Source organism: Salvelinus namaycush, chromosome 5, assembly GCF_016432855.1.
Source record: "Salvelinus namaycush isolate Seneca chromosome 5, SaNama_1.0, whole genome shotgun sequence".
NCBI classification, from domain to species: Eukaryota; Metazoa; Chordata; class Actinopteri; order Salmoniformes; family Salmonidae; genus Salvelinus; species Salvelinus namaycush.
In genome coordinates, this window is record NC_052311.1 from 34,056,937 (window position 1) to 34,129,025 (window position 72,089).

At 42.6% G+C, this 72,089-nt stretch overlaps 2 protein-coding genes across 7 annotated transcripts in view; one reads left to right on the top strand and one right to left on the bottom strand.

The window, feature by feature from the left end:
• Positions 1–6,768: 6,768 nt before the first annotated feature.
• Positions 6,769–38,441, top strand: LOC120048228 (casein kinase I). Of its 4 annotated transcripts, none has more exons than XM_038994020.1 (11): positions 6,769–7,502; positions 8,020–8,126; positions 22,773–22,899; positions 23,131–23,229; positions 25,520–25,603; positions 28,088–28,227; positions 29,172–29,250; positions 32,211–32,285; positions 32,946–33,052; positions 33,345–33,493; positions 36,952–38,441. In XM_038994020.1, the coding sequence occupies exons 1-11, from the start codon at positions 7,380–7,382 to the stop codon at positions 36,957–36,959; spliced, it is 1,098 nt and encodes a 365-aa protein (XP_038849948.1). In that variant the 5' UTR covers positions 6,769–7,379; the 3' UTR covers positions 36,960–38,441. The 4 variants fall into 4 exon arrangements, with proteins under 4 accessions (XP_038849948.1, XP_038849949.1, XP_038849950.1 ...); XM_038994022.1 differs by having other exon boundaries at positions 6,770–7,502; positions 33,345–33,457; XM_038994021.1 differs by lacking the exon at positions 36,952–38,441 and having other exon boundaries at positions 33,345–33,498.
• Positions 38,442–67,836: 29,395 nt separating this feature from the next.
• The window catches only part of LOC120048229 (F-box only protein 38-like), a 16,962-nt gene continuing 12,709 nt past the window's right edge, over positions 67,837–72,089 (bottom strand). For all 3 annotated transcript variants that reach the window (XM_038994025.1, XM_038994026.1, XM_038994024.1), the window contains exons 18-21: positions 71,730–71,875; positions 71,372–71,475; positions 70,375–70,488; positions 67,837–69,964 (exon numbers count right to left, since the gene is read on the bottom strand). In XM_038994025.1, coding sequence (XP_038849953.1) covers positions 69,786–69,964; positions 70,375–70,488; positions 71,372–71,475; positions 71,730–71,875 — 543 coding nt within the window. In that variant the 3' untranslated portion in view covers positions 67,837–69,785. The remainder of the gene's footprint in view (positions 69,965–70,374; positions 70,489–71,371; positions 71,476–71,729; positions 71,876–72,089) is intronic.

Here is a 72,089-nt window from a genome sequence, read left to right on the forward strand (position 1 = left end):
GAGCTTGTTGTCATTGCAGGCAATCTCAACGCTGTGCGTTACAGGGAAGACATCCTCCTCCCTCATGTGGTACCCTTCCTGCAGACTCATCCTGACATGACCCTCCAGCATGACAATGCCACCAGCCATAATGCTTGTTCTGTGCGTGATTTCCTTCAAGACAGGAATGTCAGTGTTCTGCCATGGCCAGCGAAGAGCCCGGATCTCAATCCCATTGAGCACATCTGGGACCTGTTGGATCGGAGGGTGAGGGCTAGGGGCATTCCCCCCATAAATGTCCGGGAACTTGCAGGTTTCTTGGTGGAAGAGTGGGGTAACATCTCACAGCAAGAACTGGCAAATCTGGTGCAATCCATGAGGTGGAGATGCACTGCAGTACTTAATGCAGCAGGTGGCCACACCAGATACTGACTGTTACTTTTGATTTTGACCCCCCCCCCCCCCCCCCCCCCCCCCTTTGTTCAGGGACACATTATTCCATTTCTGTTAGTCACATGTCTGTGGAACTTGTTCAATTTATGTCTCAGTTGTTGAATCTTGTTATGTTCATACAAATATGTACACATGTTAAGTTTGCTGAAAATAAACGCAGTTGACAGTGAGAGGACATTTCTTTTTTTGCTGAGTTTACAATCAGTGGCCAGTTTATGAGGTACACCACCCCGTTCACGAAAATGGTTCGACTGAACATTAGAAAGGGCAAAAGTAGTGACTTAAGAGACTTTAAGCGTGGTATGATTGTCGGTGGTTCCAGTATCTCAGAATCGTCCAGCCTCCTGTGCTTTTCAAGCATGACAGTGTCTAGGGTTTTCCGAGAATGGTGCGACTGTACAAATGAAGAAGAAAAGGGTTTTCACTTTTTCCTTTCAGTATGGAAAAAAGGTTGGCTGATTGTTCAGATGAATGTTGCTGAACAACTGTGAACAGATGCCTTTTTGTTATTGATCTTTGAAACAAGAGATCACATTCTACTTCTTTAAAGACCTTATAGTTTTCCAGATGTGCTCGTGCCAAGAGAGAATATCACCTGAAAAATCACTTCTCATTGTTCCTGGTTGAACTTCCTCAATGTTTTATCTTGTACCTCAATGATGATACAGCCAGTGTGGTCCATGCCAGTAATCCCAATGTCAAGGTATCTATCTTGGCAATAATTTTTCCTTGGGGTTACTGGCATGGGGTCTCAGACTATGTTATCCCTATTCTCACCAGTGTCCCGTGACACTGGGGGGCATATATCCCTACACAATGAACTGTCCCATAGTCAGCTTAATAAAAGCCCTAGGAAGTCTAGACAGAAATGCATGGGTAGACAAAATAATATCACCTCGTATTCTTTTGTTGTTGTTGCTCTGACTTGTTATTTGTGTGGGCTCTTAAACTGGGTATCCTATTCTAAATGTAGGTATCCTTAACATAATTGATCCGTGATCACTTGCTTATAGACTACAGTTCATTCTTACATTCAAATTGTCACATGCTTCATAAACAACAGCAATGCAGAGAGAAAGAAAATGGAGATATAATAGAAAAGTAATAACACGTAATAATAAAAGTAATAATAAATACACAATGAGTCACGATATCTTGGCCATATACACTGGGTACCTGTACCGAGTCGATTTGCAGGGGTACGAGGTAATTGAGGTAGATACACTACATTATCAAAAGTGCTCGTCGAACTTCTCATTCCAAAATCATGGGCATTAATATGGAGTTGGTCCCCACTTTGCGGTTATAACAGCCTCTATTCTTCTGGGAAGGCTTTCCACTAGATGTTGGAACAAGAGCATTAGTAAGGTCAGGCACTGACGTTAGACGATTAGGCCTGGATGGCAGTCGGCATTCCAATTAATCCCAAAGGTGTTCAATGGGGTTGAGGTCAGGGTTCTGTGCAGGACAGTCAAGTTCTTCCACACCGATCTCAACAAACTATTTCTGTATGGACCTTGTATTGTGCACGGGGGCATTGTCATACTGAAACAGGAAGGGGCCTTCCCCAAACTGTTGCAACAAAGTCGGAAGTACAGAATCGTCTAGAATATCACTGTATGCTGTAGCGTTATCATTTCCCTTCACTAGACCCAAAGGGGCCTAGCCCGAACCATGAAAAACAGCCCCAGATCATTATTCCTCCTCCACCAAACTTTGCAGTTGGCAGTGTGCATTCAGGCAGGTAGTGTTTTCCTCGCATCCACCAAACCCAGATTTGTCTGTCAGACTGCCAGATGGTGAAGGGTGATTCATCACTCCAGAGAACACGTTTCCACTACTCCAAAGTCCAATGGCGGCAAGCTTTACACCACTCCATCCAACGCTTGGCATTGCACATGGTGATCTTAGGCTTCTGTGCAGCTGCTCGGCCATGGAAACCCATTTCATGAAGCTTCCGACGAACAGTTATTGTGCTGACGCTGCTTCCAGAGGCAGTTTGGAACTCGGTAGTGACTGTTGTGACCGAGGACAGCTGATTTTTACACGCTACGCACTTCAGCACTCGGAAGTCCCGTTCTGTGAGCTTGTGTGGCCTACCACTTTGCGGCTGAGCCATTTTTGCTCCCAGAGGTTTCCACTTCACAATAACAGCACTTACAATTCACAGGGGCAACTCTAGCAGGGCAGAAATGTTATGAACTGCGCCACACTCCCGGGTGGCGCAGTGGTCTAGGGCACTGCATCGCAGTGCTAGCTGCGCCACCAGAGTCTCTGGGTTCGCGCCCAGGCTGGGCTGGGTTCGCGCCCAGGCTCTGTCGCAGCCGGCCGCAACCGGGAGGTCCGTGGGGCGACGCACAATTGGCATAGCGTCGTCCGGGTTAGGGAGGGTTTGGCCGGTAGGGATATCCTTGTCTCAGTATGTAAAAAATGTAATAAAATGTATGCACTCTACTGTAAGTCGCTCTGGATAAGAGCGTCTGCTAAATGACTAAAATGTAAAAATGTAAATGAACTGACTTGTTGGAAAGGTGGCATCCTATGACGGTGCCATCTTGAAAGTCACTGAGCTTATCAGTAAGGCCATTCTATTGCCAATGCTTGTCTGTGGAGATTGCATGGCTGTGTGCTCAATTTTATACATCTGTCAGCAACGGGTGTGGCTGAAATAGCCGAATCCTCTAATTTGAAGGGGTGTCCATATACTTTTGTATATATAGTGTATGTACATATAACTAGGAATAAAGTGACTAGGCAACAGGATAGATAATAAACAGTATCAGCAGTGAATGTGATGGGTCAAAAAAAACTGCAAAAACAATCAATACAGATAGTTTGGGAAACTATTAGGTTAAGTATTTAAATAACTATTTAGCAGTCTTATGGCTTGGAGGTAAAAGCTGTTCAGGGTCCTGTTGGTTCCAGACTTGGTGCATCGGTCCCGCTTGCTGTGTGGTAGCAGAGAGAACAGTCTATGACTTGGGTGGCTGACAGCGCCTGGTATAGAGGTCCTGGATGGCAGGCAGCTCGGCCCCAGTAATGTACTAGGCCATACGCACTACCCTCTGTAGCGCTTTGCGGTCGGATGCCAAGCAGTTGCCATACCAAGCAGTGATGCAGCCAGTCAAGATGCTCTCAATCGTGCAGCTGTAGGAACTTTGAGGATCTGAGGGCCCATGCCAAATCTTTCCAGCCTCCTGAGGGGGAAGAGGTGTTGTCGTGCCCTCCTCAGGACTGTGTTGGTGTGTGTGGACCATGATATATCCTTAGTGATGTGGACACTCGACCTCTCTGCTACAGCCCTGTTGATGTGAATGGGGGGCGTGCTCGGCCCTCCGTTTCCTGTAGTCAATGATCAACTCCTTTGTCTTGCTAACGTTGAGGGAGAGGTTGTTGTCCTGGCACCCCCTTGCAGGTCTCGGACCTCCTCTCTGGAGGCTGTCTCATTGTCGTCTGTGATCCAGCCTCCCACAGTCCCAGGGTCCTTAGCTTAGAGATGAGCTTAGAGGGCACTATGGTGTTGAACTCTGAGCTGTAGTCAGTGAACAGCATTCTCACGTAGGTCCTTCTCTTGTCCAGGTTGGAGAGGGCCATGTGGAGTGCAATAGAGATTCCTTCATCTGTGGACCTGTTGGGGCGCTATGTGAATTGGAGTGGGTCCAGGGTGTCTGGGATGATGGTGATTGATGTAAGCCATGACCAGCCTTTCAAAGCATTTCATGGCAACAGATGTGAGTGCTACGGGGTGATAGTCATTTTTACAGGTTACCATGGCGTTCTTGGGCACAGAAGTATGGTGATCTGCTTGAAACATGTAAGTACTGTATTACAGAGTTTGAAGAGTTGAAGATTTGCCTGATAATCCACAAAACCTCATTGATCTAAGTATAGAATAAGTGAAATATTCCATGTAAAAAAATATGTATGTTACAACAGCTTGTAAGTGCTGTTGCTAGTTGGTTATGATAATGGCACTCACCAGAGAGAGAGAGAAGCATGGTAGCGCAGAGCAGTATTGTCAGCTTCATGGTCTCTGTGAAGATATAGCTTGGAGCTTGTGAGTCTGCAGATTTGTGTTTCCCTTGCCATCTAGTCTTCTTTTTATATGGGGCTTTTGGGGCTTGACCTGTCGGTCAAATACCACTCCTCCCACCTCTCCATCTCTCCTCCCAACTGGTCTGTTTATAATTGCCACTGAGTTTTTGCCGCAGAGCAGTGAGTTGGCCAGCAGAGGCCAATGTTGATGTTTTCCAATCTATTCGGTTGCTTCCTCACTCAACTTTGTCATCATGACTAAACATACAGATATCAATAGTGGGCCCGCAAGATAAAAAAAAAAAAAAATACTGCAGTTTGTGTTCTTGTGTATGTGTTCTGTTTTCATTTGCTCAATGCTTATTTAATCTCTGCAACAAAACTAACATGCAATATATATCTTCCCTTTTTCAATTCACATTGTCAGAATAGGGTATACTTATTTCTAAATAATAAGTATTATTCTATTGTGTCTGTATATGCAAACCCCAGTTTCACTATAAACTACCAAAGTGAACGACAGTTCAGTAGTAGATAATGAGAAACTTGAATGACTGGAAAAAGTTGGACTTGCTTCCTAAAGAGGACACTTGTGCTTTGAGACAGTAACAATGCAGCATGTCAGTTATCCTTTGTCAATGTAATTTGTAGTCCCGAAATTAAAACGTGCATCCACAAACGACTCCATTAGAAAGAAAACCAAGTCTCAGAAGACTTTGTACATTTTCAATTGAATAAGATAGTAGTGTATATTTTAGAATGAACAGACAAATCCGAGTAGGCTTAGTATGTACTGTAGGTTATTCATTTCTAAGGCATCTTTACAACAGGTCACATGCAGCAGGCTTTCTCTGAGTTCACCCCCAAAAAATTCTCTACTCAATTATCAGACGACTTTGGGGGCAGGCTTGTTCAATGAATGTTGGTATTTCATCAAAGAGTTAAGAGGGAGGATTTTTTTTGGTCAAATTTGCATTTATTTTCTTTCACAAAACATATTTATAGGCTGTGACTCAGTGAGGTAATAGATTTTTTTACATTTTTACATTTTAAGTCATTTAGCAGACGCTCTTATCCAGAGCGACTTACAAGTACATACATTCATACTTTTTTTGTACTGGCCCCCCGTGGGAATCGAACCCACAACCCTGGCGTTGCAAGCGCCATGCTCTACCAACTGAGCCACACGGGGCCCATAGATGGCACAAGTGAACCGCTGTAACACCAGTGACACTTATTACAACTACGTCGTTAATACAGTAGCCTATGTCAAAACAACTGTCATCAAAATTGCAACACGGATATGATGATATACTCTCCGATTTGATATGGGGGCCTAGATTAAAAGGTAGATAGAGAGTGCTGCTTTTGATCTGAAAACATCAGTGGAAACTACTTGCTATCTTGCACACTAGTTACAATACATACATTGAACTTTAATATTTGCCCGATTTCATGCAACGATAGTTATAATATGCTAAATGTTTTTTATTTTACTCATGTCCACTTGCTGGGCAAACCTTGATTTCACAAGTGCAAATTCACTGTGCCAGTTTGTTTTGCATTCCCGATTGCATGGCCCGAGGACCAATGGAATGGTCTAAAATGTGTAAACTACGGCCACTTGGGGCACCGGCCATGCAAAACTAACTTGCCCATTGAGAAGGCAGAGACCAATAGAAAGGGATGGGAATAATATATGCTTCAGGTAGGTTTCTTACACAGGAGGTTGGTGGCACCTTAATTGGGGAGAACGGGCTTGTACTAATGGCTGGAGCGGAATGGTATCAAATACACAATGTGTTTGATGCCATTTAATTTCCTCCGTTCCAGCCATTATTATGAGCCGTCCTCCCCTCAGCAGCCTCCACTGGTTTCTTAGCATGGTTGTCAACTGTACAGCAGACATGGGACGTAAGTTACATATAATAGAGATTGTGGTGGTAGCTTCAGAGAAGTACTTGGGACTGCGAAGTTTTACTGCAGAAGAGTTGCAGGGGGTGTTGAGTGGTAGTGTTCTGTCCTCCCAGACCGTTGGCCTGCAGTAACATTAGAATAGGATAAATAGTGGAATGGGGTGGTGGGTTTTTTACTGAGGGCTAATAGTTGGCAGGGTACTTTTCTTTTTTCCCAGTTTTGTTTTTACCGGAATGTAATGTACATAGGTAAGGTGAGCCGTGACTGGCCTCACAGTCCTGTACAGTAGGTGGCGGTGTAAGCACCTAAAAGTTGGATGCGATCCGCCAATCCAATCCCAAAAAAGAAGAAGAACTAACCGTTTACGTCAAAACTCGTCTCTGCCACTGCGCTCGCTCCCAGAAGCTAGCTAGCTAATCACCTCGAGACGGACGGTGGAATCAAAAGTAGTGACAAGAAGATGGCGGAGTGATTGGGTTGCGCTTTGAAGGAAAGCAGCGACCCTTCATTGTCCTAAAATATTCTACGAAGAAACGAGAATCACATCCAAATTGTAGCTATCTTCGGAAATTTGACAAACAAGAAGAATATTGCCCCTCTTGCGGAGGTGGTTCAAACAGATCGAACGGAATTTCGCAGTTCCACTGGTGTCCGATAGCTCTAGTGGGCTAACGTTAGCTAGCTACCCCGAGGCACTGGGCGACGGACATACTAGGCACATTAGGAGTGTTTTCAGAAGAATCGTGTTCCCTTTTTCGTGATGTGTTGGTTTTATTTTTTCCAAGATTTTTTACTAGCTAGCTAGCGAATAACGTCTGAAAATAAACACTGTTCTAGCTAGCTGGCTAACGTTACGTTGTTTCAAGTACATCGCCCACGAGCAACCAGGACTTCTGTGTATGTTCTGATAACGAGCTGGCCGAGAAGGGAAACCGACGGCGCAGTCCCAGAAAATCCTATTTTAAACTGATCAAGAGTTGCTCGTGATTGAGGATATGGCAAGCAGCAGCGGCTCTAAAGCCGAATTTATTGTCGGTGGGAAATACAAGCTTGTCAGAAAAATTGGGTCTGGGTCATTTGGTGACATATACCTGGCGATCAACATCACAAATGGAGAGGTAAAAAAAAAACATTAAAATATAAATTTGACCAAGTGGGTAACTGTTCATTTTAAATGGTTAACCGTTTAGCTCTGTCAATCAACAGCCAAAGCTGACTCACCGAGATTTAACGGGTATATTCGTACGCGAAAAGTTTACCGTTTAAGAACCAACCGAAATGGGGAGTAATTAATGTGTATTTGTCCATTAGAAAATCTAGCTGTCGTTGCAAAAGTTTTCCGTTTGGAATAAACGGATTCTGTTGCTAAACGTTTTGCAACAGAATTGGCCGCATGAATACACCCCAGTAGATTGTTTAGCTAGCGTCAACGATGCTGAATGTTAGCTACGTTAGCCTAGCTAGCCAACTCATCTAAGATAGTAGATATTGGTTACAATAAACCGTGTAAAGAACGTTATTTTAGCATAGTAAATTATGATTGCATTAATACATATTTAGTTAGCCAATTAGGCTAATGGAAATTAACTTGGATAGATTGTACTACGCTACATAACTGCTCATTTTGTATTGCAGGAGGTAGCTGTAAAATTGGAATCTCAGAAAGCCAGACACCCACAGTTGTTATATGAAAGCAAACTGTACAAAATCTTACAAGGAGGAGTTGGAATCCCACACATAAGGTAATATACACGTAAATGTATTTTGAACACAGTTTAATATGAGATGTATGTGAAAATGAGACGAGGCATATATTTATCTAATATTTGTACAAAGTTACATCTTGCCTGCAAACACATTTCTAGTTTACTTTACCATATGCCAGCTGGCGCTACAAGCTAACGTTAGCTCGTATAGCTAACGTTAGCAAACTAGCTGGCAGTGCTTTCATCTCCTTGGCTTCATTATTTTCCTTGGTCTTTGCTTATTGAAACGTTGCACATTTACGTTTTAACTTTAAGATTATTCGAACGCAACATCCGTCATGAACCATGTAGGGTTGTTCACTGGTTCAGCATTTAAGAAACTATCATGCAATCAAAAATTCGTGGTTGGAAATGGCCGCTCCTCTTTTGTTTGTTCCAACATGTCTTCCTTCCCTGTTAGAAAATGGCGGCTCAGCGCTTACGAAAACAACTATCTGGGCCTAGTGGTTTTGTCTCCTCAAGGTGACTTCAACGCTAAAGTGTTACCTATAACGTCAAACACCTTGAAGTATTTTATTTTAGGTTTTGTCGTTTGCAAGGCCATTGATGAGTGAGACTTTGGTAATGACTTGGTTCACAGACACTACATTTAGAATTGAGGCTGGCTGTTAACTGGATGTGCACTTTTAAAAGAGTAGAACTGAGTTGGGAACCATAGTTGATAGTACTTATCCTTTCAACATATTTATTATCAGTGAAACGTGTTATGTATTTGTTTAGTTGTCATTTATTATGTGAATTTAGGGTGTTGTGACAAAATACACCTTGTTTGCATTTGACTTGGAAAATGACATAAGGATACTATTACTAATGTGTGATTTCAATAAGTCGTCAAAGCTTATGAACAAAGAAACAATCGCGTTGAAGTTTTGTACCTATTTGTTTTGATATGTGAGTAATGGCAAAGTCAATGCTATTTAATGCTGAATAGTTAATGCTCTGATTTAAGTTGGGCTGTCACAGTAGTGATGGTCAGGCTGGTCATTAGCCTCTGCTGCTTCAATGATTTAATGGAAGAAAGATGGGACTGCTGGCCCTGCCATGATCCTTCTGGATCAATTTTCTCCCACGTGAACTCACACCATGCCACAGGCATGTAGGGGCTTCTAACTATTTATGCACTACTGAAACATTTGCGATAGACATTTTGCCACACACTTGTATCTGCTATCCTCTCCAGGTTCCTGCCCTGGGTATTAACCTTGTAATGAATAAGGGAACACTGCCCTAAATGAGCAAGACAGCTTTGGTGATTAAGCAATAAGGTAAAGAGAATTTCTGAATAGGACATGCTAACGCCCTTAGATACTAGCGCAATAAGTACGCAGGCTAGTTTCACAGCCTACCTCCTTGGTTATGGAATTTAATCAAAGCCTTGGTTGGCAGGTTAGGTTTGCTTTGTGGTGGTGTACCCTGTGGACTGCCTGGATAAATAAGAAAGGAGGTTGTATAAGAGGATGCTTCCTCTGTACAGTCATAGCCTGTTGTTTGTTTTCAGGTATCATCAGCATGTGGCTGGTGCACCTTTCTAGTTCTGCGCTTGGGGCCATTCCTGTTATGGAACTCGCCTGAGGGTTCTGCAAACATTCTGGAGAACTGGCACCACTTAATTGACCTCAGGTTTTATGTGGTGGTGAGCCAAGTTATTGACATGAATATAATTCCATTCTATTACTGCCTAGTGAGTTTGTGCAAACAACTTTAACTTTAGTATAAATAAATAAAAAAGAAGACCATCAGATAAAGTCCACTGGAAACATATCCAAATGTCATCTGTGTGTTGGTATACTATAAAGTCTCAAATAACCAACTGTCCCCTTAAAAAATGTTTTTTTGAGGAGATTGACACTCCCTCGCATCACATGGGGATTTCATTTTGAGTATTGACTAGCTCCCAATGTGTGTACGCTAGAGACTTACCGTTTCTTGTAAAATAAAAAAATATATAAAACAAAAGTGAGATTATGCTCACTCAGCTGTGCTTCACAAGTAATAAAACAAATGATATTTTACCGGTGTGATAATATAATTTCAAAATGGTCTGAGAAGAACAACATTGGCAGGGCAATTCATGCATAGCCAATATGCGGTGATAATGTATTGGGCCTATAGCCTACTGTAGTGGTTACTGTACCACCAACTGAATTTTGCTTTACCTGGAGTACCCCTGAATTACCCAATCATGTGCATTTTACCAGTAGGCCTATGGTCTCTTGAGTCTTCTCAAATACCCCCTGTGAATAGGCCAACTACTCCCAGTGGTCCTAGTACCCCTGGTTGGGAACTACTGACCTACTGCACAAACCTCACTGCGACATAACCCTTTTTACCAAAGGTGCATAGACTTCCATTTTTTAAAGTAATGTATTAAAAAAAATCAGTGGTAGATCTCGGCTTACATTTAGACTCAAAGTGATCTTGACTCATAAAAGGTTGGCGACCACTGCTTTACAACATCCACAACTATTTGAGCTACAAACAAACCACAATTGGAAGATTACTCTCACGAGCACAACAATGTTAGTTTCGCTCTACGACATCCACAAGATTTACGGCAGTTGCCTGAACTCTGTCGCAGTCTTAATTTCGACAATGTCTTCTCACAAAATCGACTGTCCAGACCGAACAGTTGGCGCTTACAAACTTTCACCAATTTCAAAAGGGGAGACTCCAACCAGCTTCGGGGGGGTGGATCTGAAGTTAACCAGTACTGTGCTGTTAAAATGGCACAGCGTGCATAGGAGGTATGCAGCCTGAGTTCTTATCTCAGATATAGGACATGCACACTACTTATGGTTTATTTGACTGTCTGTTTTGCCATGTACAAATGCCTTATTCAATGCATTTCTGTGGGCTATAGCACAAAATGCCAACTTCAACATTTAATCTAATATCTATACAGTACCAGTCAAAAGTTTGGACACCTACTCATTCCAAGGTCTTTATTTTTTACTATTTTCTACATTGTAGAAATGATAGTGAAGACATCAAAACTATGAAATAATACACAATCATGTAACAAGTGTTCAACAAATCTAAATATATTTGAGATTCTTGAAAGTAGCCACCCTTTGTCTTGATGACAGCTTTGCACACTCATTGCATTCTCTCAACCAGCTTCATGAGGAATGCTTTTCCAATGGTCTTGAAGGAGTTCCCTCATATGCTGAGCACTTGTTGGCTGCTTTTCCTTCACTCTGCGGTCCAACTCATCCCAAACCATCTCAAATGGGTTGTGGTCGGGTGACTGGAGTCCATCACTCTCCTTGGTCAAATAGCCCTTACACAGCCTGGAGGTGTTGGGTCATTGTCCTGTTGAAAAACAAATGATAGTCCCACTAAGCGCAAACCAGATAGGATGGCGTATTGCTGCAGAATGCTGTGGTAGCCATGCTGGTTAAGTGTGGACCTTGGCATGGTGGATTACTGGTAACCTGGACTCTAGAGCTGCATTCTGTGAGTTGGCTACATACCATGTAGACCCGTTTTGTTAGCTAACTCCAGTCATGGATAGGCCCAGCCCTTGACTGTTGGCAGGTAAGGTGGAGGATTTTGAATTTGCATGAATGAAAGCAGTGGTTATCAGCTGGTCCCTCTAGCAGAGACTGGGACATACACAGGCCTTTTAAAGAATACTTGTTACATTTGATTAATCTTGCATTAATGTGCACTGCAGGGCAGTACAGACTTTAAGGCCTAGTGAGTAGTGTCACATGCTGTAAAGTGCGATTTTGAATTTGGCTGTTATAGAATTTTTGGAAAGGGTGTTACTGTAGGACCAAGCAACTTTTTCAAAGCCTGAAGAACCTGCTAAACAAGCCCCACCTACCCCACACTGCCTGTTGCAATTGTATGGCTGTGTTATAATCAACAAAGGGAAGTCTTGTGCTTGTGCATTCTCTTGAGTCCATTGAGATTGAAACCTTGCTCTTTTATTAATTCCACCTTCAAAAAATGCAGGGCCCATCTAATCGTTATTGACATGTCTCTTGTTTCTTTCCTTAATTGAGTCCCTTTTTGTAGTTATGTTGGATTGGGTCTCTTAAGCTTGGGTATCTACTGATATTATACCCATATTTCTCCTGTTTTTGTTTTTGAGCACCATGCTGTTGGCCTCTCTAAAAGAGGAAATTGGTCTGAGGCCTGTAGTTTCCTGTAATGTGTTTGCCTGAGCAGTTTTTATGAGCAGTATTCAACTAGAGGATTGCTTATTGTGCTTGGACTCTAATTGACTGTAGTTTAACATGTAGCCTAGAAGGCATACACATTGTCTGTACAATTGTATATGGTTTGAGTAAAGAGTTGTCTGCCCTGATTTGCCAGGGTTCTTTGTATTGTCTTTTTTTTCTCTGACTTTCTCCATGTTGCTCAAATGTAGCAGCACACCTTCAGCATGTCAAGCTACATGGTTTATCAGCATATTTAGTTTTTCCTGTTTTGCGTTCTGAAGATTGGCATGTCTAAAATAGTTCTGTATCTGAATTGGCTATGACCTGGAATATTCCACTGACAATTCCAACATGGATCTACCCACCTCTAGAGCTTTGCATAGGCCTACCACATTTTACAACCATATGTTTTGGCAGCCACATGTTGGCTGTTATGTGCTTGGGAGGCTGTGTCCAGGGGGGTGTATAAGGATGTTGGAAGTGCAGAGTTTGGAACTGTTTGCTTTATTCAAGGTACATTTGCTCTGCTGCCATCATGGATGGTCTTTTGAAATCGTGCTGTTGACCAACACACTTACAGTGCTCGACATTAACGCTTGTCCTCTTGTCTGGAACAAGTGAAAGAAACAAGAATATAGATTTGGGTTGTCCAAATGAAGTATATAAAAAATGACATCAACCTATTACTCTAAGAATTGTATCAGAGAGGCCAATATTGGATTAATATTTAAATCAATTTTTCATGTACATAAATAAAGCCTACATGTCAAAGTGTAGATGATATGCATCTTGGCTACAGCCTCATGTCCAATGACCTAGGGGAGGCACAAGAAAATGTAGCCAAAATTGACATAAAATATAGGCTATAAACACAAATCATGTTTGACAACCAATAATGAAGGATGATTAACATTAACGTCTAAAGGCTTGATTCTGTCGACATACTCGAGGCATGGGTTGTTCAGATGGTCACAAGACCTGAGAGTGAAGGACTGTCGGTGCCTGTTGCGCACCGCACATCACCCACTTTGAATCTGAGCGGAGGCGGTCACCATTTTGAAACTATTTAACCATCAACTTAATTGTTTAAAACTTGGACAATTTGTCATTTTATGAAGAATATATTACCTTGTTTCTAAGTAGCCAAGATAAGACCATAGATATGTTGAGGGAATTATTATATAAACATTTAGGCCTAATATGCTGTTTTTCTCATGCTATATTTGTTTTCAAATCTTTATTTTTTTCATTATTGAGCAGCCTAAGGCATAGTCCTAGTCATATAAGTCCCAGCTTTCTTAATTTTAATCTTTCACATGTAACCGATCGTGCGTGCAGTGCGATTTTGAAAAAGGTGTTTTCCGCTTATTGCCTTTTGGAACATTCCCGCATAGCCTACAGCCATATGCACCTTGAGCTTATAATATGAAAAATATATATATTTTAGCAACATTTTAAGCTAAACAGTCTAATCTTTTACATCAGCCTCTGGTAATTTAAAAAATATATCATAATTATGTGCAGTGGTTGTATGATGGTCTGTTTTTGAACTATTTTATGAAGACATAAATGTATTTGATTTCGATGTTGCAATTTTCAATAGGCTACCAAGGGAGGCCAACTATCCTCCAGGAGAGCCTTAAAGGGCAGTGTTGTATTTAAAGACATGCTTGTATATGCAAAGAAGCCAATAGGCAAAGTTTAGCCTACATTTTTGTCTGATGCTCTATGGTAAAAAAGATAGTAGGCCTAATGCATCTTATTTTCTAAAGTGGTGTCTGGAAATCCTACAATGTTGAAGTTGTTAGTTCATTTTTAATTGTTGGACAAGTGACTTGAGCTGTTGGACAAGTGAAAAATCAACCCTACTTGTCCTAAGGACAAGTGGGTAAAAAGGTTATTGTCAAGCCCTGCCTTAGCTAATTCCAAAAGATCTCTCAGAGCAGAAAAATGGCGGTGTGGACTCTTGCAGGGCCCTAATCGGTTTTATTTTTTAGCTTGCTCAAGTTTTTCCTTAAATTCCGCTTGCTCAGGTTTCCGTTTACCCCTGTTCAGGTTTTCGCTCTCAAAATCAAAGTTTTATTTTTTTTATAACATCTAGGTTGTTTTTCTAAGTCTGCAATAATGCTTAAACAACATCAGGAGACTACTTGCTGTCCGGGGAAAAGGTGAGAAATTTAGATTTTTGGGTGTAGTGACCCTTTTTAATTCCAGTGCTCACCAGTAAGAGACTGTTTTAGCTGTGTTTTTGTAGTGCACGTGATGGTAGTTTGCTGAACAATATACCCACTGATTGATGTAATTAAGATTTAATTCTGACAGATAATAGGCATGTAACGATTGCATCAGATCCCGTTTCAAATTTGTATGATGGATGTAGCACGCATCAGTCAGAAAATAGTTTCAAAATTTACGAATCGCCGATTCACTTTATTTTCCCCCTCAGGTTTTTACTTTCTACCTTCCCAAATTACCTTGTGTTTTGTGACAACTGATGTGTCTTCTCCTTAAGTGTCGAACTAGGCATGTAACTGTGAGTCATTGATCAAGTAATTTTGCATGCTGAACAACCCAGGCAATATCAGTAGCCGCCTAGTAAAACAGTGAGCGTCTTCGTGCGCTGATCAAACGAGTGGTAGGCCGCATGTAACCTTCAGCATTCAAATGTTTAATGGCTTAAGCAATATTATTATTGGAATTGCAACTGTCATTTGCTTGGTTATTGTAATCAAATGCGCTGTTAACTGTTAGGCTACATTAGATTTTATTTCAAATGTTCTGGTTCACCATCAGCAATAGTTTTGCCTTAAACAATCAGTGTATATGGTCATTTTTTGAAATACTGGGTTAAGTTGATAATTTCATAACGGGCACAGCAATGGCTTTTTATACCCGCACTGCACAGGTCAAAGCAGGAGGAAAATAACTTCCAAACAGTCTAAACCATTCAAGTTTGAGAGGGTGAAATCCAAAGATGTTATATATATTCATTGGCTATGTAATTGTGAATTTAAGATAAATATTCATACATTACTAGCTCAAACACTTTGACTCTGCAAAATTGACTAATTAGTGGGTGATGGTGATTTCCAAATTACTGATGCATTCTGTTCATGGTGTCTTATAAACTTGGGCAATGTAATAAATGTTCAATACATTTAGTTTCCCTACTAAGTAAATTCTTTTAGGGGGTGACCTCACTGCCGTTCCCTCCCCCGATGTAGAATATCACTGAATTACATTATCCTGAAATTTACACACTATTTACTCCATCACCCTTGTTTGTTTCTGGTCCTTCTCTCCTCCAGACGTTGATGCTTTTGAAAACTGGGATTTACAGTTTCTTGCCCCCACAAATCAAATGACACTACCTTAAAATCGGTAAATTTTGATTTTTACATCATTGACCTTAAATTAATTGCATTTTCATCACTAATCAAAATGAAAAGCCATCAATAAATACATTTGCTCAAGAACATTTTTCCAATTATCTTTCTCAAAAACGTTTGTATATTCCCCCATACAATTTCTGAACATTGTTGAAAACCGTTATAATATCTGGATTCCGTCCTTGTTCTCCGCCGCAGATTTTTATAGGGACACCTGCTCATCGAACGTCTCAAACTCGGGTAGCGCAATGTGAATCACATTTTCAAACTGCCCATTAGTGTTTTCCAACGGGGCTATACATTTGGGTGAGTTTTCTCTCTCCTGAGTAGCCTCGTTTCACTGCCAAAAATAAAATTCAACCACCTGGTGTTTAGCGAAATAACACAATGTCAAATACAGGTAGCCTAGGCAATTAACATACAATCACATTAACCGCTACACTCTCGCGGGAATTCCACTAACGGTCCATATGTAGCCAAACGTAGCTGCTGCGCATGTTGTTATCTGTACTAATCAGGGCTCTATGCTAACCCCCCCCCCCCCCCCCCCCCAAGGAGTACATGTGCTCCTTTAATTCAAAAATGTAGGAGGACTCCAAAAAAATGAGGAACTAGTGAAAAATGTTCAAGTAACGGAGTTTATTAACCTTTCTAGGACACGCGTTCCGTTGAAAAGGCAGCGCGCGAAATTCAAAAATAATTTTTTAGAAATATTTCATTTTCACACATTAACAAGTCCAATACAGCAAATGAAAGATAAACATCTTGTTAATCTACCCATCGTGTCTGATTTAAGAAAAAAATTATAATGTTTTACAGTGAAAACACAACATTTATGTTAGCTCACCACCATATCCAAAAAACACACAGCCATTTTTCCCAGCAAAGATAGCTTTCACAAAACCCATAAATAGAGATAAAATGAATCACTAACCTTTGAACATCTTCATCAGATGACACTCATATGACATCATGTTACACAATACATTTATGTTTTGTTCGATAATGTGCATATTTATATCCACAAATCTCGGTTTACATTGGCGCCATGTTCAGAAATGCCTCCAAAATATCCGGAGTAATTAGAGAGCCATGTCAAATAACAAAAATACTCAAACTTTGAAAGATACATGTTTTACATATAATTAAAGATACACTGGTTCCTAATGCAACCGCTGTGTCAGATAAAAAAATATAAAAAAATAAAGTTTTATTAAAAAGCACACCATGCAATAATCTGAGATGGCGCTCAGATAGAAGCAACATTGCTCCGCCATGTTGGAGTCAACAGAAATACGAAATTACATCATAAATATTCCCTTACCTTTGATCTTTCATCAGAATGCAGTGCCAGGAATCCTAGTTCCACAATAAATTGTTGTTTTGTTCCATAATGTCCATTACTTATGTCGAATTAGCAACTTTACCTAGCATGTGTAGTGCATGTGTCCAAACACTTGCGCAATTGAACGCAAACGTCGGACGAAAACTTCCAAAAGTTATATTACAAGTCGAATAAACTGGTCAAACTTAGTTGAGAATCAATCTTCAGGATGTTGTTATCATATATATCCAATAACGTCCCAACCGGAGCATTTCTTCATGCCTGTAAAAGTAATGGCACACATTGACATCCCATGTCTAGCGTGCGTGACCAGGAACCGGCAATCTGCCAGACCCAGTGACTCAAATAGCTCCCATCTGGTCCCACATCACACTAGAGGCTTCATTCCACGTTCTACTGACTGTTGACATCTAGTGGAAGGTGTATGAAGTGCAAACAGATCCATAAATTACAGGGATTTGAATAGGTGATGACTTTCACATCGACCCATTTCAGAATTTTCACTTCCTGTTTGGAAGTTTGCCTGCCATATGAGTTCTGTTATACTCACAGACATAGTTCAAACAGTTTTAGAAACGTCAGTGTTTTCTATCCAATAGTAATAATAATATGCATATATTATCATTTGGGACAGAGTAGGAGGCCGTTCAATTTGGGCACCAATTCATCCAAAAGTGAAAATGCTACCCCCTATCCATAAAAAGTTAACAAACAATTTATTACATACATATTTATTCTGAGTGTGTACAAAGGGACATATGTGCAACAGCACATACCACCAAAATCACACATTGACCCATGCCTACTAGACGCAAAGGATATCAGTTGTCCAGCTGCTTTTGTATGTTGGCCGTCTGGTACGCTTAGAGGTCAGCCAGCGGTCCACGGCAGGAGTGGGATCGAACTCCTTGGAGACCCCAAGGCAACTTCAACCGTTGTCAACATGGTCTCCCACAGGCCACTGTAGGATTTGTCCTTGAAATTGTGGCTGACCAGGATTTTCAGCCCCTGCCACTCATCCTGGATTGGAGCCATGTTGCAACCCGATCGGCAGGATTGAACAGAGCAAGTGAGTTTGCAAATATGCAAACATAACATTGTCTCATATGGCAATGCGGTGTCAAATAAATTCATACCTTTTCTAGAGGCACCTTGAAATGCCTCATCAGGTCTGCGACACGATTGCCAAAGGTGAGAAGGCTGGCCTGGTCTTCTGGCCATGTGTCAGGGTTTAGCACTCTGAAAGACTCAACTGGGGTCTGGACACCCTCATCCTTCAGCAAACCACCAAACCTGGCTTTGAGATCATCCACGCTGATGTTGATGGTCGCCTCTGTGCTGATTCAGCTGGGGATTAGTGAGGTCTGTGAAGCCTTTTAGATTCCCCTTCAGTGTTATTCCCTTTAACAGAAATAACCCACACAGAGACACGCACACATACCAACACCATGAAATGTCTGTCCGTTTGTCTCCCATATATTTTTTTAAGACCTCTCCACTGCATTTCCCTCCTTAACCTCAACTCTGTCTATTGGCAACGAATACATTGATTCTCACATTGAGAATATGTCTCAATCATCAATTTTTATCATTGATTTCTCTTACATCCTAACAAGCTCTCATCCTAACACACCTGGAATCTCTTCTCATCACCCTGCTGCTGAGCAAGCATGGTCTGGATCTTCTCCAGCATGCCTCCTGCCTTTGCCCTAAGCTTTAGTGCTTTCAGTCTGGTCACTGTCTTCCTCAACTCAGATGTGGCTTGGGGGTGGATCAGGTCATTCCTTTACAGGGTGAGGCTAAGTGAGGATAGCTCCTCAAACATGTCTGAGAAAATGGCAGAATACAGGAGCGCATTCTCCAATTCCTGCTTTCTGTTAAGTAGTGAGTGAATAAGCTGTCACCTGTCAATTTCTTGATTCTGAAAGTTCATTTGAGTCTTGAACCTATTATTTAAAACGTGTGTGGTATTAAATTTCCTGTTAAAAATGGACCTTTGCCTGCCCTTGAACTTCCGCTGTTGATGCTCGGCCAGGTGCTCCATGTGCTGCAGAACAACGGAGTACTGGCCTTCCGTCAGTGGCAAGGTCCTTGTCTTGTCCATGCCGCAAGGAACACTTTGTGGGAATGGGGGATCCAGGGAGTTCCCTTGACGCTAGACGGTAAATATCCACACCGAGCTCTTGCCTGAGAACATAGAGTTCTTGTTTGGAATTGCCGCTGAAGTGATAAGTCTTCTATATCAGATTCAGAAGATTGTACACGACAGACACCATTGGCTCTTTCTTCTGAATGGTCAGTATTGCCAGCTCTAGCCTGTGAAAGTCAGAACAGAATCTTCCAAACAATTCATCGTCTTCCCCCCCGTCTCTTGTGCCAACAGAAAACAATAATTCTGTGGTATTTACCATTCCAACACTTAGCGCGCGCACACACAGTATTTAACATTCTCTGCTAGCAAATAAAACGAAATCATAGGTTTGTAACTAATTAATTCTTTGGCATACAGTGGATTGGGATTATATGCCCCCCTGCCTCTCTGCAGGTGGGAAATCACTCCCCCATGGTGGCCCATGCTCACGGAGGCACTATCTGCCCTGAAGGAGATGCACTTCTTCATCCATGACTCTCCATCCTCTTCTGGGCAAACAGCACAAAATGTGGCCTTGGTGGCATCCAAAACACCTCGAATGACAACACACAAAAAAGCTATTATACAAAAGTATTTCTGACAAACTAAATTCTATCTCCATTACGATTAATGATTCAACTTTATACAAGAATAAAGCCTATAAGAGAAACGACTTAGCAATGGCATGGGAGTGCTCAAGGGTCCTCTTTCTCCTTGTCTCTTTTTTGCTAAAATAAAATTGAATGGGCTTCATTTTTAGTGATGTCTGCACGTTAACTTATAGCCGATACCGATACTTTTTTCCAGTGTTCACCTTTCTCTCGCTTTGACTGGACTGCGTCATCACAGAACAATACAGCATGCCGCTTAGAAATGTGAGTCTTGTAGTTTTTAAACAATTAGCAGCGGGGGAGAAATGGATTACGGTAGGTAATCTTTACTCGTAAATAATTTCAGATTCGCACATCTATTTTTAGGGGCAACTGCGAATGAAATACTTGCGCTGTAGAACCCTGCTGATGGTGCAAAAGCCATGACAGGGAGACAGTTCAGGGTAATGTGCGTGCAAGCAGTTGCTCCCGACGCCACTTGGGTACTGTAGCATCCACCGAGAGGCTCTTGCTGCCAACGGAATGCCTGACAGCTTTAAAGATGTTTTGGGCACTACAGTGAAAATTGGTAACTTTGTTAAAGCAAGGCCCCTGAATTCTTGTCTATTTTTGCACTATGCAATGATGTGGGCAGTGACCATGTAACACTTTTACAACCTACAGAAGTGTGCTGATTTATTAAGGGGCAAAGTATTGACATGTTTTTTTTATTTAAATTGAGAGACAAGCTTAGTTTTCTTTACTCACCATTTTCACTTGTCTGACCGCATAGTGACAAGTTTCTCACACGACTGGCCTATCTGGGTGATGTTTTTTCTCGCCTGAATGATCTGAATCTAAGATTACAGGGACTTTCCAACTATATTCAATGTGCGGGACAAAATTGAGGTTATGATTAAAAAGTTGGAGCTCTTCTCTGTCTGCATTAACAAGGACAATACACAGGTCTTCCCATTGTGTGATTTTTTTTTTTTTTTTTTTTTTAAGTATTTTTTGTAAATTAACTCAAGCTTACTGACAATGTCAAATGTGATAGAGCGAAGCACCTGAGTGAGTTGTGTGCGCAATTACGCATTTACTTTCCCGAAACGCATGACACAAACAACTGGATTCCTTATCCCTTTCATCCCCTGCCTCCAGTCCACTTACCGATATCTGAACAAGAGAGCCTCATTGAAATTGCAACAACTGGTTCTGTGAAAATTTAATTTAATCAGAAGCCACTGCCAGATTTCTGGATTGGGCTACGCTCAGAGTATCCTGCTTTGGCAAATCACGCTGTTAAGACACTGATGCCCTTTGCAACCGCGTACCTATGTGAGAGTGGATTCTCGGCCCTCACTAGCATGAAAACGAAATACAGGCACAGACTGTGTGTGGAAAATGATTTAAGACAGACTCTCTCCAATGCAACCCAACATTTCAGAGTTATATGCATCCTTTCAAGCACACCCTTCTCATTAACCTGTGGTGAGTTATTCACAATTTTCGATGAACAAGTAAGGTTTTATATGTTAAATAAAGAGCAAAAGTATTGATTTGTTATTTGTGCTCTGGTCCTATAAGAGCTCTTTGTCACTTCCCACGAGCCGTTTTGTGACACTCACTCTTATGTTTAACTGTGTAGTGTGTGTGGCAGGCTTACGATAGAAAAAAAACAACATTTGAGAGCGGACTGACCCTGGTGCTAGAGGGGGTATGCAGCTGGAGGTTGAATGTTTGAAAAGAAAAAGAGTTTTGGAACCACTGGTTAGAATGTCAATCTAGGCTGTACCGTTAAGATTTCCCTTCACTGGAACTAAGAGGCCTAGCTCAAACCATGAAAAACAGCCCCAGACCATTATTCCTCCAACACCAAACTTTGCACTATGCAGGAAGCGTTCTCCTGGCATCTGCCAAACCCAGATTCGTCTGTTGGGCTGCCAGATGGTGACGCGTGATTCATTACTCCAGAGAACACGTTTCCACTGCTCCACAGTCCAATGGCGGCAAGCTTTACGCCACCCCAGCCGATGTTTGGCATTGCGCATGGTGATCTTAGGCTTGTGTGCGGCTGCTCTGCTATGGAAACGCATTTCATGAAACTTCCAACGAACTTCTTGTGCTGACGTTGCTTTCAGAGGCAGTTTGGAACGCTGTAGTGAGTGTTGCTACCGAGGACACGATTTTTACATGCTTCAGAACTCGGTGGTCCTGTTCTGTGACCTTGTGTGACTTGTTGGAAAGGTGGCATCCTATGATGGTGCCATGTTGAAAGACACTGAGCTCTTCAGTAAGGCCATTGGAATGCCAATATTTGTCTATTGAGATTGCATGACTGTGTGCTCGATTTTTTTTTTTTTTATACACCTGTCCGCAGCGGGTGTGGCTGAAATAACCCAATCCACAAATCTGAACAGGTGTCCACATACTTTTTTGCATATAGTGTACGTCATTCCCATACAATACCTCTGTTTGGATTCTTGGACAAGATGGTTGCCTGGCGACTGCTGGTCTGGCAGTGTACTGGAGAGGTGTTTGGAATCCCCCTGACCTCTAATGGCAGAGCTGTGAGGATTCCATTTGATTACTCTTTAACTAGCGCCAGGCCCCGCATGAAAAATGAAACCACCCTGTTAATGATAAATGAAGCCTCCCTCTGTAATTCACTACAGTTTCAGGGGTTGTGATGGGGTTATGATGACCCCCATGCTCTTTAACCAGAAAATGCTTGTCATCTGTGAATAAAGCCATGCGTCTGGAACAACTGGTTAGGCCTGATCGCTGGAACAACTGGTTAGGCCTGATCGCTGAACTCCACCCTCCACAAAATGTTTGGCTATGGTATTGACCTATGACCACACACGTTGCATTACCTTTTTTATGTTGCATAGGCCTAATAAATTACTATGTACAGTTTTACCTAAGACAACACCTATACTTAACTTTTGTTATGGGTTTGCATGAATATTGACATATGGCTGGTGCTGTCTTGCAGGTGGTATGGCCAAGAAAAGGACTACAATGTCCTAGTGATGGACCTGCTGGGACCCAGTCTGGAAGACCTCTTCAACTTCTGCTCGCGCCGGTTCACCATGAAAACTGTACTAATGCTCGCAGACCAAGTAAGGCTTGGTTTCATCATTGCTCCTTATCTTTCACTTTGGCCCCTTCGTCTGGTTGCTTTTTAAATTTTTATTAAGATTAACCCCAAAACACACATTTTCTGGCTGCAAAAGGGAGAATGACTAAAACCCTAAAAATCTTATGTAAACCCATTTTCCAAAGTTTTAAGACAAGTCTATTTTCAAGTTCTTACGTTAACTGATTGAGAGATGGGTTTTTTTTCTCCACAGATGATCAGCAGAATCGAGTATGTGCACACAAAGAACTTCATTCACAGAGATATCAAGCCAGACAACTTTTTAATGGGTATTGGCCGTCACTGTAACAAGGTAAGCTTACAGCAGTTTCCCCGTCCTGAGATGCATTATGTTGACAATCTCTGACCTAGTTACTGCCTTTGTTTTATACAACGTTGTGTGAAGTGATACAAGTAGCCCAAATGATCTTGTTTTTGTACGCTTTGGTGGTGCCAAGTATTCTTTTGTAGAAAATATAATCCTCAGTGAGGCAAATCATGTGATTTATTTTCTTTGAATAGGCTACGTGTCCTTGGTAATGGACATTTTTTTAAGGCTAATTGTTTATGGTTGGTTTAGTCCACTTGTTAAGGATGGAATGGTTTTGGTAGTCACATTAATTAAGTTGCTTTTACGACCAGGTAATTACAAGCCCTCAGGTTTCTTATAGTTGTGCATCTCTTTCAGATCATAGACAGGTGTTAGAAAGACAAAAAAAAGGCTTCTGCATGATGTGTAATCCCATTTATTCTTTTCCCCCTTGCAGAAAATAATTAAGGCGTTTTTGTGAATCGTTTTTCATATACCAACTGTATTCAAGTTGCCTGATTTGTATTTTGTTTTTAAATAACTTACTATTTTGAGCCCTTGCAGACAGGCAACATTTGGCAAAGTTAAAGCAGGAACGCGTGTGTTTTAACACATACCTGTCCACGTGAACTGTGGAGGTTGTTAGTGTTATGTGATATCGACTTATCAGTCAGCGACAGGCTAGTCTAATCAAAACGAAGCAGTACCTTTTGGGTACTCGAGCGTTGAAGCCTGTATTACCATTTTTGGCAGTGCTGTCTGGAATAAGTGTTTACCATTGTGTGTCTGTGTGAATGCCAGCCTCAAGCTTCTTTTTTTACATACACATGAAATTGTCACTTTTTTTATTTTATTTTATTTTTTTACTAAACTCCACCAAGATTTATAAAGGTGCACATACACTCCTTTTGGACTGCAAGCTCTGACACCCAAGCCCGAGAAGTCTTGCGCAGGATGTGCACTGAACTCAATGGATGGGAAGACATGGCAGAGCAGTAGCTTTTGCGAACCCCCACTCTATCCTCTGGATGTTTAAATCAACTGCCTTTCTCTTCACCTGAACTCACTCTGCATTCTGCTTCCAACCTGTTATTTTACAATGGTGCTTATTGTACCCAAAAGCCTTTAATTCAGGAAGTGTGTTTCTGAAGTAGTCTTCATTTGGACATATCGCCATTGATGTAAATCTAACATTTTGCTAACAGTAGAGTGAAGAGCAATAGTTAAACTTTAACCCCCCCACTCTTTAATAGATGGCAAGTGTACACCTCACCAACAATATATTTTTCCCTATGGTTTGGAGAGTGATACTCAGCTTGGCATCATTGTAAACTAATTGCTTGTTTTGTTGCTTTGTCCTGGGCTGCTCTATTGAAATCTAAGTAAGAGCCACTATCACAAAGGCTGTCCTGTCATGCGTCTCTTGCAGCTATGCTAAATCTACTCCATGTATTGACGGCTCCATGCAGATTAATTCATGCTCCTTTCTTACTGCACGCTTTTCCTCTGTTTTGCGCTGTAGAGCTGCTCATTGCCAGATTGGGCTTTTCCAAAGTATTCTACCCTCTTCCTTACTGAAGGTTTCCACCGTTTCCAAGCCATCAGAATAAACTTTTAAACAATTATTTGATCCATTGCTTCCTGTGAGATCTCAAGGAGGTGATGGGGTTGGGTGGCTGTGTTGTTTTACAAAGCTTTTTCACACATTGTTAAATGAGTGCCCATTTTAGGGAATGGCCTTAATTATTTGCCTCCTCTTTTAACCCTAGTTGTGCCAGTAAGTCAACTGCATATTGTGTTCTGTACCCAGACAGACTGTTACTCCAAATTTGTTTAATGATTATTGTAAAAAGCACTTCTACTGGTGTGGCACTGCTAGCGTTAAATGCTGCAATATCAAAAAGCCACTGCAAAGTCAAAATCGCAAAACAGGTTTGGAAATAAGTGTTTGCTTTTTTTAGCAAGATAAAATAATTTAGGGATTGGGCAGTTATATTGACAGTGTGGACTGTATATTCTGCAGGACCCCCCCATCTGCTTAGTCTAAATACTGGCTTGCAACTAAGCCCAGGCTGACTCCTCTAGGAAGTCCTCCCACAGTCTGACTCCTCTCTGATTTTAGCTCATATGCTTGCTGGTGGACGAAGGATGGCCTTGGGCTTTCTCTCCCCCTCCCATTTTCCTCCCTCTCCTCCCATTCTTTTTCTGAGCCTTGGTGTTGCCTGTCTGCGCTGGCCTTGTGGGGTTGTCAGCAATCCTGTTTGATGCACTGCACCCTCTATTGTTTGTTCAGTGTTTAGAATCTCCAGTGGGGAAGAGGAAAAGAAGCTTGGCTGTTAGTTCTTCTCAGGACCCATCTTTCTCAGGATTAAACCAGGTCTGAAACCACAACCGCCTCTTAATACTCCCCCAAATTCTGTTGACTTTTTTTTTTTTAACTTTTTTTTTTAACACCATTTAGAAGCAGTACTACTACTTTTTATTTCTTTGATTTGGTCAATATTTTATGACCACTGTATTGGCATTAAACCAGACACACATGCTAAACAGATCTAGAGATTAACACCAAATCCAGATTGCAGGGATCTGAGAGTAGGTGGATAAAGGACATGGTGACTAGTAGCGGAGATGCTGTTGAATTTTCTAGATTATGATTTTATTTTTTGAAGGGACACGCTCCTCTCATTTGAAGTGGTCATGGCGCTAATTGATATTTTGGATGCTTTTCCATTTCCTTGGAGCTGTTTCACTGAGTTTAGTGCCTGCGATACACAAGATTATTTTATCTTCTTGGTTTCCCAGATTATCATCGCCTTCTGGGTTTTAGAATACTCAACCAAGGAAAATATCAGTCACTAACCCTTATGACTAGTGTGTCCATTTCAAGTGACCGTGCTGGCCAAAACGAGCCAATATTGAGGTGAGATCACGGCAATTTTTCAAGTTCCTAAACATTATCTGTCTGCTCAGTACAACTGTAGCTACTTGGTTTATATGACTTGCACCTTGGCATTACAGAGAAGGGATAACTGGGCCATGTGGCTGTGAAAACTGTGCTGTGGTGATTGCCAGTTGCTCTGGAACAGAGGGCTATGTGGCAGCATTCGAGCTGGTCTGAACCAGCTGCCTGTTAAGAGACTGCTGCTGACTTCACAGGCTGCCTAGCCTGGCCAACTGTTGGCCAGAAGCCAGAGGCACAATGAGCAGGGGGGAAAAAGGAGTGTTTGGAAATGCAGGGCCTGGAAAGCCCGAATGAAGACCTGCACGTCAGATGGGTGTGGTTAGGTTATGCGTGCTTGCAGACCTACAGTTCAACATCAAGTTGGAAGAGAACTAGACTGTGCTTGAAGGCTAATTACTAGTATGGCTTTGCATAACCAGAACCCTCAGTCAGAAAATGATGATGCATACTTTGACTTAGCTTTAAAAGTATCTAGATTTGTGTTACTTTGTTTCACAGTTTGGTTTGTTAGGATGGGCCTGTTGAGTCAAAATGGTTGTTTTTAAGATTGTTTCAGTATGTTGACAAAAATTGTTCCAGTAGGAACCAAAAATCCAAGAAATCGTAGTGACTCGGCATGTTAGAGCTGAAACCAACATGTATGTATTTTGAAGGTCATTGGCCTGTGAGATGAGCCCCTAAGTATTTTTTGCAAGGTAACTGGCCCCTCCCCCCCCCTATCACAATTGCCATTGATGTTGTAGCAGTATGTTAACATCTATTTTCCTTCAATATTAGTGAATGGAGAAAATGGGAAGCATTTGGTCAGAACAGGTCACTTTTTTTGTAAAAAGGTTGTGTATTTGGACCACATTTTTGATTGTTCAAATTATGAAATTAACTTTCAGCAATCCTTTGACTGTACGCATTGTTCGTGCATGTTCTGTAGGCTTAATAGTTGACCGACGTCTTACCAGATAGCAGCTTACTTTAATTTAACGCATTCTTGGTTTACTGTTTCAACGATGTAGGTTTAATGGAATTTCCCATGCTTTTGTTCTGTGAAAGCTGGAATATGCTATTTAGGGTAGCCACTCGCCTTGCTACATTGTATTTATTGACTCTTAATGTTCTGCCTGCAATAAACTTCCTATTGTACTAAAGCAAAAGGTACCTCAGCACAGAAGAAAAAGGCGCACGTTAATGAATAACGTTAATGAATAACGTGGAAACGTGAGTTAGTTTGCAGCAAGTGGACGCTTGCGTGTGGACCTGCCTTTTCTCCCGACCAGACTTCAGATGGAAGCGTCCAGATAAAATTTTACGGTTGGCGTAGCTATTTGTCTTGACAACAGGAAATGTTTGAATCCCTGGCTGAGCCAAGCAAGCAGAGACATGGCTGAGTGGATCCGTTTCAATACGACTACAGCCGTCAGTCAGTGCTGCCTCAGTGAAACACTTCTGTTGGGCGAGGCATTTTCTCGGGACTGCAACCTGCAGTTGTGCGTGGGAGTAGAGTGGAGTAGTATGGCAGGCGGTCCACAAATTTAGATGTCATTCCGATCCAAGACAGACTTTGAAGGCCGACACTTTCAACAACCTTAGAGGGCTGTTAGTAGGCAGGGAGAAACGTTCTTGAGTTTCCTGCAGAAATTCCATTTGCCTCAGACTTTGACCCCTGGGTGTTTTCCTGATCCTGCCGTCACATGGCCAGCATTGTTTTCATAGATAACAATGAGGGGCCTTGAGAATGGCTGCTTCTCTAGTCAAATGGTACACCAGGCAAAGCAGGAAATTGGAAGAATAAACCCATGGTCTCTCACAGCTCCAGCCTCCAATTTTGTCAACCGCTCCTCTGAATCGAGAACTTTAAAATGTGTTTATTTTTTATTTATTTTTCTCTCCCCCCTCCTTTTACAGTTGTTCCTCATTGACTTTGGTCTGGCCAAAAAATACCGGGACAACCGGACACGACAGCACATACCCTACAGAGAAGACAAAAATCTCACAGGCACAGCTCGCTATGCCAGCATCAACGCACATCTGGGAATCGAGCAGAGGTAAGAGCAGTTCAGCACCCAGTAATATATTTCAGCTTTCGCTGGATATTCTCTAATCCTTCCTCGTTTGTACACTTATAGGCCACACTGGCTAGGTTCCTAGGACTTAATATGTTGGTTAATGGGTCTCTTTCCCCACTTATATCGGTATCCACTCATTGTTTTTTGTGGCGTGAAGGAGCTTTTGTTTGTTACTGCTGAGGTTGCAGAGTGGATCTCGAAGGACTTGTCCTCATGATGGCCAAGCTGCTCCCATTGGTCACTCTAGAATCTAGCTGCCACCAACGGCTGCACTTCCCATTGACCCAGATTACCAGTTTTGACCAATGGGGCCATGTAATTTAGCCAGATCAATCTTGCTCCCCTTATCCACCATTGCTCTGTATTGAGCTGTAATGTAAGCAATTAAGTCAGACTGGAGATGTTTTTCCCCTACTTTATCTTTTGACATACCAGTATGGTATATGGCCGTAACCTAAGCTTGCAGTAATTTTCAAAAAAAACCTTGATTCATTGCAAAAATTGCCTTTCGTGATAAGATGATAGACTTTAACATGGTTAGAAATCCTATTGTTCCCTTGTTTAAATGAGCTTTTTATGGATGCTCATTTTCATGCTGTCATTTTAAGCATTCATTTGGGATATGAAAAAACACAAAGCATGTGGCTGCTTCACTGAGCCGTGCCCCAAAAACAAAATTTGTGAAGGAGGAAAGGATTGCCTTCTGTTAAAACACTATAACAGGATAGACACCCCACCCTCTTGGAATCTCAGAATTCAACTAGACTAGTAAAATGGTCTCAGTGGTCTGGAAGTTGGTACAGTCTTGTACAAATCAGCTGTTACAAAAGGCCTTGAGATGAATGTGAAATGTGTTGCGCTTGAACTAACTGAGATGTATTACCATTGTACATGCACTGAATGCCAAATGTTTTTCTTTCCAGTCGCCGAGATGACATGGAGTCGCTAGGATACGTCCTGATGTATTTCAACAGAACCAGCCTGCCCTGGCAGGGACTAAAGGTAGGCCAGGCAGGTACTCTAGGGCCCCCTGTCCACTAAATAGGTGGTTAATATTTCATTCACTCGCCACAGCTTTTTTGCCTCCTGCTACTAGGCTTTTTTCCCTCTTACATTTTTCTCCCCAGCTGTCTCATAACATCAATTTCAGCCGCTTTACCATTTTCATGACTTCACATTGGATTCATTTTTTACTCAAGCTGAATGGTTTAAGTAGTTTTGTCCTCTGACAACTTCAGGGAATCAATTTAACATTGTGTGACGTGCCTCGTACATTGCAGGGTAGCTTGTTAGCGAGTCTTACTAGTAGATTATCCTTAACTTTCCATTCAAGTTGTAGTTTTCCTTGAGGTCAGCTACTTCCCAGAGGTTCTGCTAGCTACCTTATTTTTTTATTTATTCATATATCCTGCAGAGAAATGGGGTGCCTCGAATGTACAGCTTTATGCTCTTTATTGTAACCTCACCTAGACTTGCATTTACAACATCGCCCTTTCTGACGTGGCAAAAATCAGTGTGAGTGAGGCGCTTAATTTACAACGAGCAGGGTTAAATGGGTAACACGAGGTCTGTGCTTTGTCTAATTTACATGTAACAGCAGCCTGCAGTACTAGTGCTTGAAACTCAAGTCCTCGGAAAGGTGTTAGGTACAGTGCCTTCAAAGTATTCATACCGCTTGACACAGCTTTTTTATTTTTTATTTAACCTTTATTTTTTATTTAACCTTTATTCAACTAGGAAAGTCGGTTAAGAACAGTCTTATTTACAATGACTGCCTACCTCGGCCAAACCCGGACGATGCTCGGACAATAGTGCGTCGCCCTATGGCGACTCCCAATCACGGCCGGATGTGATGCAGCCTGGATTCGAACCAGGGACTGCAGTGACGCCTTTTGCGCTGAGATGCAGTGCCTTAGACCGCTGCGCCACTAGGGAGCCTCAATTTAAAATGAAAATACTTTTTTGTCACTGGCCTACATACAATACTCCATAATGTAAAAGTTTTTAGAAATCTGAACAAATTACACTGAACAAAAATATAAACGCAACATGTAAAGTGTTGATCCATGTTTCATGAGCTGAAATAAAAGATCCCAAATGTTCCATACGCACAAATATTATTTTGTGCACAAATGTGTTTATCCTTGTTAGTGAGCAGTTCTCCTTTGCCAAGATAATCCATCCACCTGACAGGTGAGGCATATCAAGAAGCTGATTAAACAGCATGATCATTACACAGGTGCACCTTGTGCTGGGGACAATTAAAGGCCGCTCTAAAATGTGCAGTTTTGACACACAACACAATGCCACAGATGTCTCAAGTTGAGGGAGCATGAAAGTGGCATGCTAACTGCAGGGATGTCCACCAGAGTTGTTGCCAGAGAATTTGATCTACATTTCTCTACCATAAGCCACCTCCATTGTTTTTAGAGAATTGGTCAGTACTTCCAAACAGCCTCACAACCACAGACCACGTGTAACCATGCCAGCAGAGGACCTCCATCTGGCTTCTTCACCTGCGGGAGCATCTGAGACCAGCCACCCGGACAGCTGATGAAACTGAGGAGAATTTCTGTCTGCAATAAAGACATTTTTGTGGGGAAAAGTACCCAAGTGGGTGCCCCTGCCCAGTCATGTGAAATCCATAGATTAGGGCTGAATTTATTTCAATTGACTGAACTCTAGCTCAGTAAAAATTGTTGCGTATTTGTTTTCAGTATAACGAAAAGCTGAAATGTCTTGGGTCAATAAGTTCCCCTTTGTTATGGCTAGCCTAAATAAGTTAAGGAGTAAAAATGTGCTTAGCAAGTCACAAGTTACATGGACTCTTTCTGTGTGCAATAAGTGTTTAGCATGATTTGTGAATGAGTACCTAATCTCTGTACCCCACATACAATCATCTGTAAGGTCCCTCTGTCAAGCAGTGAATTTCAAACACAGATTCAACCACCAAGATCAGGGATGTTTTCCAATGCGTCGGAAGAAGGGCACCTATTGGTAGATGAAAACAAAGTGTTATGTTTTGGGCAAATCCAATAGAACACATTGAGTGACACACTCCATATTTCCAAGTATAGTGGTGTTGCATCATGTTATGGGTATGCTTGTAATAAGGACTGTGGATATGAAAAGGAATGGAGCTAAGCACAGGCAAAATCCAAGTGGAGAACCTGGATTAGTTTGCTTTCCATCACAGGGAGATTAATTACCTTTTCTGCAAGACAATAACCTAAAAAACAAGGTCAAACCTACATTGGAGTTGTTTAAAAAGAAGGCAGTGAATCTACTTGAAAATCTATGGTAAGACCTGAAATGGTTGTCCAGCAATGATCAACAACTAATTTTGACAGAGCTTAAAGAATAATGGGCATATGTACAATCCAGGTGTGGAAAGCTCTTAGGGACCTATCCAGAAAGACTCCGCTGTAATCGCTGGCAAAGGTGCTTTTGCAAATTATTGACTCTGAGGTTTGAATACTTATGTAAATGAGATTTCTGTATTTCATTTGTAATAAATGAGCAAAGAAACTTGTTCACCTTGTCATTATGGGGTATTGTGTGTAGGTGGGTGAGATATATATTTTGAGGTCAGGTTGTAACACAACTTACCTGGTAGAATGAGGGTTAATAAAAGCATGTGGAATAAGTCAAGGGGTATGAATACTTTCTGAAATGCCTACAGCACCAAGCCTTTCTTTACATGTATACAGCCCCAATTGCTCGGCCTAGCGAGATGGACTAGGTCGTGAAACACCACTTGTGTACACACATTTGACCCATGACACAACTTTCTCTAATGGCCCAATATTTCAGTGCTATAAATCACATCAGGCCAAGCAAATTCCTCATTCTGTTATGTTGTTTATAGGCCACTGATCTCACCGGGGGTGAAGGGAAACTGCAAAGGGTAGTGTTAAACTGTGGTGCACAACATTTTCATTTCTCGCCCACATGTTCCACAGGCTGCCACAAAGAAACAGAAGTACGAGAAGATTAGCGAGAAGAAGATGTCGACTCCAGTCGAGGTGTTGTGTAAGGTGAGCATGTGAAACCATAGAACAGTGTTTCCCAAACTCGATCCTCGGGACCCCAAGGGCTGCATGTTTTTGCCCTAGCACTACACAGCTGATTTCAAATGATCAACTAATCATCAAGCTTTTGATCATTTCAATCAGCTGTGTAAAGGGATTCCACTGTGTTAAATTGATCAACTCCGTGACACGCCGTGCCGCTATTTTTAGTCAGGGTCACAGGGACTGAAAGGTAGATACTTACTATGGAAGTCGAGAGATTACTGGAGTCCATGAGTGGCCACATCAGCCAGTGAAGTATGTGCCTTAACAGTTGATGGCTTTCTCTCTCATAGTGTACAAGAGCAGAGATGGTGGCTGGAGGTGCTAATCTAATCCAGTCTTTAAATAGTGGCTGTTATGCGTAATCTTGGAACTGAAAGCATAGTGGCCATTGGTCATTAAAATACCTAAGTAGCTGGCTGAGAGTGCATGCTCAAGCCTTGCATTAGGCTGTGGAGTAACTTGTGTAACCTCACAATCACTTTTTTTTTCTGTCAGTGATTGCCCTTTATTTTACCAAAACACATCTTAAAGTAATTTATTAGGCGCTGGTGGTCATTGTACGGTATAATAACCAAAACAGTTGAAAATGGATAACATTCGATCTCCTACGCTTGTTTTCAGGGTTTCCCCGCAGAGTTTGCCATGTACCTGAACTACTGCCGTGGGCTGCGGTTTGAGGAGGCGCCTGACTACATGTACCTGCGTCAGCTTTTCCGCATTCTCTTCAGGTGCTCGTCATTTCTCAACCTCTTACCTCTGTCCCCAAGGGAGCTGAAACACACACACCAAGTCATGTTTTTTTCTTCTTCTCAGTGTTAAGACACACAATGCAGAACAACGTTGTGTTAATAACAGATTGTACTAATGTTAATAGTGAAGTTTTTTTTTTTTTTTTTTTTTACAAGAATGTGAACGGACAAACGGTTGTAAAAACAAATTCAGCCTTAACAGTAAAGAGGTATTTTTAATAAAGCAGAGCTCAGTGTGTCAATGTCTGAATGTGCGTGTGTGTTTGTCCAGGACCCTGAACCACCAGTACGACTACACGTTTGACTGGACAATGCTGAAGCAGAAAGCAGCACAGCAGGCCGCGTCCTCAGGGGGACAGGGGCAACAGGCACAAACCCCTACAGGCAAGCAAACTGACAAACCCAAGAGTAACATGAAAGGTTAGTAGCAAAAAGCCAAGCGACGTTTGGAGTGCAAAAATGGAGACACCAATTGCTTTCATTTTCGTTCCCCCTTCAAAGTGGTAAAAAAAAAAAAAAAGTGGATTTGGAACATTCTCTCCCACCAGATTAATGAGAGAAAAAAAGTGTTAGTTCGAGGAGGCCCCCAAAAGATAAAGAGAAATTCAATTGGTCTGTCTTGCAGATGCAAAGACGTCCTTGGGAAATTTGACTACTAACTTTGTACCCAAATGTCTTTATTCTTCTCTGGGACAAAGGGTTGGCTTTATCATCTTCTTTGGATGTTAAAATCATAGTGATTTTGCTCTTTTGAATTAACCCCTTCTCTAAATGGGATGTACGATTCACTCTTTCTCGCAATCATTGTTCCTGGATCTAACACTTGTTAATCTTTATTGGAATGCTCTAAAATACTTGGATGAGCAGGAGTGAGATTCTAACCACATACTAATAAAGGTTTCATACATGTTGGTGTAATGGTTAATAAATTGCTGTCTGTTTTCATGTGTAATTTAGTGCTCATGTGATGTGACTCTTGAATGACCTCTTTTAATTCCAGTCGCCCCCCTCCCTCTCGTAGAGGGTATCCCGGGTGCCCAGGGTTGATGGTGGAGGAGTCAAACCAATTTTTCAAAAAACCTGAAGCTGTTTTCATCAGGTGACGACTAGGATTTCCACAGGGATTAGGCTATAGCCCATTTAGATTTGTAATCTCTGGCATGAAATTGCAGGGCGGCCTTGTTGGATACCAACCACCTGACCTGTATTAGATTTAGTAGTAAAAGGCACGTTTACTACAAGTCAATGCCAACCCCCTATTACTTAAAACCACCACAAATAATATCTGTCGCATTGGCTTCATCAGACCTCACTGCTCCACACACACCACGCGTTTATCCACACACTGCATGGAGGACTCTAATGAAGCCCTCCCTCCGTTCCATGTGTATTAGTCCATGTGTGCCAGCTTGGTTCAGACGGCTTAGGCAGGGCTGAATTAAGTCCTCAATACACAATGGGAATCATCTGAGCTATGTGGATTAAGTATTTATTATTAGACCAAAAATGTTTTTGGGGGTTGAGTGCAGGTTAATTGGAGAGGTGGAAAAAAGGCCCGATGTATGTTGGTGACGTGACACGGATGGCGCCCCTGAGAGGGCTCAGTGTATCAGTCCTGCTCTTCCCCAGCACGCCAGCCCCTCTGACTTAGCAGAGAGGCTACCATTTTGTGTGATGTATTGTTGGTGAAATCCTGTCCCAATAAAGGCTTCCGGTGGCTTAGATTTACTGATGGTTGTAGTTTTTCTTGTATGAGATGCTTTCTCCATGATGTCAGGCAAATCCTCTTCTGCCCCTCTCCGGGCACGACTAATGACAGTGCTCGGTCTCCGCTCTGCCGAGAAGAGCTTTGAAAGCCATTAAATATGAATATGAAATCAAAGCAGGAGGACACTCTGTCCGCCCTCCTTTCTCTTCCCCTCTCTTTCAAGGCACATCCCACATGATGGCAGTGAACAAATGCTGTGAAGAGGCTAGTTTATAAATAGGATTTGCTGATGACGTGGTATTGGTCTAATCCTTTGTGCACTATGTCTGTTTTAGTATGTGGACTCCATGCGCACAGTTGAGCGCTGCTTATGTGCCTTCCCTGCAGGGGTGGAGAGATCAAAGTTTTCCCTACGTAACTGATTTTTAAAAAGGGACCTTTTGTTGACAGGACCCCCTGCTCACAAGCAAAGCTATAAAATGTATAAAAGAACATCTCTTTCTAAGGTCTGGTGACGGTGGTTATTTGTTCTCTGCTACTCTCTGTCCCTTTTAAGATAACACTGCCAGTGAAGGGTGCTGAGTAGCCACAGCCAGGAATTTATATAGCCAAGCTCCGGCGTATTGGAGCTTGAAAGAACTTGCTGGGTTTCTTGGATACCAATTTGACTTGGCCACTCCGTTAGCCTTGTAACAATAGAAACCTTGTTAATGCGAGTTTGCGTTTCAGCCCTCTATTGCTCAATTGCCTCGTATTATATGATAGTTGTTTAGAGCATGCCACGTAGATATAATCAGGCAAACGCAAGTAGTTAACGCTCATAGCATACTCCATTTACCCAGGCCTTTACTCTTTCAAACATATCGATCATCACATGGTCATTTAGTGTCTGTGAAAGGGCCTAAATGTCATCGTCATGTTGCTGTGAAGTCTCCTAAAGGATATTTGCTGTGTTAGAAGAGGCGTGTTCTATTAATAGCTCGCATATGGAGAATTGAGCTGCCCTTTCACCCCTGTGAGTGTGACTGGTCTGTTACATCAGCTGGCCCCTCCACTCCAACGAAACGAAATACGGACACTTGAAACGGCAGGGACCTCCTCCTTCATATCCGTGTGTTATATTTTGTCATCGAACCAATGACTCACATTGGTTCATTAAGTAAGCGAAAGGTCCAGAGCGTTTCATGTGTAATTCAGAACCATTACTTTGCTGATTTCTCCGGCGGTTTGATCCTCTGATGGCTCTCTGAACACGCTCCCATGTAATGCCTGCAGCAAAACTGCACCTTTCCTTTGAATCCTACCACATCGGAGAGAATTGCTGTAGCAGAAGGAGGTGACTCAGGAGCGTTCGTGTCAAATTCTTCTCATATCACTCAGATCTGATGAGATCATGTCCAGACTTGAGCTGCAGTTATCTAAACCCACTCGGTGAGTCTCGGAACGCATCATCAAGGTGTGAAGACTTGCTTGAGGAAGACAAAAGATTGTCAAAGCCCATGAGAAAGATTGAGGAATCCTCACACATCTTAGTGTTACCCAATCCTGTTCTGCCCATGTTCCTCTCCTTTGGATTGGTGCCTCTAAAGGCCAGCTGCTGAGCTGCATGGGTGTGGCTATGGAGAGGGAATACATGTCATTGGGTAATGGCTGTCTGTAAAGATTACTTCTCACTGCAGTGAAGCATGATGAGAGGTTGACACACAGGCAGGACACATCCCCGTTTGTCTTTTAGAAGTGTTTTTGTTATCTCGGTTGAACTACGCCCTTTAAAAGTAGATTTATTCATAAGACTCATTGTTTCCTTATTCGCTTTCCACTTGTCTTTCTGTCTATACCCACTCCCGGTACACTACACAGCTGCTGTTGTCTCCTGTACTAGTTGTGAACCTTTTTAAGGTGGTGGTGAATGTCTTCATTACAGGAGGCTCAGAGTAAATGTTTGATTCCCCCTCTCAGGCACTCTGCAGCAGTGGGTTCGAGCTTGCTGCAGAGCGGGACTGATGACTGGGCACTTTTTTTATTACAGGGCTGGAAAACTGCCGTGATTTACTTGGCCTTGTTGATAGCAGTCGCTCAACCCTTTTTTGATAAAGATAACCCGTTCTACTTGATGTGTAACCTATGGCCTCTGTCTCTTTGTCTTTCTCTCTTCTCGTTTCTCTTGCAGGTTTCTGAGCAGTAAGACAAAGAAATGCTAGACGAGTTGCCGTAACAGGATTTGCCTTCCAATCACACCCCGGCATCCAGGATCAAATTCACCAGAACCTGCCAGGCATTGTGGGCAACCATTTTTTCCTGTTAAAGAACTTTCGTTCCATATACTATATATGTAATTGCTCTATATAGGTAACATGCTCTGCATATATCTATATATTGGTATGTATATACTATATCTACACAGAAAGCCGGCTTGGTATGGAATTTTACGAAGCTGTAGCCTTCTCTATTGTCCTGTCCCTGAAGATTTTTTTTTTTGTGTGTTTCTTCAAAACTGAAAATAAGACATGGTTGGCTCACTGCGGATGTTATTGTGCACATGGCAATACTTTCCCCTTGATACTTTCTCCCTCTGAGAGCTGCTGCTCGGGTGCCTGCCTCACCTCATGGCCCCCTGTCAGAGCAGCTTTGTCCCCATTCCCTCAGTCACCGAGCGTGGCACGATGACCCAGACACACGTCAGTCAGATTGAACATTTGAAACGACAATTTTCTCTTCCTTATTCAACTTTTTTCCCTCATTTTCAAGCAAAATGAAAGATGTAAACGGAAACTGTTTTCTTTGTTGTTATGAATGAATCCTGGGTATTTACTAAGCAAACATTGGATTTATTTAGTTTCTTTTCATAAAAAGGGTAATTAAGATTCTGCCTGCTGATATGTGCTAGAAGAGCTTCAAATGTGAAGATGAAAACAATTCTAGTGACTACTAGGTTTCTCTTTAGAACGCTGCATTAACTATATTGTACTTGGTATTCTGAAGTCTCAAACAATGAATAAAAAAGATCAACTCCACAAAAGCATATTCATTATAAATTAGGCACCACTTGACTAAACCTGTTTGGAAATTGCTTATTAAAAAAAATTACGCATCAATTCTTTTTATTTTTGGAGGTGTTAATGTCAATCGACAAATGTCGTTTTTTAAAATATTTTTTTTTATTCATTGAGTTGCTATGATGGATGACATCAATGTTCTGTTTTTGAGAGAACCTCACACCACCCACCCTTCGGTTATCATTTTTATATACATGCATATATATATACACTTTTTTTAAAGAATCAGATAACCTACTTTTTTTTCTTCAGTTTTATAGAGTTGTCGTTCCCTGTTATTGAATTGATCATTTTGGGGAAAGGGTGTTTTTGTTTGTTCTTCCTGCAACTAAATTTCGCTGCTGCTTAGAGTTTCCTCATTTTCGTTCTTTTTTTTTTTTTTTTTGCAAAGATAGTTTTGGAGGGTTTCAATTCTGTATATGTCAGGGAAGAATAATTTGGATTTCTCTCAGCCTTTAGTCAAGACATGCACACTAGTAACTGTTTCTCCCACTCCCTATTACACCCCCTGACCCAGCTTTAGCTATTTTACAGCTGGACATTCTATAAAAGTGTAATTTATTCCCTTTAGGATGTCAGAATAAATTTAAATGACTTGTCAGAATCACTGTCCCAGTCTCAGTAATTTGAAGAAAACAACACATAGACTTCTGCCTTAGGCCCGGATGATGGGGGGGACTACAATTTGACTTTCCATTTGCTTGTCTTTACACATTTACGTGTTGACTACCACACAACCCTAGTATTTTGCGAATTTTTAAAACTTGAGACATCAGCAGGATTGGGGATAGATAAAAAGGAAAGATACAAAGGATTTGTCTAAATGTATGATCACTTGAGGCAAAGGAACACATTTGTGGAAAGTTATTGCTGTAATCTAGAAAAAGCAGTTCCTGTGAAATATTGTTGGGGTGGTGGGTAGTTGTAGGTGCCTGTGGTGTTTTGAAGAAAAGATCTTCCCGGATTTATATCTGTAAATATTAAAATGGATTAAAATAGCTGTCGTGGAAAATTGTTTATCTACAACTCATAAAACTGGCCAAAACAAAGAAGAATCATGGCTGGCGGCAAGTCTTCAGTATGGGACTCACTCTTCCTCAATCTATACAATAGTAAAAAGTGTCAGGGGTTAGTCGAACAACCGAGAAGCGCTGGGAGAATTACACAATGGGTTTAGGGACAAAGTGCCATGCTACCCCCACCCCCTTACATAATGGAAATTGGTGATTCCAAGTAAAAATAGATGTCTGTGTGAGACTACCCCTTCCTCTGCTGAACAACATTATTGGGAGTGTTTGCATTGTTCTGTAGGGTCTGTCAGTGTAGTCATTCCTCTGGCAATCCTGCTTGGCCACTTCGTCAACAGGAAAATAACTTGCAACGCTGGCAAGAAAATTAGTAGCAAAAGTGAGGTGCTCTATTTTTCAAAGATGTTACATCCTTCCATGGCACACAGGGCAATATATTATATCCCCCAGTGTATTTTTGGATAAGTGACTTGTATTTATTTTTGTTTGAATGCTACCTAACTGGGTTATCTTGAGAGTCCTAGAAGGGGCCTTGTGTGGTCAGGGATTTGTCAACCATGACACCAGACTGCTGAGAGCCAAGTCATTCTCCAGGCAAGGAGGACAGGACAGCACAAGGATTGCAGCGGGGTGAATAAGGCCTGGTTGTCCTTTCATCCGTTGTGAGGTCGACACGCGTGGAAAGCAGCTGTTTGCAGAGAAAGAGGGAGGCCCCAGACGTCCCTCTGGGCGGACAAAGGGACGACCATGTCTGGAGTAAAGAAACGCCTGTCACAAAAGTGAGAGAGAGAGGTCAATAGAAATGGTAGGTCAAACTCAATCTCACAATTTGTATCTGAAGTCATTGGTGACCTTTTAGAAGGCGAAAGAACACACACCCCTATTTCAAAATGTTGAAATATTCACCCACAGCAGCACTCCCTAGTGTCTTGTAAAGGGGAGTATTTTGAAAAATAAGAGTATTCAGAAGAAACAGCCCGATTAAGGAATCCCATTCATGATCATCTTTTAAGATTCATTCACCATCTCAGTAATAGAGGATCTATAACTACCCTAGGTGCCTCTTCATGAAAGGCTCAGAGCAGAGGAGTGGCCTCTACATAGGCAGCTCCAGTGAGTGGTGGTGAGGTGTCACATGCTGATCATGCTCCGTTCCTCCCTCTTCCTGCCACCTACCAGGGCTGCTACTGCAGTGTAATGTAATCCCATTGCCATACTAAACCCTACCTCTCTTTGGCCTTGTCCTACCTTATCCATTTGCTCCCACTACAGACCAAGCAGGCACTAATGCTCACAACCCAAGGCATGCAGATGCATGTGGCCACTAGAAAGGAATTAGAGAACCTTTGTATAATGCTGGGAGGTGCTATAGAGGGCCTGCTCCCTTGACAGATAATTGAGTAGCAGCACCACCACACATGTCATTTCATAGTCATGTTAATTGAGGAAAACTTTATTTTCTTATCCTAATCCTAGTAATGTAATGTTGTAATGTTTGCCAACATCTTGTACACCATCAGCCTCTGTGAATACATGATTGAAGAGTGAAGACATAATATGGAGCAGATCCCAAAGGATAATTTTCAGAACATGATTTCTGACCCCGTTTCAGCGTTCCAAATGGGAGGGGGATCTTTAGGACAAAATGTAACCTTTTAAACAAGGACACGTATCGCAGGTGCTGATTGGCCATTCGATATTCACCCGTTGTTACAGGTTGTAAAAATAAATGTGCGGAATTAATTTATCATAAATGACTGTGATGCTTTTGACAACGTCTAAATGCGGCTACATTTACAGGAGCATATTCAAGGGCGTATCGATGGATCGTTGCATATATAATTGTTTATGGATTAAATTGTAAAACTGCGTGTGTTCTGTGAAACAGAAACGTTATTATCTGCGTTGTGAACCTTGTACTATATGACAGAGACCGCGCCCCAATGTGGCGTCCTTGTGAAACTGCCCGAGAGCTCGAACAAAAGTATCACATTTCTATCTGTCGTGTCCCTACGTCAACCTATAGGCAGAACATTAAAAAAATGCGTTACATTTTGACTTCACAAGGCTACAGAAAAGTATATTAGTAAACACAGATACATATGCACCCTCTCATAAACCCACCCCATCCATCATGTGCAGATGTTTTTGCGGAGTCTGTCAGTCAACCCAATGATCAATAGAATTTAAAATATATATTTTCTATAGTTTCTCAATTATGTTGTTTGCTGTTGAAGATATAGTAGGCTACTGTTGAGTTTCTATGCATAGAGGAACCCGAAAATGCTTGACTCACCTCATTTTCCAGTGTATAGCGTACCAATAGCTATTTATTTCAGGCTACCTACCGTTAGATATTTATTTCAGGCTGTGTAGCTTACCTGCTAAATTAATGTGAATGGATTTGGTCATTAAAATAACCCCCATGTATAGTAACAACAATGTTGCATTCTCAATGGCCCACTTAATAGGTAAACTTTTCCTGCTACAAAACCAATCCTGGCTTTATTTTTAACACAGCTCATTTGCTTGCTTTTCTGAAGCAGCAAAACACATATTGTATTTTTCACCAAGCTTTGTAGTATAAGACGCATTTGTGTGGCCTGTATTGTCTTTTTCACTGATTTTCTTTGTAGGCTAATTTTGTGGGTGTCCTTGTCGGACCTAGGTACTGTATAATCTTACATTAAGCATAAAGTGGGTCATATACAGCAGGTAGCCTAGTGGTTAGAGCATTGGGCCAGTAACCAAAACGTTGAGATTCCACCTCAATCTGACTGGTGCTGTCTTGTGTATATGTATGCACTGTACTATATGGTGCAGTATGTACTGTTTCTGAACATTTGGTCATACAACAAGACAACATGATCAGAAAAGCACAAGATTCCCAGAGTAAGTAAACATACAAGATCTGCTCGAAAGTGCCCATGGAACAAGTTGGACCTGAAGCGTAAATGTTCAGTCTAGGGGTTTATTTTGTGAGCCAGAATGACACAAAAGTCCCATCCATGGTTTCAGGTGGCTGTGGGGAGTCACTTCCTATGCTGGATCTTTCCCGCTCGACGGTAGGTATCATTCACGACTTATGCCAAGGCCCAAACAGCCATTCCCCTCCCTCCCTCAACGCTGTGCTGTAATCTGTCACACAATACCGGGAGCAACTGATACCCATGATCCTGCACCTGGCCCAACACATGTCTGACTGCATGAGGGAGCACCGGGGTTCTCCCTTTCACACCTAGCGGAGAAGGGAAGCGGCCTGTCGGCCTGGCAAAGTGCTGGTCAAACACTATGGTTTTACTTGTGACTCAGATAAGGGGTTGAGCTGGGCCGCACCCAACTCAAGGTGTGTTGCTGTCGGGTTAATCAGCAGGTAAGGGAAGTGTGTGTGTGTGCGTGTGTGCGCGTGTCCGCGTGTGTGAACTCAGGTGCCTCTGCACGCCATTTCCGGCTAATTGTGCCGCTCCCTTCCTGTGAGTCATCATCACATGAAGTTTCAGTGGCAGATTCCCTCCAAGCCTATGGAATTTGCATCTAACATGTCGTCGCCCATACCACCCCCTACCCCAGACATTAAGAAGGTATGAGGAGGAGCAGATAAACCAGACCACCTTGATCAGATAGCATTTAAATGTGAAACGCCTCAAGTTATCACCCTTAAAATTACCAGGCCATATCTTAAAGGGTCTATGTCTATTGTATTTGAATTCTCGTTCATTGGAGAACACATGCTAAACTATCTTTCATAGGTTACTTTATAATCATGTTGTGTACCATGGATAACCCTCGCAGCCTAGTGAGTTAGTTGAGCTTTGACATACAGAATGGTTGACATGCAATCTGGGAAATGCCAATTCCCCAGTCCAAAGAGAGGCAAGAAAATGCCAGAGTAAAGTCTTAACTACTTCCTTGTGTGTCTGTTAATGGTTTAAGTGTTTAGTCATTTGATGTTGGTCAATTCATAGTGCTAAAGTTGTCAACATCTATCTTGAAAACAGCATTTCATCTTCACAGCAAGTATAACCCTGTCTCAGATTCATACACCCACCCACAGACATTCTTACAGAAAAGCCATTGAAGTCAAAAGTCAACAGATTTGAAGTATGACCGTGTTTATTTACTGCTGTGAAGTACACGACAAATAGTCTTCTCTTTGTCGCCTCTGAGTCACAGGAGGTTGGTGGCACCTTCATTGGGGAGAACAGGCTCGTGGTAATGGCTGGAGCGTCATAAGTGGAACGGTATCAAATACAACAAACACATGGTTTCCATTTGCTCCGTTCCAAATCAAATCAAATCAAATTTTATTTGTCATCATTATTATTTTTCCAGTCATCATTATGAGCTGTCCTCCCCTCACCAGCCTCCACTGCTCTGAGTGGATTCCAGTGGGCAAGTAGAGCCAAACGTGACCAAGCACTTACAGCCTAGACAGCCCAGTAGTGCCTTGTGTGTGTGTGGGGGCCCTGAGGAGTTTCCAGATAACCTTGCAGGGAGTGAGTGTTAAAGGGCCAGCCTCTCTCACTCTAACTCTCTCTCACTGCCTGCCTTCCTACTCCTATGCTGTGCCTTTTACTTTCCTTCGCTCTCTGCCATGAAGACCCTCTTACACGTGACTGCAGGGAGGCTTGAGTAGAGCAAGGGAACATTTACCATGGTGGTGCTCCTGTCTTTCTTATACCAGACAGTAGAAAGCTTCTCAGATCTATGCAGCCCAGACTGTGTTCTATGTCTAGTAGACTCTCAATGGAGGGATAGGTTTTATTGTGTAGCGAAGCTCTTATGAATGTGAGTATCTATCCATCTTCCGACCTACATTGATATGAGTCACTGTACATGTGCTTCCTGCATGCCTGAAGGGGGAGTTTGTATAGCAGCAGTTTCTGGAGCTTGAAAGAAAGAATACATTCCCAGAGATTTGAAAATAAATCTCTGTTATAAGTGAGTTCATGTCTAAAGCAGTTTCGTCTCCCTTTTCCTGTTCCTCAAATAAAGGTTCTTATGCCTTTGTTTTACATATCCTATCAACAGTGTACAGTCCCCTGCCTGTAGTCATATGAACTTTGTCCAAGTTACCTGTTTGAATACATTGATATATACAAAAGTGATTTTGGCTTTTCCCCCAAAGGAGATCTATTTGTCTAAAACTACCACATTCTTTCAACTACCCGTCTTGTAATGTACACAGAACACCCCGTTTGTGGTACACATTGCCTGTTTTGTTGAAGGTGGCTATAGAAAGGTGCACACAAGCACTCATATACACTGCTCAAAAAAATAAAGGGAACACTTAAACAACACAATGTAACTCCAAGTCAATCACACTTCTGTGAAATCAAACTGTCCACTTAGGAAGCAACACTGATTGACAATAAATTTCACATGCTGTTGTGCAAATGGAATAGACAAAAGGTGGAAATTATAGGCAATTAGTAAGACACCCCCAAAAAAGGAATGGTTCTGCAGGTGGTGACCACACACCACTTCTCAGTTCCTATGCTTCCTGGATGATGTTTTGGTCACTTTTGAATGCTGGCGGTGCTTTCACTCTAGTGGTAGCATGAGACGGAGTCTACAACCCACACAAGTGGCTCAGGTAGTGCAGCTCATCCAGGATGGCACATCAATGCGAGCTGTGGCAAGAAGGTTTGCTGTGTCTGTCAGCGTAGTGACCAGAGCATGGAGGTGCTACCAGGAGACAGGCCAGTACATCAGGAGACGCGGAGGAGGCCGTAGGAGGGCAACAACCCAGCAGCAGGACCGCTACCTCCGCCTTTGTGCAAGGAGGAGCACTGCCAGAGCCCTGCAAAATGACCTCCAGCAGGCCACAAATGTGCATTTGTCAGCATATGGTCTCACAAGGGGTCTGAGGATCTCATCTCGGTACCTAATGGCAGTCAGGCTACCTCTGGCGAGCACATGGAGGGCTGTACGGCCCCACAAAGAAATGCCACCCCACACCATGACTGACCCACCGCCAAACCGGTCATGCTGGAGGATGTTGCAGGCAGCAGAACGTTCTCCACGGCGTCTCCAGACTCTGTCACGTCTGTCACATGTGCTCATGTGCTCAGTGTGAACCTGCTTTCATCTGTGAAGAGCACAGGGCGCCAGTGGCGAATTTGCCAATCTTGGTGTTCTCTGGCAAATGCCAAACGTCCTGCACGGTGTTGGGCTGTAAGCACAACCCCCACCTGTGAACGTCGGGCCCTCATACCACCCTCATGGAGTCTGTTTCTGACCGTTTGAGCAGACACATGCACATTTGTGGCCTGCTGGAGGTCATTTTGCAGGGCTCTGGCAGTGCACCTCCTTGCACAAAGGCGGAGGTAGCGGTCCTGCTGCTGGGTTGTTGCCCTCCTACGGCCTTCTCCAAGTCTCCTGATGTACTGGCCTGCCTCCTGGTAGCGCCTCCATGCTCTGGACACTACGCTGACAGACACAGCAAACCTTTTTGCCACAGCTCGCATTGATGTGCCATCCTGGATGAGCTGCACTACCTGAGCCACTTGTGTGGGTTGTAGACTCCGTCTCATGCTACCACTAGAGTGAAAGCACCGCCAGCATTCAAAAGTGACCAAAACATCAGCCAGGAAGCATAGGAACTGAGAAGTGGTGTGTGGTCACCACCTGCAGAACCATTCCTTTTTTGGGGGTGTCTTACTAATTGCCTATAATTTCCACCTTTTGTCTATTCCATTTGCACAACAGCATGTGAAATTTATTGTCAATCAGTGTTGCTTCCTAAGTGGACAGTTTGATTTCACAGAAGTGTGATTGACTTGGAGTTACATTGTGTTGTTTAAGTGTTCCCTTTATTTTTTTGAGCAGTGTACATTTCCTCTGTATGTGTAAATGCTACTCCTACCATATGTGAACTGAAATATGTTATGTCCCTGAAATATTCATCTGCCATGATTGTAGGCTAATCTGATGTAGCATATGTAGGATGATGGCCTATTCTACTTTGATACAGAAGTTACTTTTTCGTAGTAGGTTAGGAGAACTTAAGCAGCAGGTTGGGAGAATTAACGTAGGTTAAGGCAAAAATGCTCTCCATTCCACATGAAAATCACTTTGTCTCAAAGTGGCGTGAGAAGAGTGTTTCTACCAGTAGCATATGTAAGGAAGTGGCTCAACTCTGACCCCTTGTGGTGAAGATTTTGACAAGCAAGTTGTGGTGTTGATATATCTACATATACTGTAGAGGGCACTGTTTTCATATTTGGCAGTGTGTCCACAATGAGATTTGGGTCATTCTAGCAAGTTTCGATGATACTCAACATTGTAGTGTAACAAGAAAGAGGAATGACTGAGACAGACATGTTGGAAATGTTGACATTTATTGACAGTTTTTTTTAAATTGACATGGCACATTTGATATGGAAAAGTTATATTATAGCTAATATGAAATTATATGAGTTTATAAAGATTCTCTGACATAGTGAAATTCATATCAAAAGGTAAAGACACATTTACATAAGAGTATTTATCCAGGCCAGGCCTTGCATCAAGACATAAAATACTGTAGCATTCGTTCTATCTTACTTCATTGTCCTTCCCCGGTCATATCATTTCGCCCGACATTACATCACACATGTCTGTGGAACATATCACGAGCAGATTGTATTACTATCCCAGATCCATGTAGTCAAGCCCCACCCCCAAGAACAGTATTTCCAGGAATCCCCCTTGTGATTGCCCAAGGGATTCCTGGGAAAACTGGACCCCGGGAACGAGGAAAAGGCCAGGGTAATGCAGCAAATACACTCAGGAGGAGGTGGTGAATTAAAGCATGGGAAAACACAGCAGCAACTACAGTCTTTACTGGACGATACGGCTGTATGGAGCAGAGGCAAACGTCATGGGTGGAGCGATGATATGGCATCTCAGATATGTGGCCAGACCTGGGAGAGAGAGAGAGAGGCTGGGAGGGGCAGCACCAGTCACGGGGGCCTTCCATCCCTAATATCCCGAACATAGATCTCCTTTAGAAGACCGTCCATAATAAAGCAGAGAGATAGAGACATGGGCCACCACTCAGACTGCCCACCCGTTGTGGCTGCACCCTCCTTCCCGAGCTACAGTGCTTCATCTCAGACTCCCAATTGACCAGAGATGCAGCACTGCACCTGGGGCCTGAGGACCAAGCAATAGACCTACACAGTAAAACGTCAACGCCAGTGTTCTGGCAGGCCCACCCAGATTTACCTTACCTGTCTTCTCTTCACATCACTATAGGATGGTTCTGACTAAGAAAGTTGGAGGTAGGTAAGACACCAAAGAGGTTCTAAGACCCCAGTGCAGACTGACCTGTGGGTAAGAAGAGCAACGGAGGATTCTTTAGAGCGTTCAACGAACGGCATGAACCACACATAAGTACATTGTGACAGTTGTCTGTACAGTCCCATTCCAGTATCAAACTGTAAGAGGGAGGTACCATAAAGACTGAGGCTTGCTGTATATTGGGGGAATGTGCGGGCTGTAAACGTTATATTGGAGAACAGGAAATGACTTTGACCCCTGCCTGCCTGCATATTTAAATGTTGCTCCTTCCTGTCCCTGTGCCCTCAGCTCCTCACTCCCACTGACATTCCTCCCTGTTCCCACAACCCTAATCCCTGCAATCCCACTGACATTCCCAAATTCCCACACCCCTAATCCCTACATGGGGATTGGAGTACTTGGGGTTTTTTGGAATGCGTTTGGCACTGATTTTTGAGGAGCTTCAGCCATGTTGGATTGTGGCCACAGAGTTTTAATCAGCAGCACGCTGTTGAGAGAGATGCTGCCATCATGACAGCAGGGGTGTGGGCCGTTCTCCTGTTCCAGCACGTTCTTCTCACAGCGACCACAGAGGGGGTAGGGTGCCAGGAGCATCGCCCAAACTAAACCCCTAACTGCAGGACACCCAGCCGCAGAGCAAACAAACAATTAAGTCCCAAATGGTACCCTATTCCCCATAGTGTGCACTACTTTTGACCAGAGCCCTATGGGTCCACAGGGCTCTGGTCAAAAGTAGTGCACTATATAGGGAACAGGGTGCCAATTGGGACACATCCCAGGAGCTCCCTCTCTCCCTCTGCTCTCAGCATACTTCCTCTACTCTTCATATTACACCCAGGATTCCTCCATCAGCCCTGCCTCATCCCTGTGGCTATGAAATCTCTCACTAGATCACTGCTACTGTACTGGAGCTTCCATAAAAAAATGATCTAACTCATTCCACATACCATTAATATACCATTAACCTTGCTCTCACTCCTTTCTCAAATAAAGTTTATGGGCACCATTTCTCAGTAGATTCTTACTGCTATTACTTGATAATTAAACTGGTGTACTCATATACAGTAGATGAAATAATCAGTTAACTTAATAGAACATTATAACATTCTAATAACATTTGAACTGATACCATAATAATGTGGGAGAGGATCCCTCAACTGGAGAGGTGTAATATGTCTATGCTAGGTGCTGGTGAATGGACTAGATGTGTGTAGGTGTCAGGGTGACCAGGTCCCTGGGTTCACAGGGGACAAATCTGTTGCTGGGCCTCTGGGTGTCACTGAGGTCACGACACCACAGAATTCAGGCAGGAAGGCAGGGGAACAGTGCCCTGCCTGCTTCTTGAGCGTTGTAACTAGCTTGGCCCACAAAGACAGGATTACTGGGGCCTCCTGCCTACCCACATCAGGCCTCAGGCACCACAAGGAGGCTTGAGAAGGAGGTGAAGGAGGGAGGATGAGAAGGAGGAGGAAGAGGAAGGAGATGGAAGAGAAGGAGGAGGAAACTCCCATGGAGCGCTGACACTTCATCCGATTTATATACAGTAATTATTTAATGTTTGTGATTGGCTGGTAAAAAATAGCTAAAAATCGGAGTCAACGAAACACACAATTGAATCAGAGTAAAGAAGACACTATCAGCTCGTTCTGTTGTTGTGGGTCACTGGTGACAGTAAGGTTTCAGACAAATTTCCTTGGATCTGATATCATCTGATACACAGCGTTCCCCTCAGTGTCTGACTTTCGGCCAATTTAGACCGGCGGGCTGACTGTGCCCTTGAACAGTGTCTCTATCTGGCACGTTTCAGTGTGTGGACATGGACACCGCAGAACATTACTCGGCAACCAGACACTATGCTGAGCTCATATAAACACCTGTGACTGAGTGCTCAGTTTTTACCCTCAACCCAGGAAGAGGGATGGTGTAATCACACAATTGTTGCACAGGTCTGGGGGATTGCATAGGGGCCACTCACAGGGATACACCAGACTGTAGCCTACATGAAAAAAAAAAGTATTCTCTTTCATTTCTGAGAAGTTACATCAGTTGTCAATCACAGCCATAATTTCTGACCCCTGAGGAGGTTTAGGCAGATAATTGGGCTGAGATAACGGAGCTGACATCATGTGATACTCACCTATTGGTTCCAGTGTATGTGCTGCTCTTTGGTTCAGTCTGAAACAGGAAAAGACAGAGAGAAGAGAACAGTTAAACACCAGTCCCAGAAGACAGACAGCAGATCCACAAGGCTTCACACAGACACACAGGAACAGGACACTCAATAGCATGGGCTCGTGGATAGTTGTGTCTAACTCTGTTTGGCTAAGGTATGGCCTGCAGAGATAGCTTAGTGATGATGCCATAGACAGAGCCAAGCTCGGAGTTGTTCTCACAGTCCAAACTAAAGTGTCCGAAAGTTATAACAAATATTTAGGAGTACAATAAATCTCCTGTAATCTAATTTAAGGAGTTTTCCATTTATTCCAAAGAGAGAAAGCAACAACAACAAAAAAGAATCATCAAATAAAAATAAGAAACAAAATGAGAAATCCGCAGCAGTTTTGAGCTATCTCCAAGGAGCTTTAGGTTGTCTCAAACCTCTCTCCTGGAGCCTCCCCGCGGCCCTTATAAGGAATTCTGAGCCAATTTTATTTTGGGATAATGGAAAATGTAGCTGTACTTTGGTAAACATTCACTCTTTCGGGGTCTTTCAGGCTCTTGCAGGCAGGCGGTGATCATGGAAGCAGATAGTTTGTCACTGCTCTCAGCATGCCTGCCCCTCCCCCACATCCCTCTCTCTTCCTCGCTCTCGCCGGCTGGCTGCATACATTCCCTTTTCTAGTCACAGCCTGCTGCTGGCTGACTTAAAAGGGAAAAGTGAGCGAAGGTGGAGAAGCCAGTAAAACCCTAGCGCAGTCACAAAGAAGGACTGCCATTTTGTCTAAATAATGTGTTGGGAACCTACCAGAGACTATTCCATATGTATAAAGGGTACTACATACATGCCTCATCCAGGACCCCGGATGTCTCACCCCCACAGATATCTACAGGCCGAGAAAATATAAACAAACACAACACTCCTCTGCCACGCTTTGTGTGTCTAATGATACTGATACCACAGACACTGTTAATAACCAACACATAACAATAAACATTGCATCCTGTATCCATTTCCTGTTTCCCATGCTCTGTGTTAATACAGTTTTACGATCACGTTAATATCAACTAGTGCACTAGTAGTGCACATTCTTTGAGTATTACATGGTGTCTGTACTACTATGTAAAGACTAGGATGTAATATATCCTAATCTACAGTTTGCTATACATGGCACAACATATGCTAGATGTTATGAATGTAATGTTCTGGGTTTTTACCATATAACCGAAGACCTTTCCAGCCTAAACATTTGTCAAAATGATTTGTAAACCTTGTCCCTTTTTTTCTCCAAAGTCAGAAAACTATCACTTGAAAGTGACAAGGTGAAAAATACATTGCCAAGACTTGTTTACATTGGTGTGTATGTGTGTGAGTTTGTGTGCAAGCTCCTCTGTAAGTGTGTGTGTGTGTGTGTGTGTGTGTGTGTGTGTGTGTGTGTGTGTGTGTGTGTGTGTGTGTGTGTGTGTGTGTGTGTGTGTGTGTGTGTGTGTGTGTGTGTGTGTGTGTGTGTGTGTGCGTGTGCGCGAAGTGCCTCAGCCTGTGCCAAAGTGCTCACCTCCACAGACGTACAGACAGACGTGCAGGCAGACGCTGTGTTTACACAGACACAGGCCCAGGGTATGATAATGGAGAGAGCGAACGCTCCTGCACGCCCAAACATTGCCTTTTAAGGTCCCCTCTCATTTCTCCCCATCTCCTTAAATCATCTAGACAGGAAGCGTGAGGAGGGTGGGGGAGGCCTCCCCCTCTCTCTCTCTCTCTCCCTCATTCCTTCTTTTCTACTCTCAATCCCTTCCTCTCTCTCTCTCTCTCTCTCTCTCTCTCTCTCTCTCTCTCTCTCTCTCTCTCTCTCTCTCTCCTCTGCCTGCTCTCTCTGTATACCACGGTAGATGAATCAGATGTGTAGTTGATGAAGCCCAGGCCTTTCTAGTACCGCTGAGCTACAACACTGACTCAGCCTCTCTCTATCTCTCTCGCTTTCTCTCTCTCTCTCTCTCTCTCACAGATGTGGCGAGGCTGAAATTTCAGAGGCAAAGACCAGAGGAGACAGAGTAAGAAATGAATGTCATAGCAGAGGTTAATGAGTCGTCGTGGTAAACCTTCACGTGGGTCTTACTTTGTTAAACATACAGTGAGACATTATGGTCAGAGTAGTATTTGACAGCTCTTAGGAGGAGCAGAAATTTATGGGAGAAACTTTGCAACTTGCATCCCTGAATAACTCTAAGAGTCGTGCCAAAACCATCCAGAGGCGTATTAACTGTATAATGAATGCACTAATGACTAAGCTACAGTCAAATAAGCTGTGAAATCAAAGGCTGTCAGTCTGTCGCTTACATAATTGAACTTTCTACTAAAAGATAATTTCTACCTTTGGGGCCCGGCCTTGTTTGGACAGTACATGCCCCATCTTCACCAGGGTAAGTCTAGATCAAAGCGTCTGTGTGCTGTGGCTCTAATCCTATCACAGATCCAGGACAGCAGAGATCCGTGGAACCCCCTCAGGGCACCCCACGCCTGATCCCACAACGCTCCCTCCGAGATGCCTTCCATAAACATAGGATTCCCAGCACTTTTGGAATTTGGGCTGGATATGTTTCTCAGGATCAAGAGAGCGTTTCTGAGAAAGAATGCGTCTCTTATCCCAACGGGCCAAGGACGGTTGTGTGAGTTTGAGTGTGTGTGTGTGTTGGCATGTGTGTAGGCTAGATAGTGAACTGTACATTCTTTTTGGAATAGCCAGAAAATAAAACTAAGAGGGACAAGAACTATAATGAATGAACCCTTAAAAACACTTCTAACGAATAATACATTTACTGATTTACAACCGTTCTTCTTACACTGAGGGTGAATTTGCTGCTGATACTCTTTAGTCATATCATTGATGAACAAATTCAGCAATTTCTTCTACCAGGTGTCAAAGGTTATGAATAAAAGACACACAAGGAAATAACAGAACGAAGTAACGAACAGTGAGCATGAAATTGTCAGTCTTTTTCTAAAATGTATGTTGCAGTCATAACGGACAAGATGGATCAGAGTTTTCTAAAAGACACAAATTAGCATTTCTTTTTATGAGTCAGATAAGACCAGCTGGAGCATTTTCTTTACAACCCGGAGAGGAAGTGACAAAACGGCTGAAGCATTCCCAGAACGCTGAGAGAGAGAGAGAATCTGGAATGTGAGGCTGTAGCTACGGAAACTTAGCTTGCACCACTATAGCAGCCAAAGGATCATGAGACAAAGTGTGGGGAGAAATTCACCCATCTATAAGGATGTATAATATACTAGAGAGCCAAACAAACTCTTTGTGGTATTGTGTGTGTATTTGTGCATGCATGCATGCATGCATGCATGCATGCATGCATGAGAGAGAGAGAGAGAGAGAGAGAGAGAGAGAGAGAGAGAGAGAGAGAGAGAGAGAGAGAGAGAGAGAGAGAGAGAGAGAGAGAGAGAGAGAGAGAGAGAGAGAGAGAGAGAGAGAGAGAGAGAGAGAGAGAGAGAGAGAATGTATGTATCTATCTATGATCAGGGCCCTCAGCGGGCTGTCTGTCCTCCTTTGGCCATGTGAACAGAGGACTATATCAGTCTCTGAGGAGTTAACTCCCCCTTTCCCCTCCCCTCCCACCCCGACCCCCACCCCACCCTACCCTACCCTGGCGTTCATGTGGAAGTGACCCTGGGAACGGGGGTCCCTTGGGCCCTGGGGAGGAGGAGAGTGACGCAAAGGACAGGCCAGAGAGCCAGGGCCACCAAAGGGTCATGTGAAAAGGCTTCGCGGTTTGATAGCTTCCAAACTTTTCACTCCTTTCAAAATAAATACAGCGTTTCCTCTCCCTCCATCTCTGTCTCCATCCCCATAACTCTCCCCTCCATCCCTCCTCATTTAATCTATCCATACCATCCATCCAATCATCCATCCATCCACTGATATGATGTACTGCGTTATTAATACACTCGAAGGACACTGACAAGACATGGTCAAAAATACCAAGAGAAACATACAAGAAATGATTAACCACATAACTAAAACTAAAAAGAGTAGAGGCCCAAATCTGAATGTGAAATATATTGTATCTTCAAGTTAAGATGTGAAGGAAGGTCCTGACAGCTGATGCCCTGATGATTCATAATGTATGATGATGTACATGTGTCAACTCATATGGACTGCAGGCCTTGCTGTTTCCTCTGAATGAACACTGCACTTGTACTAGGTGCATTTATGATCTCTGGACTCATAGCTGATCATTTCCAATCAACTCTCATGAGAAAACCACAATTTTGCAAGAGAGAGAGATTTTTCATATTAAAGGTTGGTGTGTGTGCGTGGTGGGGCACGTCCATACCCGCACACGAGGTAGCCAACACTGACCCTGAGGCACCCAGCTGGCTACATCTGCTGCCTCTTTGTTTGTTAGAAGGCTCTGCTGTTAGTGTCAGGAAGAGGAGAGGAGAAGAAGAGGCAGGGAAGGAACACGAGACAAAGAGGGAAAGTGGGTGGGGGGATGGGTGTGTGTTCACATTTCCCATGTCATACCCTGATGAAATATAACTTGAAGCAGCTAGAGCATTGTATTTATTTGTGCAAACATTTTGTAGAATGTCACAGTGTTAATGACTATCATCCCTGTTTATTGAACTGCTTGGCTGCTTATGACCCCTAAGTGCTGTGTGGATCCGTCATTCTGCTGTCTATTTGCGTAATGTCCAAAAACCTAACCAACATGATGAAATGCTACGTCAATCGAGATCTTTCACACAGTGTATCAAAGTAAAAGGAGCAACAGAGGAGAGCAACAGATAAATCTTGAACTAAATTTGGAATTTCTAAGCAAGCTGAGGTAATATGAAGCAGAAAACACATCATTTCTAGTTTCCGTGGTGAGTTAGATTTAGGCTGTATAGCGAGCCACTTTGATGTAAAGCAATAGAGTTAAGCAACTGTCACAGCAGCAGAAAGGGACTGCCATTGCTCACTCTCAGGCGATGGTGCTTTATGACATCAGCCCTCAACCTTGACCTCTCTCTCTCTCTCAAGCAGACACATATTGAAATAGCAGAGGTGAAAAGTGATTACACGTTTCCATGACCCAAGCAAAAAGAAAACAGATACTGTAAATAATGCTTGTTTAGCCTGAAATGATTACGACGAAGAATTGCAGGACAAATCTGATCAACAACCAAAATAGCACTGTCACAGGAATCAGAGGCAATCTATACATATGTACAGTGGCAGAATTTACACAAGATCAACACGTACAGAATGTAGAAATGTCATCATTCATTGTTAGCAGTGCTTGTCTGTCTCCATTACGTTCAGATGAGTTGCTGTGTCACTATATGCAAATGTGGGTGGGATGAGCTTAGAAAAAGTAGTCAATGAAGAAGCCTAATGCAATCCTGCCCCACACTAACTCAACAAACCATTGTCTTGCTGGCAGCAGCACCAAGGTTCGAACACCTACTAGGAGTAACACTGGAGTGACACTGCTCTGTGTCCCCAGTGAGAGCCGTCATCTCATCTCCAGCCTGCCCATCAGCTCAGTGTCACCCTGGCCTGCTGTCTGTCTGTCTACCGTCAATGACACACTAGACATATCTCCGCCGCCACGGACGTGCTCGGCAGACAAAGACACCCTGACCCGAGGTCAGCCAGACCTCAGCCTCCAGCACAGACAGCCGAAGATGACGGATGACAATGCACTCTTTATTAGTCACAATCAACCTTGTACTCTGTTGACCGACTGCCTGCCCACCACAACAAGCCTACCTACGAGCAAATATTAGGGTTTAAAATGACCAAAGTATATTACATTACAGTTCACAGATGGCTGGTATAATTTCCACTTTGGGTGAGTGAACCCTGTCAATTGACGAGTGTGAAATCTCTAACGATGTATGTAAGGGTGTGTAGCGGAGGCATACATACCTGTGTGCTGCTATCTCTGTGGCCTTGGTCCTCGGTGGCTCCTATGTTGCTGTCTGTGCTGGCCTCGGCCCCGCGGCTGGCTGCCGGCTGTCTGGGATGATGCTGGCAGCGCTGAGTGGTGAGGTCTGGGTAGGGGGTGGGCAGTGGTCATGTGGGGTGGGGTGAGGTGGGGGGCTCCTCAACACTGCTACCATGACCGCTCTCTGTATGAGCCCTAATGTCTGAAGGGGGTTCCCGGTGCAAAGCTCCCTTTTGAAGCACAGCTGGCTTAGGAAGCAAAGTCTTTTCTTTTACCTTATATGAGCCGAGGGGCCGGCCCAACGCGAGAGCGGCATGTGAGGGAAAGCCCCCCGAGCTCTGTGATTGGCTAGCATGAGGGCCCCCGTGACCTCAGCCTGTGACCTGCAGCGTCTGAGGAGGAGAATCTCTGGGGGAGGGAGGGGTCAGGGTGGAGGGGGGGCTGGGCCTGTCTCCCTTGCAAAGGAAGCCGCATTATACCATTTTCATATTTCTTCTAAATTTGGAGTTTTCTGCCCGTGCTGGAGGCTTGGCCGCCCACTCTAGAGTTCCATGTGGAAACCATTAAGGAGGAGAGAGGGCTCCTTGCCATTCCTGCCTGCTCTAGCCGGGCTGGGCCTGGGAACATGGGGCCTCAGACACAGTTATTTGGAATAATTATCTTCCTCTCAAAAAGGGCTCACTGCCCCATATGGGAAAGCATTCACTGAATGCAAGCTGGGAATCCTATACTGAAAGTTCACGGAAAAAAGAGGAGGGAATACGAAAGAACAGAGGGGAAATACGTTTTGTTTGCTTTTATAAGAGGGAAGTGGGAGAAGAGTGGGGATGGAGATGAATTTCTCAGAGATCATACTACACTCTTACCTAGTGACTAATTCTCTCTCACACACAATCTAACCTACACATAAGCCAGCGGACGGACGGACGGACGGACCCCCCCCCCCACACACACACACACATACACACACACACACACACACACACAGAATAAAGCTAAGTATCAGGGTAAGATTACTGTAAAGAGAGCTCACTTGAGAGAGGCAGAGTTAGATGAAGACAATTTATAAAAACCGACCACATGTACTGAAAAATCCAGGCAGGTTTGGCTCGTGTCAAATGATGGCGGTGAGGTAAGGAGGACGTTCCAGTTTATTTTTTATCTCTTTGGTACTATTTTTAAAGCTCTTAGTACAAAACTCCAAATTCCTAATACAAAAATCCAAACTCCAAATTGGTAACACTTCAAAACTTTTCATTGTGCATTCATTTTGTTTGTAGACATCTTTCACCACACAACCATTGATCCAAAATCTAAGTTTACTGTGAAATATAATGATTTAATTACCAAAACACAACATAATGATATCTTCTCAGTTTAGTTATTTTAAAAACCAGTTAATCCAATAACAAAACATGTAAGATACATGTTTCAACATTTCCGTTTCAATTTAGTATGCTACAGTACTGTAAATTACAGTACATTACACTGTTTTCACATTAGGCAATACACTTGCACTACCCGTTTTTTTAAATTGATTTGACTTTAATTTCAACTGTCCCGTTGAGACCAAAATCTCTTTTACAAGGGAGCCCTGCATTTTATCATTTACACATTTTATAGAACACAAGCAACAGTTAAAATACACAAAAAAATCTAAAACACAATCATAAATAACATCTACATCTCTCAGCTACTAGGTCTTCAATCAATACCCTTAACTGTCAGAGCGGCACCAGAACATCCCCTTTCAATGAGATCTGACGATTGTTCCAGCGGCGGGGCGCATCAAAACTAAAAGCGGATCGATCTACCCAATTTGGTGGAGATCCGAGGAACCTCGACGACGTGAGGTATGTTGGAAGCTTGCGCAGTAGAGCTTCAAATTGACTGAACGTCACATTTCCATCATTTCCATCCCGTGTGATTATAGGTGTGGTCATTGAAGAGATCTTTCAAGATGTAATCAAATTAAAGAAATTAAAGTAACAATGTTTAGCAAGCACTCGATTGCATCAAGCCGGACTTGGCCATAGGTTCCCATCGAAATTGCAGTAAATGTCCTCCATTGTTCATGCAAAAACATTTTGGCATGGCAAATCCAAGCCTGACAGGTCTGGATTGAAATCATTGCATGCCTCATCCATGGCCTGAAGGTGGGTGGCACGCTCATGGGGATGGCAGTCATACATTTTCCACCTGTATTGTAATCGTGTATTGTATTTTACAGTATTGTATTTTACGTATGTATTGCAGTGGTCCTGTATGTGGCTAAGTTCATAAGAGCATGGCAGTAACAACACCAGAGTCGTGGGTTCAATTCCCACTGGGGTCACACACCAAAATGTGTCTGCTTCGTAAATGGCATGTAGTACAATATTGCTGTACTGTATTGTCCAACGGCAACAAGTTGTTTACGCTATAGGGGATGCATTTCTTTCTTGTTTTGGACTTTCTGGATGATTTGCATATTGGTATTGTATTGTATACAAATATTTGCACCTGGTGTAAAATCTGTGTACATGACCAACAAACTTTGATTAGATTTAAAAAAAACGTACTGTGAAGTAAAATCATCATCATAGTAGTACGTACATTCGAGTACATGTCATACGTTTTATGTTTCTACTTTACAGACATACATTTTCATGATGTAGTTCTCAGAATCTGTAGCAGACAAACCTGTTGACATGTAAAATCTATAGGTTTACCAAATGTTTAAGTGATCATCTAAAAAAAAGAATAAAATCAAATCAAAGTATTTTGAGCATTGCATTTTGAAATGTAATTACTTTATATGAAAACGTATTGCAATGTGAAACATGTATTTCTAGATGAAACACTAAGTTTGGTGAAAAAGTGACTGCAAGATTTTGTGTGTTGTACTTTTAGTCAATTAAAAATGTGCTTAGTTTTGCTTAGTTTTGAAACAACTGCCTTTTTGATGATCTGTTCTAAGTTTTGTACTAAGAGTTGATCAAATGTACAACATACTGGTGAAAATTGCACCAAAGCGATAAAAAAAACGGTAAATGACAGAACACTATGGGAGCTGCATGGGAGCAGGAGCAACAGGAAGTGTGACTGGCCAAGAGATCAGCTCATCAAGGTAATTGACTACAGAGAGTACAGCGCATATCCTGTGGCTGCTGAGAGAGAGAGAGAGAGAGAGAAGGAGAGAGATATATGGAGAGAGAGATTGAGAGAGAGAGAGCGAGAGAGAGAGATGAGACATGCCAAAGCAGCTGGTGTTACTCCGATATGAGAAGACACAGTGAGTGGTGAGTGAGACTAGCAATCATCTTCTAACTTATGTCACTGTTTGTAGGGGAGGCCATGGCGAGGAACTGTGGGTGCAAGTTAGGGACCTGCGGGTTACGCAAGCCCTCACCTCAGACGCCATCAGAATCGCCAAGTTAATTTACACATACTCAGAATTGTACTTGGTGATATGGTTCTGCTAGTGATTGCCACCATTTAGAGACAGAATACAGACAGCTGAGTTTAAACAAAGTTGACACTTTATACACAACTAGGTATAGTGAGCATAGAGCTATAAGAGAATAAGCAAATATACAAATATACAGTGGGTATACGGTTGATGTACAGTGGATGTACAAATTTACTGTATCAGTATGAATATACCTAAATGCAGGGAGATGAACAGAGTGCAAATGCAGCATAGTGCAGTTATTTTGTGTAGAATTCAGAGATTTCTTGATACGGTGTGCAGCATAAAGTGAGTGCATAGTCCTTTATTCAGTAGTGGAAAAAGTACCCATTTTCATACTTGAGTAAAAGTAAGGATACCTTAATAGAAAATGACTCAAGTAAAAGTAAAAGTCACCCAGTAAAATCCTACTTGAGTAAAAGTCAAAAAGTATTTGGTTTTAAATATAGTTAAGTATCAAAAGTAAATGTAATTGCTAAAATATACTTAAAAGTATCAAAAGTAAATATAAAAGTATACATTATTTCAAATTCCTTATATCAAGCACACCAGACGGCACAGTTTTCTTGTTTTTTAAATTTACGGATAGCCAGGGGCACACTCAAACACTCAGACATAATTGACAAACTAAGCATTTGTGTTTAGTGAGTCCGCCAGATCAAATGCAGTAAGGATGACCAGGGATTTTCACTTTAAGTGTGTGAATTAGACCATTTTCCTGTCCTGCTAAGCATTCAAAATGTAACGAGTACTTTTGGGTGTCAGGGAAATGTATGGAGTAGAAAGTACATTATTTCATTTAGGAATGTAGTGGAGTAAAAGTAAAAGTTGTAAAAAAAATATATAGTAAAGTACAGATACCCCAAAAAACGACTTAAGTAGTACTTTCAAGTATTTTAACATACAGTTGAAGTCGGAAGTTTACATACACCTTAGCCAAATACATTTAAACTCAGTTTTTCACAATTCCTAACATTTAATCCTAGTAAAGATTCCCTGTCTTAGGTCAGTTAGGATCACCACTTTATTTTAAGAATGTGAAATGTCAGAATAATAGTAGAGAGAAATATTTATTTCAGCTTTTATTTCTTTCAAAACATTCGCAGTGGGTCAGAAGTTTACATACACTCAATTAGTATTTGGTAGCATTGCCTTTAAATTGTTTAACTTGGGTCGAACGTTTTGGGTAGCCTTCCACAAGCTTACCACAATAAGTTGGTTGAATTTTGGCCCATTCCTCCTGACAGAGCTGGTGTAACTGAGTCAGGTTTGTAGGCCTCCTTGCTCGCACATGCTTTTTCAGTTCTGCCCACAAATTTTCTATGGGATTGAGGTCAGGGTTTTGTGATGGCCACTCCAATACCTTGACTTTGTTGTCCTTAAGCCATTTTGCCACAACTTCGGAAGTATGCTTGGGGTCTTTGTCCATTTGGAAGACCCATTTGCGACCCTTTAACTTCCTGACTGATGTCTTGAGATGTTGCTTCAATATATCCACATAATTTTCCTACCTCATGATGCCATCTATTTTGTAAAGTGCACCAGTCCCTCTTGCAGCAAAGCACCCCCACCACATGACGCTGCCACCCCCGTGCTTCACGGTTGGGATGGTGTTCTTCGGCTTAGAAGCCTCCCCCTTTTTCCTCCAAACATAACAATGGTTATTATGGCCAAACAGTTATATTTTTGTTTCGTCAGACCAGAGGACATTTCTCCAAAAAGTACAATCTTTGTCCCCATGTGCAGTTGCAAACCGTTGTCTGGCTTTTTTATGGCGGTTTTGGAGCAGTGGCTTCTTCCTTGCTGAGCGGCCTTTCAGGTTATGTCGATATAGGACTCGTTTTACTGTGGATATAGATACTTTTGTGCCTGTTTCCTCCAGCATCTTCACAAGGTCCTTTGCTGTTGTTCTGGGATTGATTTGCACTTTTCGCACAAAAGTAAGTTCATCTCTAGGAGACAGAACGCGTCTCCTTCCTGAGCGGTATGAAGGCTGCGTGGTCCCATGGTGTTTATACTTGCATACTATTGTTTGTACAGATGAACGTGGTACCGTCAGTCGTTTGGAAATTGCTACCAAGGATGAACCAGACTTGTGGAGGTCTTGGCTGATTTCCTTTGATTTTCCAATGATGTCAAGCAAAGAGGCACTGAGTTTGAAGGTTGGCCTTGAAATACATCCACAGGTACACCTCCATTTGACTCAAATGATGTCAATTAGCCGATCAGAAGCTTCTAAAGCCATGACATCATTTAATGGAATTTTCCAAGCTGTTTAAAGGCACAGTCAACTTAGTGTATCTAAACTTCTGACCCACTGGAATTGTGATATAAGTGAAATAATCTGTCTGTAAACAATTGTTGGGAAAAAATGAATTGTGTCATGCACAAAGTAGATGTCCTAACCGACTTGCCAAAACTATAGTTTGTTAACAAGACATTTGTGGAGTGGTTGAAAAATGAGTTTTAATGACTCCAACCTAAGTGTGTGTAAATTTCCGACTTCAACTGTAAGTACTTTACACCACTGCCTTTAGTCTCTATGGAACAGATGGTTGCCGCGTTCAAAGCCACTCCCTTAGCAGCACTTCATGACAACTTCTTCAACTGATGTGTATACAAAATTGCATCCATACAGTAAATATGCACTAAATCCTACTTTCAGGAACATTTAGCTATACCTTCAACACTGTCATATATTGTGGTGACCGGACATTCTGCTCAACAAGCCGAGTCAGCCGACATCTAAGTAGACTGATCAGTGTATAGAAGAACTGGGGCACAAAGCCATGACCTTGTTGCTCACACCCTGCCAGATAAATGTTCCTCCTGGGCGCCTACAGCTGTGGGGGTCAAATAAACAGAATAGACAGCGGTCTCGTGGGGGTGGGGGGAGTGCCCCGCCATGTCTGTGAAATGTCACTTATTCTGGGTAAACCACTCCACACTGACCCCTCGACTCGCATCCCCCACCCTCCAGGCCCTCAGAACCTGGGTGCTGCTGTCGCCTCCTGAGGTACTGCCTGGCTGGAAAAGACTACATTTAGACAGAGGGGGGACTGCCCTGGAGGGGAACAAACTGAAAACAGTAAAACAAATGAGGGAATGTTGGTTGGCACTCTGGCTGGGCGGGGGCGGACCCTTCATTAGGGTAGTGAAGTGCAGAGAGCTAGGGTCACCCCCGTGCCTGCTCCCTTCCAGAGAGGCCTTAAAAAGGCAATGTTTGGAGAAGATCCTGTGTTTACATCTGGAGAAACGGGGGCCATTAAAGACGGCAGCCAACCAGTGCCTCACGGCTTGGCAGCTCCAAACCCTAATAGCCCGGGCCGATATGGCCCTTTTTTTCTTCTTGTAAATCGCATGCTTCATGTGTGTGCACCTTTTCCCTCATATGGAGAGGACCAATGACTTATGGGCTCCCCCCTAAAGAATTGTATATATGGTGTCTTGCCATATAGCGCAGTGATTTTACCCCAAGAATAGAAAGTACTTTTATGCTAAAATATTATATTTTTCTTATACAGATCCATCTTTCTCCAGAGGCCCAAATGTGTTTTTTTATGTTCTTTTAATTAATTTATTTTCAACTGAGCTAAGTTCAAAGAATTGATGGATATGATTAAGACAACTTTGAGGAAATAGAGACCCAAATGAACTGTGATAAACACCAAAAGGGGTGATACATTATCCGCTTTACTCAGACCTTGACACATTCTACAGCTTGTGAAGATTTGCAGCATACATATACAGAGATATACACTTTTACACACCCCACTTTGCCTCCAGAACAGCCTGAATTCTTAGGGGCAAGGAAACTTTGCTCAACTGGTATCAAGGGACCTAACGTGTGCCAGGAAAACATTCCCCACACCATTACACCACCGCGACCAGCATGTACCACTGACACCAGGCAGGATGGGACGATGGACTGACTCATGACGCAACAGGTACAGGGATACATAGGACCAGACAATGTTTTTCCACTCCTCAATTGTCCAGTGTTGGTGATTGAGTACCCAATGGAGCCTCTTCTTCTTGTTTTTAGCTGATAGGAGTGGAACCCGGTGTGGACCTCTGATACTATAGCCCATTCGTGACAAAGATCGACGAGTTTTGCATTCTGAGATTCCATTCTGCACACCACTGTTGTACTTCACCGTTATTTGCCTGTTTGTGGCCCGCTTGTTAGCTTGCACGATTCTTGCCATTCTCTTTCGACCTCTCATCAACTAGCTGCTTTCGGCCACAGGACTGAGACTGCTGGCACCGACAATCAGACCACGCTAAAAGTCGCTTAGGTCACTCGTTTTGCCCATGCTAACATTAAATTGAACCGTAACTAAATGCCTCAATGCCTGTCTGCCTGCTTTATATAGCAAGCCAAGGCCACGTGACTCACTGTCTGTAGGAGCGAACCATTTTTGTGAATGGGGTGGTGTACCTAATAAACTGGCCACTAAGTGTGTATGAGTAGCACTGTAGACAAACATTCACCTTTATTCAAATAACCCACTGGGCACAGACGTCAATTCAACGTAAATTCCATGTTGGTTCAACATATTTTCAATGTGTATTCAACCAGTGTGTGCCCAGTGGGAACCTGTGTCAAGAAACTTGGAAAATCTCTGTCTTTTGATCCCATTGTCCATTCAGTACCTCTAAAACTCAGGTTTGTGGTGTTTTACCTTTCTATCTCTCTCAAACTGTTATTTCACACCACTCAGTTATGTGTGTGAATTGGAGTCTGACAATTGGCATCCTGAATCCATCTTAATGGAATAGGGAGCAGAAGCACAGGATGAAACACAAGAAATACTATGTTTCTCGGTTTTCTGTATTTCATTTGAATCCAAACATTTGTCCTTGAAGAGATATTTAGTAGCAGTGAGATGCTGGGTCATTAATAGGGCATTTTGTATAAGTCTAAGTCTAGGAGGGTGCTTGTGTTGTTAATGACTTGAATGTCTTCAGCATTATGTAATACCCAGTGGTGTAGCACAGTTTCGCAGGGCCCCCCACAAGGTAGAGCAAACCCTCAAAAAAGTAGTATTTTGATTGTTTAATTCTAACATAAGATCAATGTGGTACTGGTACTCCCTGTATATACAGTAGCTCCTTTCTTGTGTATTTTATTTTATTCCTATTGCTATTTTATTTGTAATATGATTTTTACACCGGTTCTATTCGGTGCATGTAACAAATACATTTTGATTTGAGATTATTTAAATATGTAATACAAATCTCCAAACATTTTGTTTTGTTTTATAGCACTATTAATTGCTCTAGGGCTAATTTATTTAGCAGTTTGTCATGTTTTTCTAGATTTAGAAGATAAAACAACATTTATAAAGCAAAGATTATACCTTAGGTCTAGCACAGCAAATACTTCAATTGTTTAAGCATATGTTGCTGAACATAAATATTTTTTCAGAACATTGTAAAAATAAATTGGTCGTAAGGGGGTTAGCCATCAGCGACGGAGTTGACCAGCCACTGACAGAGTTGACAACAGATACTGAAAACGGACATATTTTTGACTCTAAAAATCTAAGTTCAATACAAACATTTGTAAAATATGTAAAATTATTCATTTCAAAATCCTCAATAAAAACATATCCATTCTATCAGATCTTTCAGCCCTCTGACGGAGTTGACGTTGTACAAAAGTAATAGAGTTTTTGTTTTATGGAGTTGACAAAAATCACATTTTCTTCTTCATTCAAGTGCAATACACAGTAGCAATTATTTTTTCTTCTCAATTGCTTTATGAGTCTAAATTGTAATTAAATGTAACATATTGTATTTGAACCAAAATTCATATTCTATCTTAATCTATCAGGCAGATGGAGTTGACAGTTTATGGTTGTGATGGTGATTCCAACATTGTTTGTTTAAATCTATCAAAAGTAGATAACTTTACAGACCATGGGTGGTCTTGTTACACTACATGTAATGAGGACATGAATAAGGGGTCCTTATGGTATAGCTGACCCTGCTCATTCCTGATTAATTTAGGATTTTAGACAAATCTGACAGAATTAACCAAATCTCCAGACACATCTTTTAGGAATCACAGTTTTGAGATAAATATTATTTGAAGTCACAGGGGGCTATTGCAAGAAATGACATAAGATAATATTTCAGTTAATATCCATTATTGCCATTTTTTTAACCATTTTAAACACTTTTTGGGAGAGTTTGAAATTGCAATCCTTTGCTCCGGACGAGGACATATCCAGGCATAGAGACATGGAAATAATATTGAAAGTATTTTGAAAATTCCAAAAACAAATATATATATTTTCTTTATAAAAATTCCCCTAAAGTACATTTAAGCAAAAATATGCAAAAAGTATATTTTTGTCAAGTATAGAAATAAAGTTTCCCTGCCGGACAAGGATTTTTCCGATGTTCAAGAATCCCTGAGCTAATTTCGGCTATTCTTCAGATTTTGCCATGACGCTGAAAGAAAATGTAGCAGTTTCAAAGGTAATTTCCTGTAATTAGTAAAAAGAAATTATGACGTGTTCATATGCTTTCTAGGGGGGCCGACCTCCGGGGGGACCCCAACCCTGCGGGGGTGCGTGCTACGGCAGTGGTAATACCCCTGGGCTTAGAGATTTTTCCACATGCAACACAAATACATAAAACACACAAACCAATGGGAATTCCCACCAAGTCCCTCATTCACTGTATCAATGTATGTCACCAACCAACCCTCTCTAGACGCAATAACAGTATGCTGTTATTGGAAGGATTGAGTCATTTCAACAGAGAAGTGATCTTAAAAACACAAAGGGTTTGGGTAATGGGAGAAATACACTTGAATGACCTTGGTTACTATAGTATGGTTTGACAAGAGGCAGATTTGTGTCTCTACATTCAAAGAAATATAGCTATATATCCCAATCCTCTACCTTTATGTCCTGAGCAGGGAGGTGAGCCAATGTGCTAAAGATATAACTTTGGCCTGTCATGTCAGAATAAGTTTCTACCACAACAGGATCCACTCCGCGCACAGTCTGCCTGCCTGGGGGAGGGATGACAGAAACCATACAGCCCAGGCAGGAGGATATAGCAGCAACAGAAGATGGAGAGGAGAAAGGCACAGATCCTGTTTGGCTGACAGTCCGAACTCTGGATGTATGAGTGAGACAAGTAGTGGGAAGGTGGGTGGGGGTATGGGTGGTTGTGAACTTAGTAGCCATTCCTTACCCATTGCATTTATGGAACCAAACGGGTCCTTCAATTTGGGAGTGTTGAGTCTTCACTGCTGCTGGAACAAAGAGATGGCAGGGCTATATAAGGAAGTGGTTTTCAAAATCAACACTGACGGCCCTTGTTCATTTGCCTTTCTCTGAATTAGCTCTCTTTACCAGCCTAGCGCTTCGGCTGTCTTGCACAACTACCAGTGTGTTCCAAAGATAAAAGAAATGTAGAAAGGAGAATTGCATCATTTCCTTCAGCCAGTCAGACCAATTACAGCTAAAGAATGTAGGGAGAGAAAAAGGGAGTAAAAACACAAACAGGGGACAATAATAATTAACATGACTGGGATTCAGCAGAAAGACAACAGTGTCTCAGCCAGGAAACGACAGTCATGGACACTGGAATGGCTAGGGCACCTTCATCACTCTTACTGGTTTGAGTCACCCCTCTTTCAACTATCTACACATCACACGGATAGTGAGCCTGTTAGCCATTCAAATTAAATATAGCCTTGGCTCCGACATAGCTTGCCTGTTTTGGTCATATTTGTTTGAAAAGCCTGAAAATATCTAGGGTCTACACTCTGCTGTGTCTACGTCTGAAAAGTATCAACAATAGGAAATTATGTTTATACATCATGAACAAAGTGAGGAGACATTTCACAACAGGGGTCAATTATAACACAATCATTTGTTCTGGTGGAAATGAAGATATGAATAATGGAGCGGAGCGCTAACATAGATAACACTAATAGCCTAGGGTTGAGGAGGCGGATGCAGAAAGGGTCTTGCAAGATGTGTGCATCCCAAATGGTGCCCTATTCCCTTCATAGTGGAGTACTTACTTACTTAATAGGGTGCAATTTGGGATGCATACATGGTATACATGTGTGTGGATCGTCGTTTTCCACAGACACAGGCAGCTTTGGACACATCAACAGGAAAGAGTCAGGATGTGAGGCTTGGTAATTAGGAAGGTGGGTGTGGGCACCAGATCCTGCTCAGGGACATACTTCACCTTGTTTTCTGTATGCCAGGCCCACCCCCCTAAAGTATTTAATATGCAATCTGGGCACAATTAAAGGAGTGTGTGTGAGGTGTTCTGTTGAACATGTTGCTGTACCAGACTTAATACATCTTCAATTACACATCAGTACTTTATTACATTAGGTTGTTACTATTTCAGTGTACAACATTCTTAAACCTTTTGCTAAATTGAAAAATGATCAACAAATCCTAGCTCTTTTTGGGAATGGTATATGGAGGTGAATTTGGCCAAAGCTCTGTCACACAGACATACTTCAGGTCCAACATCCCCTCCACAGGAACCAGAGTAGATTATTACACTATCTCCACAAATCTTCTCCTCTTCCTGCTTAGACAAGGGGAAAGGGGACAACTGGCCTAGAACATTACACACCTATTCTGTGTCAGAACATATAAATAGAGTGACAAAGACTTACTCCAGACCAGCCACACAACCTTTCTTACAGGACTTGTCTTGAGTCCACTTAAAAACTAGACTTTTTTTTACTGCAGCAAGGAAATGGATTATCCAGATGTAGGGCAGCATTACACTTTCTAATTGAAAAGCTGGCAATCTAACTCCACTTGGAAGACATCTGCTCATCTCTGCAAAACCAGGTGTTTTAGGCCTCTTAATGAAAAAACACCTTAACCCCCATTTAGTGCACTACTTTTGAACAGGGCACTATATAGGGATCAGGGTGCCATTTGGGAGGCACACTCACAATATATAGTCTCTTTTTAGATCTCACAATTTACGGTGAACTGGTCGGTCTCAATAAAAGAGAAGAGGCTTCAGTCCATTATCTGTGCACCCCACACACACTAAAAAAAAAAAGTTCACACCTGCATATGACATCACTGCCAGACAAAGCATGACACGCACACACACAGTGGTGCTCCACTTGATTCAGTTCTCCCTTTTTATTATGTGAAATAGTTTTTTTTATATAAACATATAAAACAAATCTTGGAAGATCCATTAAATACAGCACATCTGTACACGGGTTTTTGTACACAGGTTTTCTGCAGAGCTTAGCGTGTTTCTAGATTAACTTCACAAGCATTAGTAGCCTGGCTTTGGAAGAGGAGGGTGGAGGGAGTCACCCAGACAAGAGAAAAAAGTAGAGCAGCAAGAAGGGGGTTATCACACTTTAAAAGGCTTTTTTTTTTTATCCGACTCTTAAAGTGCCCTTCAAAAATGTATTTCCTCGACTAACAGGAACACTGGGTTCTTTCACAGTTAACAGATTCAGCATTGCGTGCGTAGTTAAGACAAAATGCGTGTTTGTTTGCATACACCATCTGACTTCCTGTCGAAGAGCCTGTGTGAAACTCAAACATCCAAAGGGTAGGAGAGACTAGGGAACATCGAAGTGTCTTATTCACTAATCCAGAGACCTAGAAAATAAGCTTCAGAACATATGGTACATTCCTTGTACTGTTCTTTCTCCTACTTCCTTCTGTGTTCCAGTGTGATGCACATACATGAACAAAACTTGGTTGTGCTTCCTAAAGAGAAGTATTCTTATACCACATAAGACACACTGCGGTGCTCATGTGTTGAAGGTCATCTTGCTTGGATACTGTCTGCATGCTTGCAGTCATCTAGAGATGAACGAGACATGCTTTTACGACCCTCACTAGCCATGACCCATATTCACAACAACCAGCCAGTGCCATTCTTGAAGTCTCTAGAAATGTGGGTTCAATTAGAGGCGGGGAGAATTCTTAAATTATTGTATGCATGAAAGATGCTTAACAATGAATGCCATTTCTTTTTTTCTTTAGGAACCGCTTACAGGAGAATTGGCGGGGGGGAATTAATTGGTAACAAATTTCTTTTGATACCGCCGCAGTTCTCTCTCGCTCTCGTTTTACCAAGTCGTGAGGTAAACAGAACTTAGCAAGACACAGACCAGTCATAATGCACACCTACTGAACCTACCATCCCCCCCCAACAACAACAGACCTCAGGAACAGAGGTGAAGGACTAAAACATAGAAAATACAAATTAAAACAAAGCATAAATAAATTAGCCAAAAAACTATTGGGAAACCGAAGCTTTTTTTTCTTTTTTTTAACAAACAAATCTAAGGGCACTTCTAGCATCTAGCTTGAGGGTGCTTCTCTAAAGCTTGTGTCTTAGTCAGCACCAGAGGTAGGTGAAAACACCAAACTCCCGAAAACTGATATTCCTCCATTCCAGTGGAAATCTTGCCAAAAACACAAAAAGGGAATTCAAACCCTCAAGAAAAATAACATCTTGGTGAAAACAGAATACTAAGCGCTGCCCTTTCAATTCTCCAAGCTCAGGTACGTGGTTCTCTCTCGGTGCAGATCTCAGATTTATACAATAACATAGGCATACACACTTCCCTGGGTGCTTTAACATATACGCCGGTCCCCACACATAGTTTCAACATCACCTATACGGCGAGGTAGTGCATGGAAAGATCAACATAGCGTATCTATGAGTACGAATGGCAGGCAAGAGCAGAGCTTTAACTCCTCTAAGGTCAAGGAGCTGTCATTCCCCCACTGAGAAAAACCCTAAGCAATGGCTGTGAGAAGATAACCAACCCACTGAGCAGCCTCTCGCTCTCCCTTCATGTAAGGTCAGAAAATACAAAACAAGGCAACTCGAGACAGACACTCCAGTACCCCCTCCCTGGAGCTCCATTGAAAAATCTGTCAAGCACTGGTTCTCAACATTGGGTGGGTGGGTGCAATGGTCACAGTAGGAGCCTGGCAGGCAGACACCAGGGGTGCTGGGTCTCCACTCCAGACCTCCTCCCCTCCCTCTCAGGTCTCTCCCCAAGTCCAGGGCAAAACAGGAGGCACTAGATGTAGTCATCGTCCACAGGTTCACCCCGTACGTCACAGTAGTGGATGAAGACCACCACCACACGCTGGAAGACCCCGCGCCGCGTCTGGCGCCGTTCCGAGATCTCCTCACCGATGGTCTCCATGCAGATGTCTGCCGAGAGCTGGCCCTTCCTCCGCGGGGCGTAGATGGTGGCTGCAGGAGAGACACGGGAGAGGATGGTTGGTACCATAGCAATTGAATGAGTAGAACGGGCTAGAAACCTTTCACCATGGCAATTTGACTGGTAAACTCATGGGTACACTCAAAATGGATGCCAGTCCACCCATTATGGCATCATTGAAAGTGGCTAGCACCTTATGATTGACAAACAGACTCAAGAGTGCGACCGAGAAGGTACCTATCAGGGAAGTAGGCCCTAAAAACTGCATTCCATTCTATTCATTTTAATGCCTCAAGAGACAGATCACAGTTCTCATTACACAACTGACAATGATCCTAGAAATAAGGGAGCAGGTTTGCTAGTCACTGCGGCCAGGTTGAGCACATGTGTATAGCAGGTAGGTAAAGATGGTGACAACTGGACAGGAGAGATGGTCACTCACTGCTCTCGTCATCCTCAAAGTCATAGCGTGCGTAGCTGTTGGGATCAGCTGTCCGTAGGGTGCGGAGCCAGGGGAAGTCTGTGATCATGGAGTAGGGCGCTTCATCTACCAGTCCTACAGATAGTAAGCACACACACACACACACGAGAGACAGAGAAAGAGCGACAAGCTACATCAGACAGGGAAGAGTAGCTACCACCCCAAAATTGCAAGGGTAAAGTGAAGAAACACAATGTAGGTCTTGAATCATGAAAGCCAGAGGGGGACAACGAATGAAGCATGGAAAAACACTAAAGCCGGTTGTACACTACGCGATTTTGGCCCCGATTTAACGGTCCCAGACAAGTTTGAGATCGGAGACAAAAATCCCCATGTTATTGCCTACTTGGAGCCGACGCACGTTTAAATGCGAGTGTGTCGGAGACGCAATTTGAGGGCTACCGATCCAGTCTTCGAGCAGTCCCAGACGTCCCGATATTTTCAAACGTTTGATTTTATCGGCACAAAATCTGCAACGCTCTGGTAGCGGTAGATATGCAATGACAAGATTTGAAAACGGTGATCAGCAATAGCCAATAAAAGCTCTCCAGAGGAGCAGCCAGTGAGATGATGACGTATCACATCACCCAGAATGTGTACTCTCGAGCAGGAGCGATGACTACTACTAGCATGCGTATACTTGCAACCGTGAACGTCTGACTGAAAACGTTTATGAGGCTGCTTTGAGCCATCAGCTCGTCCTAGCTATCGTATCACATCCTTGTTTTAGCGAGACAGGGTGGTATCGAGAATCCTCATGACCAAGTGAAGAATCATTTATTGTGTGACTTCACAGCTGGCCTTAATTGGACTGTAGAGATCCCAGTAGACCAGCACTATTCACATGGTTTATTAATAGAACTGATGTAGAATAGAGTGACTGTAGAGAAGGATGTAGCTATGCTGTGAAGAGACCGAGACCCAGTCTCAAAGGGTTTTAGACAGGACTTCCTCTCACCCTCCAAGGTGTAAATGTCTCGGCCCCAGGGGTAGCTGGGATACTTCTTGATATCCTCTTCCGTCCGCGTAGCTTCGGGGAAGAACTCGTACTTGATGAGTTCCCTGTTGATTAAATGAAAGTGGTTATTCATGTTGGGTTTTTAGATGAAGGAAGGAAATGGGCATTGGTCCTTGATCACCAGCCCAACAGTCTAGTACAGTATGGCTGAATAGGGTCAGGAGAGAATCAACAGCGCCGCCTGCTGGCTGTAGTGAGAATGACACCAGGCCATCTATTGGAGGAAACAGACTGGCAGCAACCCACTAAATATTCTACTGGATTACATAGAAATTATCAAGAAATATCTGTGACTCACTGGCTGATGTTGGCGATGGTGTCCATCCAGCTGCGTACTCTGACCTTGTTCCTGACATTAGGAGGGTTGCTGAACTCGTGGATGATGGCAATGTGGTAGGGGTACGGCCCACGGAACAGCTTCCTCTCCAGGGCCAGAGAGTCAATCTAGGACAAGGTCAGAGTAGGACAAGGTTTACAAACCATATCGGCAGGTAGCCTAGTGGTTAGAGCGTTGGACTAGTAACCGAAAGGTTGCAAGATCGAATCCCCGAGCTGACAAGGTAAAAATCTGTCGTTCTGCCCCTGGCAGTTAACCCACTGTTCCTCGGCCGTCATTGAAAATAAGAATTTGTTCTTAACTGACTTGCATAGTTAAATA

What these genes read in the sequence shown, in the direction of transcription:
- LOC120048228 (XM_038994020.1), top strand. Translation starts at nt 7,380, where the DNA reads ATGGCAAGCAGCAGCGGCTCTAAAGCCGAATTTATTGTCGGTGGGAAA. An exon ending in GTTGGAATCCCACACATAAG is followed by an intron (nt 8,127 to 22,772) that starts GTAATATACACG and finishes GCTGTCTTGCAG; the next exon opens with GTGGTATGGCCAAGAAAAGG. An exon ending in TACTAATGCTCGCAGACCAA is followed by an intron (nt 22,900 to 23,130) that starts GTAAGGCTTGGT and finishes TTTTCTCCACAG; the next exon opens with ATGATCAGCAGAATCGAGTA.